A 72,089-nucleotide genomic window follows, 5' to 3' on the forward strand; every position below is an offset into this window, starting at 1 on the left:
ATGTAGCAAACGTTTTGCGACTCGCAAACGGCAAAATTTGCCGTTTGCGAGTCGCAAAACGCGTATCCCAATGCAGAAATGCATTTTGAAATGCATTTCAGACTCGCAAATAGGAAGGGGTGTTCCCTTCCTATTTGCAAGTCGCATTGGGATGCAATACCATTTGCGACCGCATATGCGGTCGCAAATGGCATCGCAGTTACCATCCACTTCAAGTGGTCATGGGACCCCTTCCAGTTTGTGATTGCACCCCAAAATATATTTTCAGGGCAGGGAGTGGTCCAAGGGACCACTCCCTGCCCTGAAAAATCAGACACTAAAGGTTTCGTTTTTTTTTGTAGCGCAGCTCGTTTTCCCTTAGGGAAAACGGGCTATACTTCAAAAAAAAAAAAAAACTGCTTTATTGACAAGCAGGTCGTTAGATGGAGGCCTGCTGACGTCAGCAGGCCTCCATGTTAGCGAGTGCCCATACTCGCAATGGGGCCGCAATTTGCGACCCACCTCATGAATATTCATGAGGTGGGTCATTGCGACCCCATTGCGAGTTGCAGTCGGTGTCTGAGACACCGTACTGCATAGCAATTTGCGACTTGCAAATTGCTTTTTTGGTACATCTGGCCCCATATGTGTTGAGGCAGATGAATGGCGGTCTGATTGTGTGCTCTGGATGGGTGTGGGAAGAGGGGTATGGGATTGGTCAGAGGTAGCTGGAAGGGGGACGGAATTAAAAGGGACACTGGCTGCCGTCAGCGAGGAAAGGTTCTCTGCAAGCCATACAGGGCACCATAAATGCCTTCCAGGAAAACATTGCTCTGCTGTACCTGAGCTGCCAGTCCCTGGATGGCATTCACTATGGTTGTCTGACCCACAGAGATCAACCTCAAGAGGCCAATAGCCTCTTCACTGAGGGCAGCAGGGCTGACTGGGGCAGAGGTGCCTGCAGCAAAGGCGATGCCCGCCCTCCTGGTTGAGTGGGCATGGGCAACTGCGTGGGGAGCAACAGGGAGGGTGGTGCTGGTAAGGAGGCGTGGCAGACAAGGATGGTGCTGGGCTGGTCCCAGATGGGTCCGCCACCGCCAGGGAGCTTCAATCAGAGGAGGAATTCGTAGATGATGCAGATTATCCTGTCTCCCCCATGACACTCCCCTCACCCTCTGTCCCACTGGTCTCCTCGGCTCCTCTACTTTCAGCTTCATGTGTCCCGTTGACTGCTGCATCCCCACTCGCTGGTGCCCCTTCTCCTTGGCCTGATGATGCTGATACGCACAAAAACAGAGGTGGTGACAGCGGGAGGGAGGTAAGGAGGGATGGCGAGAGAGAACAATAGGGTGGAAAACGATCAATACCTACCAACCATGAACACATATCAACTTGTACCTCTCACCAATCACCTGATGACATCTAATACCATTACAATAACACTGCATCTCTGAAGAAAAGCACTGTAGGTGTGTGTTGAGCCATCATGGCTGGGCCCATGAATGTGATTATCATGCCACAGTGGTGTACGATGGATGGGTGTCAAATCCAGGGCATGAGCAGCTGCTTGGTACCTCATAGGTGTTGTAACCATATTAGGCAGTGACATTTGTACATACGTGGGACATGCAGAACAAATTTGCAGCTTTTACATGGACCATTGGACATGTGATGTGTGTGACATGCTGTTGTCCAGGCCTTGTAACCAACAGCTAGGTTTGCCTACATGGGCCCTCTGCATGGCCATAATGGTATGTGGCGGGCTTTTGGGGCATGTCACAAGTGTCTGTTGTGTGCAATAAGGGTCTTGTTATCTAGCATGTGTTGAGTGGTCATCAAGTAGTAAAATCTATCCTCTCAATCCTCTCAACCCGTTTTTGGGGAGAAAGTGACATGCACCAGTGTACCGCCTCCTAGTGGACCTGTCAACCCTAGAGGAGCTACACATCATCCAGACCTATGGTCTGAATCGTAACACCATAAAGGAACTATGTACCAAGTTGGAGCCATATCTATTGCCTTCTATACATAATCCCTATGCCATCCCTCACACAGTGCAGGTATTGTCTATGCTACACTTTCTTGCCTCTGGCTCTTTCCAGTTTACAGTGGGTTTGGCAACAGGGATGTCACAGCCCATGTTCAGTCTTGTGTTGACAGATGTACTGTCTGCTTTACTGAAACACATGGACAGCTGTGTCAGGTTCCTGCAACGTGTGGATTTGCCTACTGTTAAGGCTGACTTCTATCATATTGAATGGATCCTTCATGTATTGGACGCATTGTTCATGTATGTGATTAAGGGTATAGATTAACCCACATTGCTTTGGTCCCTCCCAGGGCCAAAGAACAAGCCCACCCAACTGCATGCGTGCATACATTTGAAAATATCAATGTACAATGAGCTCCCAGCAGCAATGTAACCGCCAGCCTTCAGATAAGTTTGCACTCTGAAAAAGCAAATAAAGTTTTAAAGCCACTCTTGAGTGCCAGCTACAGGCTCACACTCAGTGAGATCAGTGAAATAATTGTCAGTAATGATGAAACTGTATTGATCCTTAATAATAAAATTAAGATTGATTCTGGTGAGAATGTACAATGACAGAATTCGTTTTTGTCAGTCTAACAAAAAGAATGAGCTACTTATGGTGTTCTCAGCTGATTGTAATCCTGAAGTTCTTGCTGCCAAAATAAGATCACGGGATGCAGTAAAATCAGCAGGAACTATTTTAAGAAACATACTGAAAGATTTAGTTTTTGGACTTAATGACAAGTTTTGTGATGTCTCAGAGCTTCGCAATTCATGGGAGTCAACAAGAATGCCTGATGTTGTCTTAATGTTTTTCACATAATTTATCAAGGACATTCTGATGCATGATCTTCCAACAATGCATTTTGTTATGGAGATGCTGAAACCAAACCAGTGAAGCACAAACTCATACAAGAGGTCGAAAAAAACCTTTCACCTGAAGAATTTAAATTTGAAAAGATGTCCTCATTGAAAACTGCTGTTGTTTTGGACTATATGTCACAATTGTGAATGTCAAGATTTCATCTGTGCAAAACTTTGGAGAGTTTGTTCAGACTGTTCTACAGATGACAAAGTCACTGTGCACCTTGCAAGATCTGCACATTGACAGTTATCTTGAACTATCTGTCAAAGAATGTGAGAGAATCACACGAATGTCTACAAGTGGAACAACTGACCTTGCCTGCATCAAACTTTCAACACTCATACCTGTGCAACTTGATGAATTCTGGTCATCAACATCGAACAAGATGAACTCGGAGATGTTAACTTGCCAAAACATTGCTGATGCTTAAGTGAACACTGCATTTCCAATTATTGCAAGTGGAATGGTTGTCAATGTAGTAGGGGTGCCTTCAGAGATATATTCAAGAGGTACGGGCTATATTGTTCAAGAACTTAATAGCAAATTGGTGGAAGTTGACCTTCGTTTGTACTACATGTTGAGTGGGCTGTTTGAAATCGTTCCAATTGAGTCATTGTACTGTCAAATGACACAGATGTTATTATTGTTTTACTTAGATTTGCTGCTATGTTCATAAGTCAGGGATTGTCATAGTTATGGATACATTATGGATCAGCACAGAAAGAATACATAAATCCTGCTTCATATTCTGTACAAGAAACCTGACCCAGAGATGCTCAGTGTTCTTATCAAGGCACATATTCTTATGGATGATGACACTATGAGCAAAACTGGAACAAAACTTGGAGCTTTGAATTCCTAACCTGTGAAGTTTCCTAAAAGGATTTGCTGAGACAGAAAAAGAATGTGATTTTAAAGACGTAGAAAAGTACCTTGTGTTTTGTGTGGAAAATGAGCTCTGACTGCCACACATTTGATGATCTTCAGTATAGTGAGTTCAAGAGATCAGAACGATTAAGTGATCTTCCACCGACATCATATTCTGTGAGTAGACACATTAAAAGAACGTTCTACTTGATCAGAAGACGTGTAAATGTTTTGGATCATGCATATGTAGAGAAATATCTGTGTGAATTTGGTTGGGAAGATATTGATGGGGTGCTACAACCTATGAAATTTCTCAAGTCTCTACCCACAGAATTTACACCTACATGTACTTGAAAACCTGTGATACAAAAAGATGTACCTGTCAATATGCTCTTCTCAAATTATCAACATTCTGCAAATGTACCAGAAGCAATTGCCAAAACAAATAAATGAAGTGACCTTGAAAATGTGTCTAAAACAGGAGTGATAAACGTTATTTTTTCATATTCAGATCATAAACATTGGTGTATACATTAAAGAATTAAAAAAAATTATTGTTTGTTTCGTTTCTACATACATCTCTTCCTCCTCTATTATAGCCACCATTTCGGAAAATGGTGGAAGGCTTGCTTTGAGGAGTTATTTTCTGTCTGTGTAAGACTACTTGACCCCCAAAACCTATGTTATGGCACCAAAATGAAACATATTGGTCTCATGGTTCCTGAAATATTACTATATCACTGCAACACAGCCACCATTTTTTCAAATGACATCGCGAAAAATTCAGCCCAGGTCTGCAATGTCTACCCAAGCTAAATTACTTATCTAATGATCCAAAAACACAAATGAAATCTCTGGACAACATTTTTTTACAGAAGTTTATCAGGGGGCCAGGATTATAAATAAAGCTAGATCTATCAACTTTATCAAAGCTTGATGAATGAAGCTAAATTATTCTGCTCTTCCACTGACTTGCTTGAAAAACCCAGGGCTCTAGGTGCTTCAATAGACCCAATATAATGTTTAAGATATATGCCCTCATGACCATACATAGGTCTTTGATGGCAAACATTTAGGGCCTGATTCTAACTTTGGAGGACGGTGTTAAACCGTCCCAAAAGTGGCGGATATACCACCTACCGTATTACGAGTTCCATAGGATATAATGGACTCGTAATACGGTAGGTGGTATATCCGCCACTTTTGGGACGGTTTAACACCGTCCTCCAAAGTTAGAATCAGGCCCTTAATCTTCCAGAATAGATTCAATCTGGAAACAAAACTATTTACCTAATCTCTTGTATAGCACAACTCACTAGGAAAGACCAGTAGCTAGACTGATACACTAATCAAGGCAGGATAGAAGGGCACATTTCTGATGAAAAGGAAGGAAAATTAAAAAGTCTCTCACCAGACATAAGAGATGGAAAGTTAATTTGGAGAAAGTGTTTATTTAGGGGTGAAAAGGAGAACTCACTTTTAAACTGTTTGCAGGATCTTTACACTAATTGTGTGGGAATGATCAGGGCTGGATGCTCTCCCATAATCGAGAACAATGTCATCTGCTGTCCAAAGTAAGGGTGACTGTTTGGGAAGGCACTCTGGGATATGTGGTAGGCAAGTGTAGGAGGCTGGCTCTCTATGTAGTGTGCAAAACTAGGCAAACCACGCAGGGGGTCTAGGCAACCACATGTTTCTTTTCAGAGGTAAAAATTAGACCACCTAATACTCCAATTGTTAAGGTATCTGGTTGAGCAGCTAGGCTAATCCAGGAGATGTGCTAAGCATTTGTTGTACTCACAAATCCAGTCATCCACCACACACAGTCAGTGAATAACCCAATACGAGAATCTATAAAAATACTTCAGACTTTTGTATAATTTTTAAGACCAAGATCTTTAAGACATGTTAAGTACTTTTTGAGATATGACTTTTCAAAGTTTTAATAAAGTTAGTAATTACGCACTATAGGAATCAATAGGCAGTCATTTTAAAAAAATGCATTAAACTCGTACGGTTGGGTTACCAGTCTCTTCTTTTGCAGGCTGGTCGAAACAGTCAGTGGGCACACTGTGCCAGCTGGAGACCCTTGGACGTCTCCTGTTTCCGGCAGGAGCAAAGCTGAAAGTCTCTTGGCACAGGGCCACTTGGAAAAGCAGCTGGTTTGCAGATTTAAATATGGTGCCTTGGTGTCCCCTTGGGCTGTCGAGGTCGCAAGGGGATAGGGACCCGGGGCACATAGCAGGTTCCATGATGCAGGGCTCAGTGCAGCTGGATGCAGGGTGAGTTGGAGGTCTTGGATGCTGTGCGCAATGGAACCCTTTGGAGCTGGAGGTAAGTTTTCTTCCGGGGATCTTGCAGGACAATGGGAGCGCTCTCTTGGGCGATCCAGGGTGTCTCTGAAGTCCTTCAACTGGGGATTCCTCCTGGTTTCGTTGCAGCTCTGGGTGAGCTGTTTTTGGTGGTGTCTGACGTGCACTGAACAGTACCTGGGGTATTGACCCAGCTCAGCCACAGGAAGGCGCTGTGCCACCAAAGTTGTCTGGGCTGTAGTTGGTTGTGTCGTCGGGTCCAGCTGCAACTCTGGTTGCGGAGACATTGTCCGGTAGGTGAGGTGATCCTCACCGGTTTGCTAGTTCTTTGCAGGTTTGTTTGCTTCTTGAGTGGTGTCTTCACTCAGGAGGTAGATCTTGGGATATTTATGAAGCCTGGAGGACCTGGAAGTCTTTTGAGGTCAGTCCAGTGGTCAGCTCCTCCGCAGCGGTGATTGTCAGGACTCTGGTACAGTAATCAGGGGTCTTGTAGCCTCTTCTGGTGAAGCAGATCCTCTGTTCTCATCCTGTCAGGTTCTTTGGTGCTGTCTTCTTTTCTTCCTGATGAATCTAATTTCTTGGTCTAGGGAAGCCCAATAAATACTGAATTTAGTGGGAGTTTTATGGGAAACTTGGTAGTGTCCAATGGGATACTAACCCTTGGGTGGCTACACCCACTACAGTGACCACTTCCTATAGAAAGGGTCACTACCCTAAAGCTCACTGGCTATTCTCCTGCCATCCACCATGGAAGAAAATGAAATGGGGGTCCACTTAGCCTGCAAGCCCCTAGGGGTGGTGCATGGTCAGTGAGATCCCTCCTCCTATCCTTTGTGTGGTTTTCCACCTTTGCTCCCACCAAATGTGGGGGTCGACAAAAGGGGAAGCCATCTGCTGCTGGCAGCAGGCCTGGGGGCGCCAGTTTCAAGGGTGGTAGCCCTTTGAAGCTCACCACCAGGAGAGTGCACATTCCTGAGGAGAGGGTATTAGCTCCTCCTCCCAGGAAGGGCATTGCTTTACAAACCAGAGAGCCAGGGCTCTCCCCCTGGTTTGTATATTGGCAGTCTGGAAGTGGCATGCTGGATGGAACCAGTCAGCAACCATGCCAATTAGGTTAGTTTTTAAAGGGGGCACCTCTAAGGTGTCCCCTGAGTACATTCAAGGATAAATCCAATACTGGTACCAGTTTGGATTTATCATCCTCAGTTGTTTGATATCAAACAACCCAGGGTGCAGAGTGACCATCATGTAGCTGGGGAACTCGTGTTTGACCGGTGTCAAGTACATGTACTTAAAATGGCTGCTCTGTTCACTCACTATGTCCCAGGTTTGACAAGGACGCAGTGGGGGCATATTGCTCATGCAACTATGCCCTCACATATAGTGTAGTGGACCCTGCCTTAGGGCTGTAAGGCCTACCAGAGGGGTGACTTACCCATAACATATGCGTAGGGTGGGTAGGGCACACAGGGAGGGTGCCATGTCAAGTTTGCCTTTATAGGTTTGCCCTAGTACACTCAGCCTGCAATGGCAGTGCTGGGTGCATCTGGACGCAGGGCGCTAGAGGTTGGCACAATCAGTGCTATTGCCCTCAGGAGCCTACCCTTAATATCCCATGCCTTGGGTACTGGGGTACCCATTTACTAGGGACTTACAGTGATATTTCAAAATGTACCCAATTGTGCCAAGCATCACAACAGATTTAGGGAAAGAGCTCTGGCCTATGGAACCTGGTTAGCCGGGGCCCTGGGCCCTACAACTTCTAGGACACATCAGCATCAGGCAAAAGTGGAGGACTAACCATGAAAAAAGAGTCCTCCGCTCACAGCAAGTGCCCTTGAAAGGCTGCCACCTTCTGAGGAGGAAAAAGACAAAGGCATAATAAACATACTTGCTGATGAAGTCTTCACAGAGTTGGAGAAAACCAGGACTCAGGAGTGTAGGCAAGGAAGTCAAAAGAGTGAGGAGTGAGGACCAGAAAGTGGAAGGAGTGAAGAATCATACAAAGGAACTAGACTGAGCCCTTTAAATAGTTAAAGTACAGAAAAAGGAAATTATATGAAACACTACATGAGAGGACAATAAGAGATTGGAAAAGTGAGAAAGAAACCAGGGGTGGAACAGCCCTGATAAAAAGGGAAAAAAGAGAACAAAAACCTGAGGTGGACTAGCTGTGGAGTTGCCTTAAAATGCAACTGCATGAGGAATAACCATGATGGAAAGGGAAAAAAGAGACAGAAGCAACAAAAGCTGGAAGTGGACTAACTGCAGAGTTGCCTTAAAATATAACAGCAAACTCTCAGGCAGATAATTGGCATTCTGGGGTTTAAGAGAGCGGAATGCAGCTGCCAGAACCCCAGGAGCATGAGTGGGAACAGGCTCAAGTGAGAGACGTTGCCAGCTGCCGACTTCATATGGTGTCTTATGAGTTCTGAAAACTGCAGGAACCTGAAAAATCCCTCAATTCTCAGGCAACCAGGTGTCCAAGAAGCAGTGAACACAATAGGGAGATAACTGAGTCAAAAACTCATAGAAGAGTGGGCTGATATATCCCATGGACACATCATGTTTTTGTTTTGTTTCGTTTGGTTATAAAAGAAAGGCCTTTTAAATCTTTTTTTATATATGTTACTGTTGTCATAGTCCAAAGGTGATCTTACCAAGCATGTTGTGCCCCATCCTCTAACACCATTGTCCCAAATGACCTCCATACTAAATATTTTATATTTGCTCTACAGCAGGAAGAGAGTGCAATTTCTGGACTCAAGCCTTCAGTCTCAATGACTCCAAGAGTGATGTGCTCAAGGTCTCAGTCATAATTAGTCTAGTTTCCACTGCAAAAATGACAGAGGAGCTTTTAAAGTGCAAAGGGTGATGTCAAAAGTGAATCACAACAGTCTGAACCCTCTTAAAGGGGAAAAGAAAAGGCCTGAAAACCTTCAATATGAGGTGTGCAGTACATGCAATTGAGGTCTGATCCAAAAGCATGGCGAGTGGCGCATGTATCAAAAATAGTGGCAAGCATATCCTCAATCAAAATTCTCTGCTATTCAAGGGTCAATGCTACAGAGTGGTGGGGTCAGCGTAGGGGTCAAAATGGATAGTGGCATAGCAATAGGCAGAGGACGATAAGGCAAAGCAACTATTAGCAAAAGGATATTGGCAACTCCAAGAAGGAAGAAAATGACTGCCTAGAGCTATCCTTGCTTGGGCATTAACATCTCCCACAGGGTGCAATTAGTATGCATGTGGTCAAGTTTGACTTTGTGGTTTTTGAAATGAGGTGCTGGATGGCAGAGGCATGCACCCTGTTCAAGCAGGAACCAGAGTCCTTGTCAGGGTAAGTCAGATACACTCTAAGAGTTAACCTGCGCTCACCCCCTCATAGCTAGGCACAGAGAAGTCAGGGTTAACTTTCGAGGCAATGTGTTAAGTATGTGAGCAACACTTTAAACAGTTAAACTGTGAAAACAGCACACATAAAGATACCACACCTATGCCCATATTTAAGAGAAATGGCGCATGTCATTTTATGTAACGCCAGCTTATACCATTCCTTAAAGCCATCCGTGCGCCATATTTATGAAATGACACACAGTGGTGCTAAGGAATGAGTAGCGTAAAAAAAAAAGACAATGTCGCTGGTGGGGCAGAAATGACGTTAGACTGGTTAGCGGCAAAAAATCTGCTGCTAGTCAGCCTAGCATCCTTTTTTGACTCACTAGCAGCCAAAAAATGAGTATAGACAGGAGTCGTGACCACCACCCCAATGCCCACCACAGTGGACCAGTGTCCCCTGGGCAAGCCCTACATACCCAGTGCCAGGCAGGGGGGTCCATGTAAGGGGACTCCAGTGGCACACTGCACACATACACAAACACTTACCTGCAACTTACCTGGGATGGGGTCCCTCCTCCATTAGTGTCCCTGTGGAGTGGGTGGTGGTGTTGCTGGGGGTTGAGCACGTTCCATGGTGTTTAACCATGGAAATGGGATTACCTGCACAATAACGCCTGGTCTGCCCCAGGTGTTAAATAATGGGGCTAAGACGGCATTATTTAGGCCCGCCTCCTACCCACACGTCGTTTCAGCACCGGGAGATAAATATGACGGTAGCGTAATTTTTAGGATGGGAACGCCTACCATGCGTCTCATTGATGCAAGGTGGGTTTGTGCATCGTATCAATGGCACTAACTCCAATATTTTGATGCTAGACATCAAACTATAAATATGAACTTAAGTTAGTGCCGCTTTAGCACAAAAATAAATGGTCTAAGGCGATGGCAAGCTTCCATAAATATGTGTCCAAGTTGGTCTTCTGGGTCCCTGAGACTTCAGAAAACAGAAGACTAGCTAGCAAGCCATTGGAGTCACTTTGATTCTAGGATAGAGAGATGCAGGTTCAGTCCTTCTCATTCCAAGGAAAGAGGGCAGTGGGTCAGTTCACCAAAGCAGACGTTCAGCAGAGTAGCAACTCAGCAGAGTGGCAGTCCTTGTAGCAGCCCATGAGTCCTTCTTCCTGGTAGGGTATTCATAGGTCCAGAAGTGTACTAAATTGTTGATGCCAGAGGTCCAGTACTTAGACCCAGTTGTGCCTTTGAAGTGGGGTGGACTTCAAAGACGAGTCTTTGAACCATACAGAGGCCCTCCCTTCCTGCCCTGGCTCCAGACTCACTGCAGTACAGGAGGGTATGCAGCTCTTTGTGTGTGGCAAGCCACTGCCCTTTCAGGTATAAATGTCAGCCCGTCCCACCCATCCTGCCCAGGATAGCGCATCAGGATGTTAATGACCAATCAGTCACACCTAAGCTCCCTTTCTGTGTGGCTGACTAGTGGGAATGCACAGGTCCATTTGTCACCCCATCCCAGATGTGTATTGGAGAGAGGCTGTAGGTACCAAATGGCTAATGTAAGAAAATGCCCACTTTCTAAAAGTGGCATTTTCATAACTGCAATTTAAAATCGGACTTCACCATATGTTGTGATTTTAAATTGTGAGTCCCGAGACACTAGACTTGACAAACGTATCTCTCCCAGATTGGGAATTACACTTATAAGATGCAATAGGGTGATTCCAATGTTATCCTATGGGAGAAGTAGGCCTTGCTGTAGTGAAAAATGACTTTGACTTGTTCACTGGCAGAACATATAAAACTTAAAAGTACGTCTTGGCTTTTAAATACATGACACCCTGCCCTGTGGATCACATAGGGCCTACATTAGGGGTGATGATTATGTATAAAAAGGGACAATTTAGGCCTGGCAAGAGGTTTACCTTGCTAGATGGACAGGGCAGTATAAAACTGCACACACAGGCTCTGCAATGGCAGGCCTGACACATGGCTAGAGGGTTACCTTAGTTGGTGGCACAATCAGTGCTGCAAGCCCACAACTAGCATTTTATTTTACATTCCCTGGGTATATGTAGTGTACTTTACTATGGACGTAAGGGTAAATTAAATATGCCAATTGAGGTTTGAGCCAATGTTACCATGTTTATAGGAGAGAGCACATGCACTTCAACACTGGTTAGCAGTCGTAAAGTGCTCAGAGTCCTAAATGCAAAGACGAGGTCTGAAAAAGATGAGAAGGAAGGCAAAATGTTTGGGTGACCATTCAAAGAGGGCCATTTTCCAACACAACCCCCCTTCAGCCTAAAGCCAGGGTAGAATAATCAATACCATGACTTTCCTGCTTGGGGTGATAGAACATGGACAATGGCCTGCTATTGCAGGGGCACTTGCCAGTTCTATGCCTCTCTGACCCCAGTTGGATCGCTCTGTCTATACTGTCTGGAGCTACTGAACTGACTCAATGTCAAACACGTCTCCTCACCTGTGGACTCCATCTGTATTGCACCTCACTTTAACTTGCTCACAGATGCATCCCAGTAGGCAAACAGTAAAACCATGGCCAACAAAGTGATGTGGCCCACTCTACCCCTTGTGTCTGACTTATGTCCCTACCCAGTGAAAACTCCGTCCACAGGGACAACAACCGACAGAGGCCACTGACAGCTGTCAGTGTCAAGAGACAGGCTCCAGGCCATCCAGGCTCTCTGGCCTCTGAAGTTTCTCAGAGTGGGGAGGCAGTAGCCCCAGGCAACTTGCACCCTGTTCCACTCATAAGCAGAAAACCACCTATCAATGTCATCTCCCACCACATAACTGGCCACCAAATCCTTGGGTGTACATACTCTTTTGTCTCCATCAGGGACTGCATGTATGCTAGCACCATTGGTGGACTCTGATTACCTTGCCCTCAATTCCAGCTCTTTCAGACTCTTCTCAGTGGCCAACCTTCCAAAGCTTCTCCTCCATTTTTATCTTTGCCATTTGTAACCTGAATTACCTCTCCTCCGTCCTCTCTGCCAGTTCCTCTGGGTAGAGGTGTTGGGAAGAGACACTGCTCCCTGCCCTTACAGGAAGCTCCAATTCTAGGGTCATTTCTTTCCCCTCTGCTACAGGTGGTCCTCTGAAGGGCTCCTCTCAGGGCTATTGATCTCTCCATCCTCTCCTGGGGTCACATAGCACAAGCTTTTTTCCGGTCCTCATCGCCTTCTGCAGTTCAACCTTCCTAGTAGCACTCTTGACAGGGAGCCCTGCTTCCTTGCAGAAATCCTTGAGCTGAGTCACAGTATAACCCTCCAGGTTGGCCAGCTCAAAGTCCATCTTTGCAGGTGCAGGTGTAGATGTACAGCCTCCAGTCTGAGACCCTATTTAGGAAAAATGCCAAACAGGGAGAATTGAAAAGAATTTTGAATTGGACTTGGATGTGGATGGGTAGTGTACACAAAGTTAGTGTATGGTACTGCATAAACACAAGTCCTATCCTACTACTGCCACCAATGCTGGAAATGTGATTTCTGGTTGGCAGAGGTATGCACCCTATCTAAGCAGGAACCACAGTCCTAGGCAGGGTAAGCCAGATTCACAGAAAGGGCCCGATTCACAAAGGCAAAGTTAGACAAAAAGTCTTGACCTGAAGTCTAAGTTTACACCTAATGTCTAACTTTACACCTGAAGTCTAACGTTATACCTGAAGTCTAAGTTTATACCTGAAGTCTAAGTTTAGACCTTAAGTCTATGTTTAGATCAAAAGTCTAAGTTATATCAAAAGTCTAAGTTAGATCAAAAGTCTAACTTTACTACTTTTGAGTATTAACAAAGGTAAGTTACTACTAGTAACTTTACTACTAGTAAATGTACCAGTAGTATCTTATTTTTGTGAATACCGAAAAGTTAACTTTACTGCTAGTAAATTTACTAGTAGTATCTTATCTTTGTGAATCCTGAAAAGTAGTAAGTGAAGTAAGTAGTAAAGAAGTATAGCAAGGCGTCTGTGTCAATGTATTAAGTTTTAAAAATACATTTTATTTGGGAGTTGGAATGGTACAATAAAATAGCATATAGTCAGATATAACTTTGTAGTTATAAGAATAATATAATGAGAAACTGAAAGGATAGAAAAAAGTATGGGACAGAGAGATAATAAGAGAAATAGATACATATGTAACTGTATCATATTAAAAATTACATAAACACAACACTATTGCTTGAAGTAAGGAATTTATACATTAATAATAACATAAGAAGAAAACAGTATATATTACCACTGTGTCTCACATCAGTGAAAAGTCAATGAGTTTTGGGGTTCAGGGTAACTTTTCAATTGAAAGGTTATGTGCATTGACACATTTTGCTGTAGAATCCAAAAAAGTTGGCACTGTTAACCAAAGAATGTCTCTTTTGATAGCAAGAGATATTCGGTTGACATATGCTCTGTCACGTCTATGATTATAACAAACACTATACCACCAAAATTGAAACTATATATTGGAAGAGTCCTTCTAGGATTCTGTTATTTGCTGAAAGGCAAATGCAAGAAGTAAATCCAAAACATCAACTTTAGCTGCATGAGAAGGCCATTTGGGAGAGATACTATTTTGGAACATACTTTTAAAATTAAAAGAGACTTAGGGGCATATTTATACTCTGTTTGCGCCGAATGTGTGTCAAAATTTTTGACGCACATTCGGTGCAAACACTGCCCCATATTTATACTTTGACGTCCGACCCCGCGGGCGTCAAAGTTCCACCATGTGCGTCATTTTTTAGAAGGGTGAACCAGCCTTGCATTAATTATATGCAAGGTAGGCGTTCCCTTCTAAAAAATGACTTTAAGGCCTGTGCCCCATATTTATACTGTGATGTCATTTTGACGCACAGGAGGGGGCTGGCCTTAAAAAAACGGCGCCCAGCCTGATGGGCGCCGTTTTTTAACGCCTGGGTCAGGGCAGGCGTTAAGGGACCTGTGGGCTCAGAAGGAGCCCAGAAGTGCCCTCCCATGCCCCCAGGAACACCCCCTGCCACCCTTGCCCACCCCAGGAGGACACCAAAGGATGGAGGGACCCATCCCAGGGAAGTTAAGGTAAGTTCAGGTAAATATATTTTTTCGATTTTTTTTTGTGGCATAGGGGGGCCTGATTTGTGCCCCCCTACATGCCACTATGCCCAATGACCATGCCCAGGGGACATAAGTCCCCTGGGCATGGCAATTGGGCAAGGGGGCATGACTCCTGTCTTTGCTAAGACAGGAATCATGTCAATGGGGGTTGGGCGTCAAAAACAATGGCGCAAATCGGGTTGAGGCCAAAATTTTGCCTCAGACCTGACTTGCCCCATTTTTTGACGCCCAAGCTCCATTTTCCCCTACGCCGGCGCTGCCTGGTGTGAGTCATTTTTTTTGACGCACACCAGTCCGCAGCGGCGGCTAACGTCATCCAATAAATAAGGCGCCCGCATGGCGCTTTGGAATGGCGTTAGCCGGCGTTAACATTTTTGACGCACAACTGCGTTGGTGCAGTTGTGCGTCAAAAAGTATAAATATGGGCCTTAATTGTAAAGTAAATTGAGACAAAATAGTATTATGTCCATTTCCAGACCTTCAACCAAAATTGATAAGCTGAGGGACAATCAAATAAAATGTGTTTTAAGTCAGAAGAAGTGACATTGCATGGCCAACAAGAGGAAGGAGTAGTCAGGTTCATCTTGTATAGAGTGAATGCATTCATAAAGTCTGTTGTAAATAAAAATCATTAAAAAATAACATTTGAATGATGATAGCTGCCATAGAGGATTTCCGTAATTTATATTACAAATATGGGATGCTGAAGGGAAGGATAACAATGATATAGGTAACTGAGGGATAGGAGAAGTAGATTAGCATTGTGTGAAAGATGTTGATATGTTGTGTAAATCACAGATTCCTTTACATATATTTAGTATGGTAGGAGGAAGGAAAGGAAAAACGCACTTGGACTCGGGTGAATGGAAGGCAGGAATCAATATCAAGGAGTTGATGTACCCATTGCACACCTTTCTCATGCCAAGACCTCCAAAAAATAGTTGTATTAATTATCTTAATAATGTATTTATTATGCCATATTGAGGAGTAAAGACATTGTTCTCTGATAGTGTGAAGGGAGATGAATAAAGGGCATAGAAGTTTACATGCATTCTTAAGAATAAGCAGGAACATAGACAGAGGTTTCTGAAAAAGGATAAACATTCTCAAAAAGAAAAAGGATGAAGAAAAAGGTCTCAAGATCTATTTATAGGGAAGGGGAGACAGAATCATATTTGGGTAAAGAAATAGAGTGTTACTTCAGAAAAAAACACAGTATGGTAAGAACGCTAATCAGGAAAATTGACTCCCCCACTGGTTGAGGATGATTAAGCTTTTGAAAAGACATGCAGTGTCTTATAGTATTCAATAAGAAGGTTGAAAATGTTTTTTAAATATAAAGACAAGGAATATAAATAGGAATGTTGGAATGATGAAAAAGCATTATAGGTATCAACATCATATGGAGTGTATCTAATCATCCCCACCAGAATAAAAATAAAGGATTCCATCTGGAAGTATGAGCTCTTAGAGTTGTGAAAAACACTTTCATATTAATAGAAACCATCTCTTTTATTGAAGCAGTGAACAACAGACCTAGGTATTTGATTTGATTTTGATTCCAGTGGAAGTAAGAGGAAATTAAATTTGCATGAAAAGATAATTTATTAAGTGGTAGTATTTCACAGTTATCCTCATTTAGTTTGTACCCTGAAAGAGACACAAAAATTGTGGCTTCTTCCAAAAAAGGTGGTAAAGAGAATTGTGGATGTGACAGGAGGCGAAGATATCATCTGCGCATACCAAGAATTTTAACTGTTTGTCTTCATTTTAGAGTCCATGAATGTCTAGGTTCATAAGAATTTTAGATTAAGAGGGTTCCAAGGTGAGAATAGACAATAAAGAAGAAAAGGGAGCAGCCTTATCTAACACCTCGAAGAAGGAGAATGGTGAGGATGGAAGGCCATTAACAAAAATTAAGTCTTTGGGAGATCAATATAATAGAGAAACTAAATTCATGAATTTAGGACTGAAAACAAACCAAGAAAGAGTGGAGAAAATAAATGGCCAATTGATACAGTCAAACACCGTTTCAACATCTAGAGTAAAAGCCACCAGCAAGGGTTTAAAAGATTAAACTTTACTCAAAACATTAAAAGACAGTCTTGTATCATCAGAAATGTGACACCCTTTAATGAAAGCAGACCTTTCCTGCCCAATTAACCTAGGGAGTACAGGGTTGAGACGTAAGGCAAAAACTTTATCAAAGAATTTATAGTCCAAGTGAACAAGGGAAATTGGGCTATAGTTTTTGCATAATTTGGATTGTTGTTTTCTTTGGGGATGAGACAGATTAAGGCATCTTGAAAGGAACCGCCAGCAGAAATTGAAGCTACAAAGTATGCAAAAAGGCTATGTAATGTAAGGATTAAAAACTTGGAGAACTTGATATAAAATTCTATTAGAAATAAATCAGGACCTGGGGTTTTCCCTTTCTTAAAAGAAGTCATATCAGTGAGAATATCTTGAATGGTATAATCATCATCTAGTGAAGAGAAGTCTATACCTAAGTTAGGGTTTGATTTGGGAGAAGATAAATATTGATGAATATCTTCTTGACAAGCCTGTGAGTCAGAACTAAAAGAGTGTGATAATAATTAGGAAATCCAGCCAATATACCTTCATTTTGTGAACATTATTATTATTGTCACACAAAATAGATTTTATCTTGACACAATCTTTTTTTATTTTAATATAATTAGCTAGACGTTTAAAAGCTTTATGTTGTCCATTGTAATACTTAACACTGGATTTAGGAAAGTATGAGGTAGCACCTTCCTTTGAAAGGTTATTGAAAGCAAATTTGGATGGAATCAATTCTTCCAAACATGTTTTAAATTTAAAAATTTAATATGTGTGTTCTAATTTTTTAATATGTTTTTATTTCATGGTCTGAAGCAACTTTATGGAGGACACAAAAGACATCAAAAAAGCTCTTAAGGCAACTTTGCAAGTGGGGAAATGTATGGCATTTTGTTAATTTGAAAAAAGTCATTCATAAATTCTTCAACACAATGACTAAAATCAGGATCTAGATCAGAATTATTAAATCTCCATTGCTTGTTCCCATTATTTACAGGCGGAAAAGTAGTTTTGGATCTGCAATCAATAAATGGGTCCATAATGATGTTACAATCTCTACCAAAACTTAAATAGTCATCTGTAAGTTTAATTTAGATAACATTTTGGGCCAAAATGATCTGCCTAAAGGTGTGGGGGAATACATAATAAAAATAGGCAAATGTATTTTATTGATAGTTATGAATCCGGAAACCCATTTGCCCATGGAATCAGGGTCCTGGGAAATAATTTGAATATCCAAAGATTTGTTGTAGGGTATAATTACTCAGAAGCTATCTTTACAGCCAGCGATACAAAAAGTTCTCCCAAATAGTGGAGCTCACTTGGACCTACCACCACTTGGTATATTTCTCCATATCCAGCAGACCAGAGTCTTACACCACACCCTCACCTCCCCTCACTGCAGATGGGGAAAAATCACCAAGACCCAATGGACCACCACCCTCCACTCCAGCAAACCCATCCACTCCAGCTACCTCGAGCAAGATGCCTGCAATCTATCTGAATGGATCCTCAACAGCACCAACAAAGTTGACCCCACAAGAAACTCCACATCCAGAAGATCTAGCAAGCCTGCAAGGTGGTTCACTCCCAAACTCCGTACACTCAAGAGAGAATGCAAATGGCTAGGAAGATGGGGTGCAGCAACAAAGACCAAGCAGACCGCACCACCTTCAAAGACCTGAACAAATATCACCTCCACCTCAGAGGGAAAAAAGTGGACCTACTCCACTGCATCAAAGAAAGCACCAACCGTCGGAAGGAACTCTTCAAGGTCGTCAAAGAGTTTTTCTGCTCATCAGCCCCCAAAAACACAATCCAACCCACTTAGACCATTTGCAGCTCACTAGCTGACTACTTCCATGACAAAATCACAGCCATCTGCAGAAACTTTCACCCCCAACCCACCAGCATCAAACAGCTACTGTCCCCTTCAGACAACTCTCCCTGCCACCTGATCTCGGACTGGAAGCCTCAATCCATCCAGGAAACAGCAGCCCTCATGAGTTAAACCCACTCCGGCTCACCCAACGACCCATGCCCCACTACATCTTCAACCTGGACCAGAAGGAAACCAGCAGCATCCTCAATCTCATTCCTAACAGGTCCATCAGGAAAGCCACCATCAACGAAGCATGGAAGCAAGCAGAGGTGAAGCCGTTCCTCAAGAAACCATTCGCTGATCCTAGCTAACTCAAAAATGACTGTCCCATTTCACTGCTCTCGTTCCCAGCTAAGTTCCTGCTAAGGTCATGGAAAAAGCAATCAACAAACAGCTCTCTGAACACCTGGAAAGGCAGAATCTTCCTGAACACCTCCCAATGTGGCTCGCCACCAACTACAGCAGCAAGACCACCCTTTTTGCCGCAATGGATGACATCAAGTTCCTCCTCGACCACGGAGAGAAAGCACCCTTGATCCTCCTTCACCTCTCGGCCGCATTTGAGACCATCTCACACTAAACCCTCACCTCCAGAATCCACCACATCGGGATCCGAAGCAACGGCCTCCAATGGATCTATGCCTTCCCCACAGAATGCACGCAGAGAATCCGCCTCCCACCATTTACCTCAGAACCAAAGACCACCATACGCGGCATCCACCAGGGATTCTCACTCAGTCCCACCCTTTTCAACACCTACATGATGCCATTGGCCGAGATTGTTCGCACCCATGGACTCAACATCATCGCATATGCTGTTGACATTCAACTCATACTCTCCCTCTCCGAAGACCACGCCACCCCCAGAGACATCTTCAGCAATGCCATGACCCACGTCGATGAATGGAAGAAATCCAACTGCTTGAAACTGAACACGGACAAGACAGAGGTGATCATCTTCAGAAACAACTCCTCCCTCTGGAAGGACTCCTGGTGGCCCTCCACGCTCGGACAACCCTCGACCCCACTGACTCTACTCGTAATGTCAGCATTATCATCGACAGCAAACTCACCTTCAAACGACAGCTTCCATGATCTCTGCATGCTATGGAGAAGCTCCAGATGAATGTCCATTGAATTGAGAAAGGTGGTCATCCAAGCCATTATCACCAGCAGATTAGACTACAGAAACACCCTTTATGTTGGACTCCCTGCCCAGCTCCTCCACCACCTCCAGACCATGCAGAACACAGTGACAGGACTTGTCCTGGACCTCCTCAGGTGGACCCACATTACCCCCCTCATCAAAGGTCTCCACTGGCTGACTGTGCACAAGAAGTGCAAATTTAAGGCTTTCGCCATAGCATACAAAGCCTTCCACAACAACAGATCCAATCTCATCAACCACAGACTCTGTTCCACCGGCCCACCAGGGAACTCCGTTCAACAACCCTCACCCTTTCTCAAGTACTGAGAGTTGGACGCAGCTGCAGTGGAGGGTGCTCCTTCTCCTACCTCGCTAGCAAGGTCTAGAACAACCTCCCCAACCACCTGCACAACAATCACACCCTCCTCGACTTCAGGAGGAAGCTAAAGACATGCCTCTTTGAGGAGTAGCTACCAGTTTGCGGTGACAACCACAGTGCCTGGATACCTCCTGGGGTGATAAGCCATGCTTTACATAGCTAATTATTGATTGATTGATTATGTTTACCTGTGCATGGGGAGGAAAAAGAATGGCCAACACAAGTCCTTTTAATTTTTGTACCTTCTTTCTCCATTATATGTGTTTCTTGTAACAAGACAATGTCACCTTTCAGGTTGGAGAGGTGCAACAGTATCCTTTCCTTTGTCATTTTCTAGATGGTCCCAAACCTTTAACATTCTATGAAATAATTCTTAAAGTCATGTAAGATGAAGTAAGATACATACAACACGTTGAAGATAACAATAGCAATACATTTTTTTTTACTTTGACTGAGATTAAATATTGTAAAGAGGAGGCAATGATGAAGGAGAACATAAGAGTTTAGTAAGAAAAACTAGATGAGTTAATGAGGAAAGAGAGTGAGAAAGATAGAGGTAATAAAAGAGACAGCAAGAAGAAGAACAAAGAGAAGGTAAAAGATGGCAAACATAATTGAGAGAATTACTAAAAGGCGCATATCTTTACAATAAATAGATTATTGAGGGTTTTGAAGCCACATGCAGAAGACGAAAAAAGCAGAACTCGAAGCCACCGTCAAAGGGGGAGACCAGACCATGTAAAATGGTAGTGATGCATTCTTCAAGATATAGGAGGGATGCAAGTATATGAGCAGAAACAGGAACAAACAATGAAAGAAATTAGGACACTGGCTGGTGAGTTACAACTAACTGAACTGTCAGAAAGAATACAACAGGAAATATTTAATAGCAACAAGTGACAGTGAATTTGGAAGTGTCCATTACTTCTCCTTTGCTACTATCAATACATTTCTGCAGATGAGAAGGATCCTCAGATGTCACAATCTTGCTGTTGTATGTCACCTTTCATAAACCAGGATGGAAGTGGCCAAATCTGACATTCAAAGAGTGAAGAGCTGGTCGAGTGTCAAGAAATCTTTTCAGTCTGTCAGCTGTCATCTTGGAAAAGTCTTGAACAAAGTATAATGATGATCTAGACTATCAAATACATCATTTATATATGGCTGCTTTGATGGCTTTGAGGAGGTCAACAAACTGTAAAAAGAAATGTTAATGCCTCTGGGTTTCTGCAAAGTCGATGAATAATGAAAAGAGTGGCCAAGTCTATGCTCATATTGTATGTTTAACAGAGTGTAGACTGGTAGATCCAATATCTTGGGAAGGAATGCTTGAGAGAAAGTAATGGGGTCTGAGACTTCAAGTTCGCCAGTCAGACCATAAATGTTGAGGTTATTTCTTCTGGTACAAATTTCCAAGTCTTCAGCATGTGTTTCCAACTACAACACTTCAGTTTTTAAATTTGTAAAAGCCTGCTCAGTATCCTGAAAGTCAGTGACCCTTAGTTTCACGTGACTAACTCAGTCTTCAATGACATTTATCATCTAGAAGTTGAAGTTGTTTATTGGTTTCCGCCATGTCCTAAGTAAAGGTTCCATGAAATGGTAGCGGGAGGCTTTATGGGTAATGCAGGATCTTTTTTAACCTTTTTATTAGTTGGAATATTGGAAGCCGAAGGAATTTTCAAGGTCATTTCAATAGTAAATGAAGAAGTGGTACCAACTAAAAAGAGAGGACTGGGAGGAGGAGTATTGTCCAGCACCCAAAGTACCCTCCATGTTATCCAAGGCAGAGAAAGAGTTAGAGGTATTAACTGTGGAACTATAAGAGGAGACAGGCATGTTGATATTAAAAAGTTTCAAGTTTCTAGTCTTTCCCATTAGGCAATTTGTGTATAAATAATATGAGTACAGTATTGTCCAGAAAGTAGGAGAGATAATGTATCTGGCAGGAGACTCACATATGAAAAATTATGTGAGAGTAGAGCCAGGATTGCTAAATTAGAGGAGAATTCTCTCATTACAATATATGAAAGTTTGACATTAAATTGTGATGCATTTCAGGGAGGAGCACGATAAAATCACTGCTCGCTGACAAAGCAAGATGGCGGGTGTGACCTCCTTGTGTGTGTGCCCACTGACTATAAGGAAAAAAGACCACCAGGCAAACAGGAGCAGTCTTTAAAGACAAACCTGCTCCTGGAGAGGAAGTTCCCCCTGCATATCACTATTGCCAGGTATAAATGCAGGAAGCATGCTCAAGTCCATGTAAGTGTGATCTTTTATTAGATGACGGCACAGTACCTGCCTCAGGTCCAGAAGTGAGGCAACCAGTGACTCTTTACACAAAGTTCTAGATCAGAACCCTTCTCAATACTATACAAATGACATGTTGGCTACTGAAAGATACACATAAAACTTGATGGAACAAAATGATAATCTAACAGAGTACACCACATAAAAAGGGATAAACAATTTTCTTTAAACATTCCCTCTTTTATATTTTTGATATAATATAGGGTGAGGTTCTTCAAAGATTCCCAAATATACCTTGTGGAAGCAATGGACCTAAGATGTTATGTTGAACCAAAATCGTCAAATGAACCCTAATTTTTCCATATGAAAAAATACAGTGATGTAGCATGACATCTAGAGACCCAGTCCCTCATGTTCTAAACATCAGACTGCAAACATTTGCTATATTATCACAGTTATTGGCGTGTGACCTGACTGTAATCTTGCTCTGTAATAGATTCTCAGTGTTATAAGAGAGGCTCACCATCTACATCATCAGAGAAACATCATGTTGCTACAGACTTGTGAAAAGGGCATGGAGACTGTGGAGATTCAGAACACATAATGAAAGCTATTGGAAAGTGCCAGCAGAGGGTTAACTTCCATCCCATTCCATCATGATACTTGTTGCTGACTTGGAGTGCATACCCTTCTGCAACCCTACATGACGGAGTGTAGTGTTTTCAGTGTAAGTTGTGAATGGACAGTATATAAGCCTGTGTTACCAGAACTCTTTGCCTGGTAACTGTTCTTTTTGTTGAGTTTCTTCTCTGTTGTCCTGGCTTCCCCTTTGTATGCACCTTATTTAATTGTTCCTTATTTTGTGGTTGGTCCAAGGAGGACCTGCTCTGGGAGTTCAAGCTGAACAGTTCCTATTGGAGCAGCTCCATTGTTTCTCCCTTCCCTGCCTGTTTCACCAAGAGTCTTTTGCATACTGTGTACTGCTTATTTACAGTACTTGCATTCAGGCTCATGGGGAGGCACAGTGCTAGAAACTGGGTTGTAAGTTGACTAGGGTGTGAGCCCTGGTCTAGCAGCGGCCACTATCTTAGTCAGGGTAAGGCACTAACAAACCACATATTAACCTGTGCTCAACCCCTCGTAGCTTGACACGGGGCAGGCAGGCTTTTCCAGGAGGCAATGTGTAGAGTATTTGTGCAACAGTTCAAACAGTAGAACTGTGAAATAGCACACAAAAAGGATCCCACACCAGGTTAGAAAAATTGAACTTATTTTAATAAATAAATCAAGACCAAATTACAAAACTCCAATGAGCAGAACCTGAGTTATACATTTTTAAATATTAAACTGTAGAATAAAGCTTAGCAGCAAGAAGTGCCAACCAAGGACATCTGGTTGCACTGGACAGGAACAAATTCAAAAGTTCAAGCTGACCGGGATGGAGTATAGGCCGGGTAAAGGGACCCAGTTGGGCCTGCTGAACCAAAGTACTGCAAATCAGGGTTGCAAAGCAATGTGTCGGTTCCGAACCATGCAATAGAGGGGATACATTGCTTTTCTCCACACAACAGCAGCGATGATCCCGTTTTGATGAATGCAGGACCTGCAATGCAGAGTTGCATTGTCGAGTCTGTCTTTGGCAGGGATGTGACAACCTTGCGCCAACTAAAACCCTGCAGTGCCATTTGCAAAGGCTGTGAAGTTTCCACTCATCTGAAACTAGGAAACTGCAGGAGTGAAAATATTCCTCCCTATAATTCCTAGGAATATTCTCCAGCACCCACAACTACTGAAGGTGTCTGTGGAATATACCTAAGGATAACAAGGGGGTAAGGAATGGGGGAGTAGGGAGGAAGAGAAGGCAAAACCTCAGGATTGTCACACTCGGCTGGTTCCTATCCCAATCTGATGAATCAGGTTTCCTAGCGCTGTGATACCTAAGATCATCACAAACAGTTAATTATAATGGTATAGTAATTTATAAGAAGAGACAGAAGCACTAGCAGTTGGGACTTCTAATGCCCCTTTACGGAATCACTCACCCTTTTCAAGAACATTGAAGTTTTGAAATCCTTTTTTTCTCCTCCATCTGGGAAACAAAGTTTTCAAAGGTGCAAATATCCAGGAAATTCTGATGTTTGACAATCCGTAAGACAGTACCAGAGTTGCGTGAAATAGTCAACAAAGTTTGTTGGAGCCTCAGGCTCAGCGCACTGACCTAGTGATGACTGGGTCAGATGAAAATTCCTGCATAGTCTTTCTGATGACCAATGACCTTCTTCAGGAAGGAGGCAGGAGAGGACATTATCCAGTGCAGAGGGCAAGATAGGACTCCCAAATTGCAGGTAACTAGTAAAAAATGGCAGGAGCAGATTTTGGAGATTGCAAAAGGAAGTTCCCCAAGGAAACACGCTAAAGGAAATAAAGGCATGCGGGTAGCCACGCTCAAAAGTATACAAGGGATTTTCCTTTAGAAAAGTCACTTCTGATGGCGAAATGCATGTGAGGAGCCAGGGCTCATGGTACACGAGAAGTGTTCATCTTGATAGTTTTATGATGGCAAATGCATGTGGGGAACCAGGGCTCAGAGGTCCTGAAAAGTGTAGAGACTGATAGTCTTTATGAGGCAAATGCACGTGGAGCACCGGGACCACAAATGTCCACAAAGGAATCCCGGCTGGGCGCTGACGAGGAGCAGGATGCATGCAGGGAGCGGGGCAAACAAAATTGGGCCAGACGAGACACATTGCAAATAGCATAAGCCAAGCACCGTTGTTGTCTCAGATGTGGCTTTTGTAAATGCTGCTCCAATGCTAGCCATTGGTGCCTACTCGTGTATGCGAACTTGTCAATACATGCATGCTTCCGACGACAAACATGAAGAACTACTTCAAGTCTTGCCCCCGCCGCCATGCATACACACGCCTCAGCCAGACAAGACCTGACAAAAGCAGTGCGTTGATTTTGAGATCTGAGGTACAGTGGTGATGCGATTCTGGTTGCGTTGGCTCCAACCCATGCAGTATCGGTGATGCGTCAATTTTCTCCACACACCAGTGGCTACTAGTCAGCTCTGCTCCCGCAGCAGAGGATGCGTCAGTTCCACTGGAGCAAAGCATCTCAGGCCCACTTCAAAGGACAAGAACTAGAGTGGCACCATTTCTCACTCCCAGGCAAGAGGGCAGCAGGCACAGGTCAGCACAGCAAAACAGGAGTGCAACAAATCAGCAGTCCAGAAAAGTGGCGGGTCTTCAGCAGCACGGTAGTCCTTCTTCCTGGCAGCGTATCCAGAGGTCCAGAAGTGTAATGCAGTGGTGGTGTCCGAGGTCCAGTATTTATACTTTGGTGCTCCTGCTCAGAAGGTGGGGGAAGCTTCTATGTAGTGGCTTTGAAGTGCAAGGAATCTCCTTCCTCCCCTGCTCTGGCTCCCAACTGTTTGACGTGACAATGCAGGGTTGTTAACCCCTTTGTGTGTGGACAGGGCACAGCCTATTTAGGTGTAAGTGAGGCTGTGCCCAGCATCTCCCTCCCACCCTGCCCAGGAAGACCCATTAAATCACATCTAAGCTCCCTTTGTGTAAAGCTGTCTAAGAGGAATATACAAAGCCCAATTGCCTACTACGCCCCGTCATATGATCTGAGGCAGGCTACAAGCCTACTTTCTGAATGTGCCATTTTCAGATTGACATTTTAAAATCTGATTTCACCAGAAGTTAGGATTTTGAATTGGGATTCCAGAGACGCCAAACATGAAGGGGTCATCTCTGCCCATTTAAAAGCTACATTTGTGAGATGCAATAAGGCAACTCAAATTTTATCCAGTGGGGGGAGATAGGCCTTGCAGTAGTGAAAAATGAATTTGAGAGTTTTTTACTACCAGGACATGTAAAACTAAAATGTATATGTCCTACTCTCTGAATATGTTGAACCCTGCCCTCTTGGATGTACAGGACCTATATTAGGGGTGAGTTATATGTATTGATGAGGAAAGTGTGGGTCTGGCAAAAGGTTTATGTATTGTAAATAAAATGGTAGTGTAAACTGCACACAGGTGCTGCAGTGGCAGGCCTGAGACATGTTCAAAAGGGCTACTAAAGTGGATGGCACAATCAGTGTTGCAGGCTCACTAGTAGCATTTCATTTACAGGACTTGTGCACATGTAGTGCACTTTACTAGGGGCCTATAAGTACATTAAATATGTAAATTAGGAAATAAGCCAATATTACCATGTTTTAAGGAGTGAGCACATGCATAGTTAGCAGTGGTAAAGTGATCGGAGTCCCAAGGCCAATTAAAATAGGTCCAGTAAAATGGAGGAGGACAGGCAAAAAGTTTGGGGAAAGACCACTCTAAGGCTGACAGTTCTAACACATATGATCTTTGTCGGCATCCATATCCTGGCATGGATGTACTATTCAGTCACATCAGAAAATGGTAATTTGCAACGATGTGCAAAAATCTTGCCTCATGTATATTAATGAGGAAGGATTTCCATTGCGATTCATGGATTCCTAATGGAACGGGCTGCAATGGTGGTGCAGTGGGTGCAGCAGCACCCATCGCGCATTCACCTGCTCGTAATTTGGGCATTGAAATGCGCGATGGGGCTGTGCTTGGGGGCCCCTGTATTGCCCAAGCCAAGTGCATGGGCAGTGCAGGGGCCTCCAGGGCCCCTCTGAGTCCCCCAACCCACCAGCCTTTCCATGGCAGTGTTTACCACCATGGAAAGGCTGGCAGAGGGGGACTCGTAATCCCCAGGGCAGCGCTGTTTACAACCGCCGGGACTGCCAGGCTGCAGGCTGGCGGTGTTGGAGGTTGGACTGTGGCGGCTCCGCCACGGGCATAATGTGGTGGTCACACCGCCAAAGCCGCATCAGTCCGATCGACACCATGACCCCCTATATATATTAACACTATAATTCGCAAATGGGCAGGTAAACATCTATCCCTACTACAGCCCTCAAGCCTCTCTTGAACCTGGTTAACGCATTGCCCTTAGTCTTGAACATAGCTAACGGATTGTCGTTAGTGGAATGCCAACATATAAACCTTTTGAAATGCAATTTAAAAAAAAATCATTATAGAATAAGCATTATGGGGTGTATGTAGATGTCTCTTGCTATTTCCCTTGATCTTAGCATTTGACCTTCTCAGAAGAAAGCTGAGTTGGGTAGCCCCCTTTCCAAACGTCGTTGTCCAATGAATTGTTTGAGACCACAACCACAGATACATTTTGCTGCGAAGTGCACAAAGGAGGTATGTCCATTTCAAACCCCCCCTTTACTTGCAAATCACAAGGAGTTGCAATGTGTACATTTGGGGTTACGAATGCAGTTGCGACTTGTAATGTTCATTGTTAGACTTTTCATCCTTGGCGTGATCTCCCTTAACATTTTGCCTCTTTCCCAGGTTTCTGATGTGTGCTGGACTCTGATTTTGCTGTTTTTGTTACTCTGGGCACTTTACCACTGCAAACCAGTGCTAAAGTGCAAGTGCTCCTTTAAAAAATGTGTATGCAATTGGCTTATCCATGATTGGCATTTTTGATTTATTAGTAAGTCCCTAGTACAGTGCACTAGAGGTGCCCAGGGCCTGTAAATCAAATGCTACTAGTGGGCCTGCAGCATTGGTTGTGCCACCAACATAAGTAGCTCTGTAATAATGTCTCAGACCTGCCACTGCAGTGTCTGTGTGTGTAGTTTTAACTGTAAATTCGACTTGGCAAGTGTACCCACTTCCCAGGCCTGAACCTTCCCTTTTCTTACATGTCAGACACCCCTAAGGTAGGTCCTAGGTAGCCCCAAGGGCGGGGTGCAGTGTATGGTTAAGGTAGGACATATAGGGGGTCATTACAACCCTGGCGGACGGTGTTAAAGCGGTGGTAAGACCGCCAACAGGCTGGCGGTCTTTTTTTGAGTATTATGACCATGGCGCTTACCGCCATGGTCATCCGCCGCTTCTCCATTCCGCCCGCCAGGGCGGAGACGACTGCTGGGCTGGAGACCTGGGTCTCCAGCCCGGCGGCCGTCACAATACCGCTGCCGGTATTTTGACCCGGTGTACCGCTGTGGATTTCCAGCGGTAGGAACCGCCATGAAATCCATGGTGGTAAGCACTATCAGTGCCAGGGAATTCCTTCCCTGGCACTTTTAGGGGTCCAACCTCCACTTCCCCGCTGCCCGCCAGTATGGCTGTTGGCGGTTCTCCGTCGGAAAAAGGACAGAGAGCAGCCAAGAGTCATAATACGCCGAGTGGAAAACCACCACTACTGGCGGTCTTCCACACGGCGGTCCCTCGGCGGTCTTGTTAAAAGACCGCCGAGGTTGTAATGACCCCATAGTACTGTGTTTTAAATGTCCTGACAGTGAAATATTGCTAAATTAGTTTTTCACTGTTGCAAGGCCTATCCCTCTCAAAGGTTAACATGGGGTCTACCTTTAAATCTGATTAAATTGTAGATTCCCTTTGGGAGAGGATGTACATGTGGAGTTTGGGGTCTCTGAGCTCACAATTCAAAAATATATCTTTTAGTAAAGTTGATTTTAAGATTGTGGCCCTCATTATGAACATGGCGGTCTGTTCCACTACGCCGGCGGTGTCAGTAGAAACCGCCAACAGAGGTGCGGTTCGGACTGCCAAATAATGACCCAACCGAAACGCACGCATCCCGCGAACCACCCCACCGCCAGGGAAGGAGTCCTGCTGACGACAGCTGAATCCGCCCACAGGCCGTCGGAAAGGCCCAACCCCCCCATCAAATTATGAACCACCATTCCGCCACCAGGTCAGGGGCGGGAACCACCACCACACAAAGCCAGGCAGAAATTAACCAAATATAAGGAAACACTCACCGGAGTTCCACAGAACGTGCAGCAGCAGCCATGGACATGAGCTGCTGATCATGCCAGCCCTGCTCCTTGCCATATACCTACATGACCGAGACCGCTGGTGAAGACGACAACGGTAAGTACCTCAATCTACGGCACAAGGGAGGAAAGGGCACAGTTACATACCCACCCACATTGCAACGCCCCCAACCCTTCCCAGCAGCATAAGCCAGACACCCCACACCAAGAGGTACGTACCCGACCGAAGGCCACTGCAACTTGACCATAGTACATACAATAGCCCCACGCCCAAATCAAAACAAACACCAGGGTGTAACTGAGTGCAGCCCAAACACAGGCCACACAGAAACTTTAATTATTTGCTCACTGAGCCAAACAGTGCTAACAGGGCCAATGTACACTGTCCTGGGCCACAAATGGCCACACCTGAATCCCACAAGTGCTGGGTACTCCACAGAACAGGGCCCCACATGGGGATCCAGGCACCTCACGGAAGGAGGGCGGGGGTGGGGATTTTCAACGGGGTGGGACTTTGGCTTTCTTGTGGAGGTTGGAGGGGGGTGGGCTTCTCCTTTGAAGGGGGTGGGGACTGTTTGGCTTGGGTGGAGCTGGATGGCCTAGGCTCAGACTGAGCCTTCTTCACCAGGGAAGGTGCATGGGAAGGCTGGACCGGGGTGGGCTGTGATGTGGAAGGAGCGGAAAGGGCAAGGAGGTGGGCACGTTTGAGGACAAGACAGGGTGGGCCGGTGGGTTGGAAGAGATCAGCACGGGAGAGGAAAAGTTTTTGGGGAGCAATTGGGGTGGGTGTGGATGAGGGCGTGGGAGTGGAGGCAGAGGGAGTTGATGTATGGGGTGTAGGTGTGCATGTAGTGGGTGCAGGTGACTGCTCAGTATGCTGTGGTGTGGTGGATGTCAGATGGGTGGGTGTCTTGGTGCGTTTGTGTGTTTTGGGAAGTGGGGGGGTAGACACATTGAGAGATGACAGACAGCTAGTGTGGATGTATGTTGGGTGGGTGTCTGCAAGTCTGGTGAGTGTGCTGTATGTGTCAACTACAGTAGAGGTGGTGATTGCAGGTGTGGTGTATGGGGTGCATGTATGGCTGTCTGCGATTGTGGTGAGTGCAGGAAGAGGAGCAGTAACAGTGAGTGAAGGTGCAGTGCATGAGGGTGTGGATTTATAGGGGACAGACAGGGAGGCGGAAGAGGTGGGCTCACTGGGGGAAGTGGACGTTGTTGTGTGTGCAGGTGTCTGTTGGCTGTGTAAATGCTTGTGGTGGGAGATGTGGTGCTTGTGTTTTGAAGTGTGGTTCTTGTGTGCTGATGTGCCTGTAAGCGGGTCGGATTGTGTGCTTTGGACGGGTGAAGGGAGGGGGGTGCTGGAAGGGGTAGAGGAGGTTGGAGGGGTACGGAATGGCCAGGGAAATTGGCTGCCGTCCGAGAGGAGGCCAGAGCCTGTAAAGATCTCTGTAGAGTAGACACTGCACAGTGAATGCCATCCAGATAGGCACTGGTCTGCTGCACCTCTGATGCCAGACCCTGGATGGCACTGACGATGGTTGTCTGCCCTACAGAGATGGTTCGCAGGAGGTCAATAGCCTCCTCTGTGAGGGCAGCAGGGCTGACTGGGGAAGGGGGGGAGGCGGTGCCTGGGGCGAAGGAGACACCCACCTTTCTGGGTGGGCGGGCATGGGCAACTCAATTGGGAGCAGAAGGGAGGGCGGTGATGGTATGGGTGGTGGCGAAAGATCGCACAGTAGTGGTGTGTGCACTAGGGTCCACCACTGCCGGAGGACCCCCATTGGAGGAGCTCTCAGAGTCACTACCTCCTGTGGTAGTAGCCTCCCCTCTGGAAGTCCCCTCGCCCTCCCACCCACTGGTCCCCTGGGCATCCGTTGTCTCTGCCTCAGAGGATCCGTGGGCCGCTGCCCCCCACTTGCCAATGCCTCAACTCCCTAGCCTGATGTTGATGCTGTACCAAACCAACACAAGAGAACAGGGATGGGGAGACAAAACAGGAGAGACACTTGTAGATAGCTGAATGCTGATACACAATGGCCAGACATACACCCACCCAGCAAACACACACAACAGGCAGCACTGTGCACTATGCTCATGGCCATGCCCCTGACTACTGACCAGAATACTGATCTGCAACTATCCCCTGAAATACTTTTGGTGCTGAGGTAGGTGAAACCTGACAGGGACATCCCTACACCCTTTGGGGAACATACAGTAGATGGACACCAGTCAAATTCCCTGCTCTAAGCAGCATGAGCCCTATCGCACATGCAGTCATCCTTCCAGACTGAAGTATGGTCAGTGAGTACGCCACCGACAGGATGCGTCACATGAGGGGGTCAGTGCCCAATGGGCACCCCTTCCACGTTGGGAGGACTTCCCCAGTTGGGCCTCAGTGATCTTTCGCGCCAGGACTGCAGGTCCTCCCACCTCTTTCAACAGTGGGTGCTCTGACGGTTGTAGACCCCCAGGGTCCGTACCTCCTTGGCGATGGGATGCCAATGTGCCCTCTTCTGCTGGGCGCTGACCTAGAAGGGTGACACAGAAATGGAACACAGAGGTCAGGCACTTGCACAATAGGAACAGCTGGCAGATTGTCCAACATTGGACTGACAGTACTCCCAGACATGCAGGACAGTGGCACACAGCATTCCATGCACCATGGCCCATGCAGGCTCAGAGGAGCACACATATGTGCAATCCACACCATCCATTACTCACACAGTGCCCCCCAATCCCAGACTCACCTGTACCTCTGGCCATCCGTAGAGTCTGCCATACAGGGGCAGGACCCCTTCCACTAGCTTCTCCAGTCCGCCAGGATGTAGGCTTCCTGGGTGAAGGCCGGGTCCCTTTCTCCAGCACCACGTGGAACATCCATAGCCAGAGGCAGGCCACAGAAGTACACAGAGTGGAGTACCTGTCCGCACGAGATCAGGGAGTCAAGTGATCAAACGATGACGAACGCGCATACGTTCTGTGGCGGTATGCATTGTCACCGCCGGCAGCGATCATGATACACCAGGATTCCCCATTGGCATCCATGTTAGCCAATGAGGGTCCGAATAGCGGTCAACACCGCCGTACGCTGTGACATCAACCGCTAGCGGTATTAGGTCACTTCCACAACAAAGCGGCAGAACTACAGTGGGCAGACATTTTGCCATCACCTACGCATCTTGAAATTCTTACTACTCACAATGCAGGGCCTACTAGCCACATGAGGCACCTAGGCCTCTATCCATTCCGTATAGTAGCACACATGAATTACTCTGTTCCCTACTAGTGATGTACATGTACATCTGTCAGGTAGCAGTTATTGTACAGACACTACTATGAACAATGCAGTGCATGTATTCTTCACATTTTGCTATGTATATGTGCACATCACTCCTTTTTGTAACCCCTCGTAAGTATCGACCCTTGTGGCGAGGAAGGGCGCCATCGGTATACAGACCACTTGTGAATATGGGGACCATGATGGAGTGTCAGATCATTATCACTTACAGACTCACACGTGCAACTATTCAGGACCTATGTGCATTACTGGATCCTGCACTAACTCACGGAAATCGTAATCAGCATGCCATTCCAACTGAGGTGCAGGTGCTCTCTGCACTCCATTTCCTGGCCACAGGCTCTTTTCAAGTGACAGTGGGCATGGGTGCTGATTTCTCACAGCCAATGTTCAGCCAGGTGCTGACAAGATTTCTGAATGCATTTGTACAACATCTGCAATCCTATGAGCGATTCCCCCAAAGTGCTGACCTCCCTGCCATCAAGTCTGACTTCTATGCCTTTGCAAACATGTCATAGGTGCCATCGATGGCACACACATACCCATCATCCCCCCAAAAGTGAGTGAACAGGTGTACAGAAACAGGAAGAACTTTCATTCCATGAACATCCAATTGGTGTGTATTGCAGACCAGTACATTTCCCATGTTGCCATGAATGCCATGTTTCCTGGTTCAGTCCATGATTCATTTGTGTTGAGGAACAGTAGTGTGCCACAGAAGATGGAACAACTACAAGAGGACAGAGGGTGGATCATAGGTAAGTTTGCCTGTCACTGACACATTGCAGAAAACCAGCCTGTCTGACTAAGGGGCATTACAATGGCGAGTCTGTATTGAACTATTTACTAGGTGATTCTGGTTATCCAAACTTGTGTTGGCTCCTGACACCAGTGAGGAATCCCAGGATGGATGCAGTGAGGAAATACAATGAGGTCTATGGACATACTAGGAGGGTGATAGAGCGTACTATAGGTCTCCTGAAGGCTAGATTCCGGTGTCTACATATCTCTGGGGGTTCCCTGGCCTATGGGCCTGATAAGGTGTGTAGAATAGTGGTGGTCTGCTGCATGCTGCTATAGGTCCTGATCAGCTACCTCAAAGAGGTGAGGAGAGTGATGGTGAGGATGAGGAAGGGGAAGATGTCTGTAAGGAAATGCCTACTTGGCATGATTACCTCCTGACTTTTTGCCTTTGCTGATGCTAAGTTATGATTTGAAAGTGTGCTGGGACCCTGCTAACCAGGCCCCAGCACCAGTGTTCTTTCCTTAAACTGTACCTTTATCTCCACAATTGGCACAACCCTGGCATCCAGGTAAGTCCCTTGTAACTGGTACCCCTGATACCAAGGGCCCTGATGCCAGGGGAGGTCTCTAAGGGCTGCAGCATGTCTTATGCCACCCTGGGGACCCCTCACTCAGCACATACACACTGCTTGCCAGCTTGTGTGTGCTGGTGGGGAGAAAATGACTAAGTCGACATGGCACTCCCCTCAGAGTTCCATGCCAACCTCACGCTGCCTGTGGCATAGGTAAGTCACCCCTCTAGCAGGCCTTACAGCCCTAAGGCAGGGTGCACTATACCACAGGTGAGGGCAATGTGCATGAGCACTATGCCCCTACAGTGTCTAAGCCAAACCTTAGACATTGTAAGTGCAGGGTAGCCATAAGAGTATATGGTCTGGGAGTCTGTCAAACACGAACTCCACAGCACCATAATGGCTGCACTGAAAACTGGGAAGTTTGGTATCAAACCTTTCAGCACAATAAATGCACACTGATGGCAGTGTGCACTTTCTTGTAAAAATACACCCAGAGGGCATCTTAGAGATGACCCCTGAAAACATACCCGACTTCCAGTGTGGGCTGACTAGTTTTTGCCAGCCTGCCACACACCAGACATGTTGCTGGCCACATGGGGAAAGTGCCTTTGTCACTCTGTTGCCAGGAACAAAGCCTGTACTGGGTGGAGGTGCTTCTCACCTCCCCCTGTAGGAACTGTAACACCTGGCGGTGAGCCTCAAAGGCTCACCCCCTTTGTTACAGCGCCACAGGGCATCCCAGCTAGTGGAGATGCCCGCCCCTCAGGCCACTGCCCCCACTTTTGGCGGCAAGGCTGGAGGAGATAATGAGAAAACCGAGGAGGAGTCACCCCCCAGTCAGGACAGCCCCTAAGGTGTCCTGAGCTGACTCTTACTTTTAGAAATCCTCCATCTTGTAGAAGGAGGATTCCCCCAATAGGATTAGGGATGTGCCCACCTCCCCACAGGGAAGAGGCACAAAGAGGGTGTAGCCACCCTCAGGGCCAGTAGCCATTGGCTGCTGCCCTCCCAGACCTAAACACACCCCTAAATTGAGTACTTAGGGGCTCCCAGAACCGAGGAAGATAGATTCCTGCAACCTAAAGAAGAAGAAGGACTGCTGACCTGAAGCCCTGCAGTGAAGACGGAGACGACAACTGATTTGGCCCCAGCCCCACCTGCCTGTCTCCCTACTTCGAAGAAAACTGCAACAGCAACGCATCCAACAGGGTCCAGCAACCTCTGAAGCCTCAGAGGAATACCCTGCATCCAAAGGACCAAGAAGCTCCCGAGAGCAGCAGCCCTGTTCAAGAAACTGCAACTTTTTGAAACAAAGAAGCAACTTTTAAAGACCACACGTTTCCCGCCGGAAGCGTGAGACTTTCCACTCTGCACCCGACGCCCCCGGCTCGACCTGTGGACATCTGACACTACAGGGAGGACTCCCCAGCAACTACGAGCCCATGAGTAGCCAGAGTTGACCCCCCTGAACCCCCACAGCGACGCCTGCAGAGGAAATCCAGAGGCTCCCCCTGACCGCAACTGCCTGCTTCAAGGAACCCGACGCCTGCAAACCACACTGCACCCGCAGCCCCCAGGAACTGAAGGAACCGAACTCCAGTGCAGGAGCGACCCCCAGACAACCCTCTGCCTAGCTCAGGTGGTGGCTACCCCGAGGAGCCCCCCTGTGCCTGCCTGCATCGTTGAAAAGACCCCCGGGTCTCCCCATTGATTCCTAATAGAAACCTGGCGCCTGTTTGCACTCTGCACCTGGCTGCCCCTGTGCCGCTGAGGGTGTACTTTCTGTGCCTGCTTGTGCCCCCCCCGGTGCCCTACCAACCCCTCCTGGTCTGCCCTGCGAAGACATGGGTACTTACCTGCTGGCAGACTGGAACCGGGGCACCCCTATTTCCATTGAAGCCTATGTGTTTTGGGCACCACTTTGACCTCTGCACCTGACCGGCCCTGAGCTGCTGGTGTGGTAACTTTGGGGTTGCCATGAACCCCCAACGGTGGGCTACATTGGACCCAACTTTGAACCCTGTAAGTGTTTTACTTACCTGTGAACTTAACATTTACTTACCTCCCCCAGGAGCTGTTGATTTTTGCAGTGTCCACTTTTAAAATAGCTTATTGCCATTTTTTGCCAAAACTCTAAATGCTATTTTGCTGATTCAAAGTTCTTATGATACCTGAGTGAAGTACCTTTCCTTTAAAGTATTGATTGTAAATCTTGAACCTGTGGTTCTTAAAATAAACTAAGAAAATATATTTTTCTATATAAAACCTATTGGCCTGGAATTGTCATTTATTGCCTGTGTGTCTACAACAAATGCTTAACACTACCCTCTGATAAGCTGCTGCTTGACCACACTACCACAAAATAGAGCATTAGAATTATCTCTTTTTGCCACTATCGTACCTCTAAGGGGAACCCTTGGACTCTGTGCACACCATTTCTTACTTTGAATAGTACATACAGAGACAACTTGCTACATTGGTGGATCAGCAGTGGGGTCTAAGACTTCGCATTTGCTGGACTACGCAGCCAATACCTGATCACACAACTAAATTAAAAAAATTGTCATTAGAAACTGATTTTTGAAATTTGAGCTATTTTTCTAAATTTTTAAAAGGCCTTGTGTTAGTCCCTGTTAGCAGTTAGTTAGATAGAGTTTAAAAGTTTTGTAAAAGTTTGGATTAAGTTCTAGAGATAGTTTTAGATTCTTAAAAAGTATCCCAACTTTTAGAGACTTAGGGGGTCATCACAACATTGGCAGTAAAAGCCGCTTACCACTGTGCAGAAGACCGCCAACACACCGCCGCGGTCGCGGAATTCTGCCACAGCTATTATGACCCACAGCTCGGAATCCGACAAAATTCAGACACCCACACAAGTCCGCTACACCAAAGGTCAGTGATAAACTGGCGAAAACAAAACCTCCACCGTCACGCCAACAGAAATACGCCCACACTATCACGACAAACGAATCCACCATCTGGACCATCCTCCTGCAGAAAAGGCACTTGTCGTCGCAAGGCCAAGTTGTGAAACATACAGCAGGCCACGATGATCTGGCACACCTTCTTTGGTGAGTAGAATAGGGATCCACCTGTCATATGCAGACACCTGAACCTGGCCTTCAGGAGCCCAAAGGTCCGCTCGATAACCCTCCTAGTTCGCCCATGGGTCTCATTGTAGTGTTCCTCTGCCCTTGTCCTGGGATTCCTCACTGGGGTCAGTAGCCATGACAGGTTGGGGTAACCAGAGTCACCTAATAGCCACCCATGGTGCCTCTGGAGTTGACCCATCACATAAGGGATGCTGCTGTTCCGCAGGATGTAGGCGTCATGCACTGAGCCAGGGACCATGGCATTCACATGGGAGATGTACTGGCCTGCCAAACATACATCTGCACATTCATGGAATGATAACTCTTCCGGTTCCTGTACACCTGTTCACTCCTGTGGGGGGGGGGACCAAAGCCACATGGGTCCCATCAATGGCACCTATGCTGTTGGGGATATGTCCAAGGGCATAGAAGTCACGTTTCACTATAGGCAAATCCTCCACCTGGGGGAAAACGATGTAGCTCCGCATGTGTTTCAGCAGGGCAGACAACACTCTGGACAATACGTTGGAAAATTGGGACATCCCTGATGCCATGGCCACAGTTGTCTGGAAAGACCCACTTGCAAGGAAATGGAGCACTGATAGCACCTGCACTTGAGGTGGGATTCCTGTGGGATGGCGGATTGCTGAAATCAGGTCAGGGTCCAACTGGGTACGCAGTTCCTGGATTGTGGCACGGTCAAACCTGTAGGTGATGATCAAATTTCTTTCCTCCATTGTCGACAGGTCCACCAGCGGTTGGTACACCGGAGGATTCTGCCATCTCCTCACATGTCCCAGCGGACGGTGCCTATGAAGGACAACAGCGAGCACAGAGTCAAACAACTCAGAGGTATGTACCCACAGTCTACACAGAACACCATTCATACACAAAATGTGGCCTGTATGTGTGTTGAGACTAGGCCTATGTATGTGTGACGCAGTTGGTAATTAGGCCATGTGGGCCCCTGAAATGGTGTCTGTCTGACCTGTAAAGTGGGACAATGGGATGTGAGGTAACTGCGCTGGTGTTGTACACCGTGAAGGTAGGCGGTCGAAGACCGCGGCGCAATGCTGCATTGGTTAACATTGGACCCTATGGGTCCCAGGAGCCAATGACGATGTACGCCGATGGTGATGGTACGCAATGCAGCGGATGTGACCGCCATTTTCTATCTGTTGAATCACTCGATACCTGATCTTCGACAGGAGAGGACCTACACTGCAAGTGCTGCTGTGGCTTCGGTCTGGAAGAGACAATGGCTCGTGCGTCTGGGAAAGGGCCCCTGAATTCACATCGGAGGAGTTGGAGAAGCTCGTCGATGGGGTCCTCCCCCAGTGCATGCTACTGTACGGTCCTCCAGACCAACAGGTAGGTACACTGGGAGCATGTTGAATGGGCTATGCCTGTGTGGAGAGGGCTGGTTGTAAGAAGGAAGGGGGCAGAGTTCTGCATGCATGAAAGACGGTGGGTGCATGTGCCACATGGCAAGGGTAGGGATGGGGGCCACTCACTTTGATGGCACAGTTGGTAATGACTTCTCTTCTTCCCCTGTACATTTCATGTAGGAGAGCGCCCACCAGAAGAAGGATATGTGGCATGCCATCGCCAAGGAAGTCCGGACCCTGGGGGTCCACCACAGACGGAGCACCCACTGCCAGAAAAGATGGGAGGACATTCGCCGCTGGAGCAAGAAGACGGCGGAGGCTCAGCTGGGGATGGCCTCCCAATGTGGGAGAAGTGCCCGTCGAACCATGAACCCCCTGATGTTCAGGATCCTGGCAGTGGCCTACCCGGAGTTGGATGGGCGCTTGAGGGCATCACAGCAGCCACAAGGGGGTGAGTACACTCTCATTCAGCTGACTTTGCGCGCAGTGGAGGTGTCTGGGTGGGGGAGGAGGGCTGTGGGTTTCCCTAGGCCAGGGCGAGTTCCGTAGGCTAGGCCCCTCCGTAAGGCATGGCCCTGTGGCCCCGCACCCCACCTCTGTAGAGTGCCACCTACACCTAGTCATGCCCCTGTGTCATCTATGTGTGCAGATGTCGTCCATAGCCTTGTAGGCCATTTCCCATGAATTGCACTGTAGAGCCCAACAGCGCGACGTAGTGCAGGGGGCTTCTGTGTCTGTCTTGTCCACCAACAGTAGCGGTAATCCATGCACTCAACATGTCTTTCTTCTGTTCCCCCCCCATTTTTTGTGGTCTCCCTGTTCTTGTGTACATTAGCATCATCAGGCGGAGGAGCAGTGGCACCGGAGCACAAGGGAGCTGCATCCCACATGGCCATGGAGGGCCACACTATGGACTCGGGATACACCAGTGGGACGGAGGGCGAGGGGAGCATCACAGCAGGGACAGGAGCTGAAACCAGCGACACAGACTCGTCCTCCGATGGGAGCTCCCTTGTGGTGGCGGCAACACCAGTGCCCCCGCATCTAAAGGTACAGCCGCCACGCCCCCTACCAGCACCGCCCTCCTAGCAACCCCTCAGCCTTTGCCCCGTGCCCGCTCACCCAGGAGGGTGGGCATCACCTTCGCCCCAGGCATCTCAGCCCCTGCCCCTGTCACCCCTGCTGCCCTCAGTGTGGAGGCCATTGACCTCTTCAGGTCCCTCACTGTTGGGCAGTCTACCATTTTGAATGACATCCAGGGTGTAGAAAGGCAGTTGCAACAAACCAATGCATTCCTGGAGGGCATTCATTCTGGTCAGGCGGCCGTTCACCGAGCCCTTCAAACTCTGGCCTCAGCACTGATGGCAGCCATTGTCCCTGTGTCTAGCCTCCCCCCTCCAACTTCCTCCACCCAGACCCAATCACCTGTACCTCTGCCTATCCCAAGCACACCATCAGACCACACAAGGGAAGCTCAGGTAAACATAAGCACCATACATCCCACTGGCACTCACGCAAGCATCACACACATACAGACACACCAACATCCACTGCCCCCACTGTGTTCCCCCTCCTCGTCGTCTCCCTCCTCCCTCCCATTCTCGTCTACACTCACACCTGCATGCACTACCTCTACAGCCACTACGTCCTACACCAGCACACCCACCGCCACACCCCGCTCACGTGCAGTCACCACCCCCACTACCATACACACGTCCCCTGTGTCCTCTCCCAGTGTGTCTGTGACACCCCCTCCGATAGATACACAAACGCAGGCACACACCCACCCAACAGCCATCCACCTCACGACAGCCTCCAGCGCATGCACGTGCACCCAAAGCCACAAAACATACATCTCCTACAACCACCACTTCTTCTTCCACTCCCAAACCCCCTCCAGCTACCCGTCCCAGTGTGTCCAAACAACTTTTCCTGTCCAGCCTTAACCTATTTCCCACCCCCCCACCCCCTACCAACTCATAGGTCCCGAACTTGCATCTCAGCCACAACATCTCCGGGACCAGTGGTGCCTGTGGTCACAGGTATGTGGAGTGAACCGGCCACCAGGACAGCCAGTGTGGCACGGAGCCACAGCACAGCCAGTCCCCCCCCCCCCCCTGTGAAGCACCAGAAGTTGGCTAGTGCCCGGCGGGAGAGGGGGAAGACTCCAGCCACCCAAGCCGCTCCCAGGGGTCCCGGTGGGAGTGTGGACTCAGCTGTGACTCCTCCCAAGGTGGGGAAGGCCCACAAGAAACCTGGCAAGTCTGGGAGGAGCAGCACGGCGGAGAAGACCACCATCATCCCCGCTGCCCAGGAGGGCCCCGCCAGCCCCATCCTCGCTGCCCAGTAGGCCACCGCCAGCCCCATCCTCGCTACCCAGGAGGCCACCGCCAGCCACAGCCCAGCTGCCCAGGAGGGCCACACCAGCCACAGCCCAGCTGCCCAGGAGGGCCCCACCAGCCACAACCCAGCTGCCCAGGAGGGCCCCGTCAGCCACAGCCCATCTGCCCAGGAGGGCCCCGCCAGCCACAGCCCATCTGCCCAGGAGGGACACGCCAGCCACACAGCTGCCCAATGAAGGACCGCCAGCCCCAGCCCAGTTGGGCAATGAAGGACCGCCAACTCAGGCACCGCTGAACGGGGCACCGCCAACTAAAGCACCGCTGAACTGGGCACCGACAACTCAAGCACAGCTGAACATGGCACCGCCAACTCAAGCACCGCTGAACAGGGCACTGCCAACTCAGGCACCGCTGAACAGGGCACCGCCTAGTCAAGCACCGATGAACAGGGCACCGCCAACTCAAGCACCGCTGAACAGGGCACCGCCAACTCAGGCACCATTGAACAGGGCACTGCCTACTCAAGCACCGCTGAACAGGGCACCGCCAACTCAAGCACCGCTGAACAAGGCACCGCCAACTCAGGCACCGCTGAACAGGGCACCACCAACTCAAGCACCGCTGAACAGGGCACCGCCAACTCAAGCACCGCTAGCCCATGAGCGGCAGGGGCACCGACGCAACTGGGACCGTGACGGGGTGCATGATGCACTCTGGGCACCAGTCCCCCTCCAGAACCAGTGGAGACATGCATCCACTACCTCTGTCCTTCACAGGATAAAGCACTCTGGGCACCAGTCCCCCTCCAGAACCAGTGGAGACATGCATCCACTCCCTCTGTCCTTCACAGGATGAAGCTCTCTGGGCACCAGTCCCCCTCCAGAACCAGTGGAGACATGCACCCACTCCCTCTGTCCTTCACAGGATGAAGCACTCTGGGCACCAGTCCCCCTCCAGAACCAGTGGAGACATGCATCCACTACCGCTGTCCTTCACAGGATGAAGCACTCTGGGCACCAGTCCCCCTCCAGAACCAGTCCCCCTCCAGAACCAGTGGAGACATGCATCCACTACCTCTGTCCTTCACAGGATGAAGCACTCTGGGCACCAGTCCCCCTCCAGAACAAGTGGAGACATGCATCCACTACCTCTGTCCTTCACAGGATGAAACACTCTGGGCACCAGTCCCCCTCCAGAACCAGTGGAGACATGCATCCACTCCCTCTGTCCTTCACAGGATGAAGCACTCTGGGCATCAGTCCCCCTCCAGAACCAGTGGAGACTGTTATCCACTTGAGAGACTGTGGCTTTGCACTCCCCAGGATTGAACAGTGGGCAAACCACCCACTGTAGAGACTTGAGAGACTGTGGCTTTGCACTCCCCAGGAGCAAGCAGTGGGCAACCCACCCACTGTAGAGACTTGAGAGACTGTGGCTTTGCACTCCCCAGGATTGAACAGTGGGCAAACCACCCACTGTAGAGACTTGAGAGACTGTGGCTTTGCACTCTCCAGGATTGAACAGTGTGCAACCCACCCACTGTAGAGACTTGAGAGACTGTGGCTTTGCACTCCCCAGGATTGAACAGTGGGCAACCCACCCACTTTAGAGACTTGAGAGACTGTGGCTTTGCACTCCCCAGGATTGAACAGTGGGCAAGCCACCCACTGTAGAGACTTGAGAGACTGTGGCTTTGCACTCCCTAGGATTGAACAGTGGACAAACCACCCACTGTAGAGACTTGTAAGACTGCGGCTTTGCACTCCCCTGGATACATCATTGGGCATGGAGCCCCCTCGTGGATCTGGCATTGTGCACTCATCCGGCTGAGGTGGCCCCCTTCCCTTGCCCCTGAGGTGCCTGTTGTATTTCTATCTGATGCCCCTGCAGTGTTCTCTCCGTTTTGATCTGGTATCGTGTGTGGGCATCGCCCATGCATTTTGGGCCCAGTGGTCCACGGACTATAAATGGTGCAATAACTGGACTACTATTCTTGGTGTATATTTTGTAAATAGTGTTTATATGTATATTTTTGCGTACTGCATTTTAATATATTCGAATGGTTACACTCATTTCCTTTTGACCTTGCATTCTTCCGGGGGAGTTAGGGGGTGTTACTATAATGTATAGATATGTATTAGTGTGTGTGTTGTAGTGGGTGGGGGTGGGGGTGTTGCGTGTTGCGTTTTGCGTGTTGCGTGTCCCTGTTTTTTGCCTACCCCCTCCCCTGTATCGTAGGTGCAGTACTCACCGTGGTCTTCGCCGCCGGCGTTGGTGCTCCTGGTACAGGATCAGGAAGAGTATCGCGGGTAGGATTTGGAGTTCCGGGTCCATGGTGTCGTCGTTCCTCGTGGAGTGTGTAGAGGTCAGCGTTTTCCCTTCTAAATTCCTGTTTCCGCTGTGTTTTTATCCGTGGTGAATCCGCCCCGGGAAAGGTGGTGGATTGGCCTGTCATAATAGTGTGGGCGGTACATTGTCCTCCGCCTGTCTGTTGGTGGTGACCGCCAAGCTGTTTGTTTGTACCGCCGTGGCGGTCGGACTGTTAAAGTGGCTGTCTTTGTTGGCGGTTTCCGCCACGGTCGTAATTGCTACATTTTTACCGCCAGCCTGTTGGCGGTCTTAGCGCCGCTTTAACACCGTCCGCCAGGGTTGTAATGACCACCATAATGTCTACTGCAGAAGAGATGGTGGTGGAGCTCAACCTCACCCCTTACCTGCATCTTAGGATGTCAGAGTTATGGATTCTCTGCAAAATCAAAAAGATAAAAACTGGATCAAACCCTACCAAGGTACAGCTCCAGGAGCTCTTGGCAGAGTTTGCTAGAGACAACCCCTCTGAAGAGACGCTTACAGAGGATGATGCTAGTGAAGTGGAGGACAATCTCCTCCCTCCACTCCTAGTTAGGGAGACCAGGGTTCCTCCAACCCTGACTCCACAAGTGATAGTCAGAGATGTTGCTTCTCCCACAGGGGAGTCCAACAGCTCTGGAGGCATTGAGGGCAGCCTCAATGAAGATGACCTCCTGTTAGCCAGGATGGCCAAAAGATTGGCTTTGGAAAGACAGCTCCTAGCCATAGAAAGGGAAAGACAAGAGATGGGCGTAGCTCCCATCAATGGTGGCAGCAATTTAAATAGTGTCAGACATACTCCTGATATGCTAATAATCCCCAAAGGGATTGTAACAAAATATGAAGATGGTGATGACATCACCAAATGGTTCACAGCTTTTGAGAGGGCTTGTGCAACCAGAAAAGTAAACAATCTCACTGGGGTGCTCTCCTTTGGGAAATGTTCACTGGAAAGTATAGGGATGGACTCCTCATGCTCTCTGGAAAAGATGCAGAATCCTATGACCTCATGAAGGCTACCCTGATTGAGTGCTTTGGATTCTCAACTGAGGAGTACAGGATTAGGTTCAGGGGGGGCTAAAAAATCCTCAAGCCAGACCTGGGTTGATTTTGTTGACTTCTCAGTCAAAACACTGGATGGTTGGATTAATGGCAGTGGTGTAAATGAGTATGATGGGCTGTACAATCTGTTAATGAAAGAACACCTTGTAAGTAATTGTTTCAATGATAAACTGCATCAGCATCTAGTAGACCTAGGTCCAATTTCTCCCCAAGAATTGGGAAAGAAGGCAGACCATTGGGTCATAACTAGAGTGACCAAGACTTCCACAGGGGGTGACAAAAAGAAAGGGGTCACAAAGACTCCCCAGGGAAAGAGTGTTAAGACATCCAAGGGTAAAAGTAAAGAGTCTTCTACAGGGCCCAAAAAACCTGCTCAGGAGGGAGGGTCCAAAGCCTCTTCACAATCCAATTTTGGGTACAAGGGTAAAAACTTTGATCCCAAAAAGGCCTGGTGTCGTAGCTGTAATCAGCAGGGACACCAAACTGGAGACAAGGCCTGGCCCAAGAAAGGTTCCACTTCTACTACTACTCCAGCACTGCAATAGCCAGTCTCCAGGTGGGATCAACAGTGTGTCCAGAGCAAATCAGGGTTCACACTGAAGCTACATTAGTTTCTGAGGGTGGGGTAGACACAGCCACGCTGGCTGCCTGGCCCCCTAATATGCAAAAATACAGGCAACAACTCTTAATTAATGGGACTAGTGTAGAAGCCCTAAGGGATACAGGTGCCAGTGTCAGAATGGTGACAGAAAAACTGGTTTCTCCAGGACAATACCTGACTGGACAAACTTATCCAGTCACCAACGATGACAATCAGACTAAAGTACATCCCATGGGTATGGTAACTTTAGAATATGGAGGGGTCACTGGCCTGAAACAGGTGGTAGTCTCCTCTGCTATCCCAGTACACTGTTTGCTTGGAAATGACCTGGAGTCCTCAGCATGGGCTGAGGTAGAACTCAAAACCCATGCAGCCATGCTGGGTATCCCTGAATTGGTGTGTGTCAAGACAAGAGCACAGTGCAAGGCTCAGGGTGAAAAAGAGGTGTTGGAGCCTGGAAAAATGGCCCAACCCTCCAAGAGAAAGGGAAAGAAGACTGGGGAAGCAGATTCAACACAGCAAAAGAAAAAGAACCTCTCTTCCGAGGAAGAAGTTCTGCCCTCTGAGGGAACTGAGCCCATGGAGTTGGAACCTTATCAGGTTGAACTCTTAGGCCTAGGGGGACCCACAAGGGAACAGCTGTGTAAGGGGCAAGAAACCTGTCCCTATCTAGAAGGCCTTAGGCAGCAAGCTGCAGAGGAAACAAAAGGAAAAGTCAGTGGAACATACAGGGTCTATTGGGAAGGTGGACTCCTTTACACTGAGGCAAGAGATCCCAAACCTGGTGCCACTAGGAGAGTGGTAGTGCCTCAGGAGTTTAGGGAGTTCATTCTGACCTTAGCCCATGACATTCCACTTGCTGGGCATTTGGGACAAACCAAGACATGGGAGAGGTTAGTCAACCATTTCTATTGGCCCAACATGTCCCAGAAAGTCAAGGAGTTTTGTGCCTCCTGTGCCACCTGTCAAGCCAGTGGTAAGACAGGTGGCCATCCAAAGGCCCCCCTCATTCCACTTCCAGTGGTGGGGGTCCCCTTTGAAAGAGTGGGAGTGGACATAGTGGGCCCACTTGAACCTCCCACAGCCTCAGGGAATCAGTATATCCTAGTAGTAGTGGATCATGCTACTAGGTACCCTGAAGCAATTCCCCTTAGGTCCACTATTGCCCCTGCAGTAGCCAAAGCACTCATTGGTATCTTTACCAGAGTGGGATTTCCTAAGGAGGTGGTTTCTGACAGAGGTACCAACTTCATGTCAGCATACCTTAAACACATGTGGAATGAGTGTGGGGTGACTTACAAATTCACCACACCATACCATCCACAAACCAATGGTCTTGTTGAAAGGTTTAACAAGACATTGAAGGGCATGATCATGGGGCTCCCTGAAAAGCTCAAAAGGAGATGGGATGTCCTCTTACCATGTCTGCTTTTTGCCCACAGAGAGGTGCCTCAGAAGGGAGTAGGGTTTTCCCCCTTTGAACTTCTGTTTGGTCATCCTGTAAGGGGACCACTAGCTCTTGTGAAAGAAGGCTGGGAGAGACCTTTTCATGAGCCTAAGCAAGATATAGTGGACTATGTACTAGGCCTACGTTCCAGGATGGCAGAGTACATGGAAAAGGCAAGCAAAAACTTTGAGGCCAGCCAACAATTCCAGAAGATGTGGTATGACCAAAAGGCTGCTATGGTTGAGTTTCAGCCAGGGCAGAAAGTCTGGATTCTGGAGCCTGTAGCGCCCAGGGCATTTCAGGACAGATGGAGTGGCCTTTACCCAGTGCTAGAGAGAAAGAGTCAGGTCTCCTACCTGGTAGACCTAGGGAGTAGCAGGACCCCCAAAAGGGTGATCCATGTGAACCGCCTCAAACTCTTTCATGACAAGGCAGATGTAAACATGTTAAAGGTTACAGATGAGGACCAGAAAGCTGAGAGTGAACCTCTCCCTGATCTCCTCTCCACTGACCCTAAAGATGGCTCAGTAGATGGAGTGATCTATTCAGACACCCTCTCTGGCCAATAGCAAGCTGACTGTAGAAAAGTCCTACAACAGTTTGTTAAGCTCTTTTCCCTAACCCCTGGTCAGACACACCTGTGTACCCATGATGTGGACACAGGGGACAGCATGCCTGTCAAAAACAACATTTTTAGACAGTCTGACCAAGTTAAGGAAAGCATCAAAGTGGAAGTCCACAAGATGCTGGAATTGGGAGTCATTGAGCACTCTAACAGTCCCTGGGCTAGCCCAGTGGTCTTAGTCCCCAAACCTCACACAAAAGATGGCAAGAGAGAGATGAGGTTTTGTGTGGACTATTGTGGACTTAAGTCTGTCACCAAGACAGATGCCCATCCCATTCCAAGGGCAGATGAGTTAATAGATAAATTGGGTGCTGCCAAATACTTGAGTACCTTTGACTTCACAGCAGGGTACTGGCAAATAAAAATGGCACCGGGAGCAAAAGGAAAGACAGCATTCTCTACACCTGATGGGCACTATCAGTTTACTGTATAGCCCTTTGGTTTAAATAATGCCCCTGCCACCTTCCAAAGGTTGGTGAATCAAGTCCTTGCTGGCTTGGAGTCCTTTAGTGCAGCTTATCTTGATGATATTGCTGGCTTTAGCTCCAGCTGGCAGGATCACCTGGTCCACCTGAAGAAGGCTTTGCAGGCCCTGCAAGCAGCAGGCCTCTCTATCAAGGCATCCAAATGCCAGATAGGGCAGGGTACTGTGGTTTACCTGGGACAGCTTGTAGGTGGAGGCCAAGTTCAGCCACTCCAACACAAAATCCAGACTATTCTGGACTGGGTAGCTCCAAAAACCCAGACTCAAGTCAGGGCATTCCTTGGCTTGACTGGTTACTATAGGAGGTTTGTGAAGGGATATGGATCCATAGTGACAACCATCACAGAACTTACCTCCAAGAAAATGCCCAAGAAGGTAAACTGGACTATAGAATGCCAACAGGTCTTTGACACCCTGAAACAAGCTATGTGCACAGCACCAGTTCTCAAAGCTCCAGATTACTCCAAGCAGTTCATTGTGCATCCAGTTTTGTCAAAACTGTACATGCTATTGTGATTATTCAAAGTTCCTAGAATCCCTGAGTGAAATACCTTTCATTTAAAGTATTGTTTGTAAATCTTGAACCTGTGGTTCTTAAAATAAACTAAGATAAGATATTTTTCTATATAAAAACCTATTGGGCTGGAATTTGTCTTTGAGTGTGTGTTCCTCATTTATTGCCTGTGTGTGCACAACAAATGCTTAACACTACCCTCTGATAAGCCTACTGCTCGACCACACTACCACAAAATAGAGCATTAGAATTATCTCTTTTGGCCACTATCTTACCTCTAAGGGGAACCCTTGGACTCTGTGCACACTATTTCTTACTTTGAAATAGTACATCCAGAGCCAACTTCCTACACTGTCCATTCCAGGAACCAACTGATACAACTCTACTTCCAATAACTGTATGGGACTTAAGCCTGTCATTGGGGTTAGTGACTGATACTGTCAGTGTGCTCTGTCATATAGGGGGGATTAGTCATGATAGGCAATACATGGACCACTTCTGCATGGTACTGACAGACAATATATGCATTCCCTCCTTGCCTAATTTAAAACACACAGCACCACCATCAAGCACAAATTGACAATAAAGTTGTTCTCTGCCAGATGTATCCATACTCCACTTTGTTCGACATTGAAGACAGGGGACAGTGTCACAGGTGTGAAATGTGCTTTATTGGTAGAATAGAGTGAATTGTGCTATATACAGTGATGGGAGTCGTAAGGGTTGGGTGTCCTCAAAACCTACTTGGTGGCAGCCTGGTTGGATGTCTTCGATGGGTCCATTTTGTAGAATAGTACTTCAATTTTCCCTCAGCTAAGTGGTGTTGGTGAATGGGTGGGATGGTTGCTTTGCATTAGAGGCAGTGTAAATTGTTGGAGGGGGGCTTGTTCTTAGCTGGGTTTCCAGTGCCATATCTTGGCCTAAGACTACGTTTGGGCGCCTGCTGTGGAGTTTCTTGGGGTGGCATGGTTGGCCCTTGTGATTCCTGGGAGGGTATTTCCTGTGCTGTTTCTGCTGCTTGGGTCATCTGTTGCTGGTTGTCCAGGGCTGTTGTGGGAGTCTAAGTGTTTGTTTACCAACTGCAGCAGTGCTCCAGCAATGGTGGCCATTGTGGCATTGTGCTCTTTCCACTGCTCCATGGCCTGTTGGCGTTGGTCCAGCTGCATCCTCTGACTTTGCTCTAGGGTGGACACAATCTGTGCCAACCTGTCTTGGGTATGTTGATAGGCCTCCAATACCTCTGAAACAACGTCCTGGTGCCGTACCCCCTGACCCACTGGGACACTTGAACTTGCCCTAGCCCCCTGTGCCTGTGTCCCCGGGGCAGGTCTTGATGTGCCACTTGTACTGGGGCCCTCGCCTTCCTGCATGTTGGGAGTGGGAGACTGTGGCCTCTGTAGCTGTGTTCCATTAGTCTGTGCCCTGGGTACACTGGTGTGTGTACGCCTCACCTGGCCTGCTTGCCTTGACTGGGTGTTAGGAGTGACAGTGGTTTCCTGGGTGGAGCTGCTGCATGGTGAGAATCCCAGGACTGTGTGAGGGGCCTGCCTGCTCATCAGTGTCCAGGGATCCTTCACCAAGGTCTTGTGATGTGCCTCTGTCTCCCTGGAGGGCTGTGGCACTCCTTGTCCCCTCCATTAGGGTTTCATGGGTGGTGGTGCTGGTTGGGGACATAGACATGTCTGTTACATATGCCTGAAGGTTTGAGCTGTACAGAACTGGGCTATTTTGTGCTGGTGTTACTTTCAGTGGCCTTCCAGGGTGCCTTTGTGAGGTGGACATTGCATTTAGTGGCAGTGGTGGGGTTGCATTATGGTGGGGGGTATTATTCCATTGTGGGTACGTGCAGGGGTGGGTGGCTGTGCACAGCGGGAGTGATGTGGGCCTGTTAGTGGGTTGTAGGTGATGCTGGGTGGTAGGTGTGGTGGATAATGGCTGGGTGGGGTGCAGGTCAAGGTGGGTGGAGTCAGGTGGTGCATGCATTGCAGATGTGTTGTATATGGGGTAATTGTAGATGACTTACCCGAGTCCATTCCTCCAGTGAGTCCAGTGAGTCCCTCTGGGTGCAGGATGGCAAGTGCCTTCTCCTCCCAGTCGGTGTAGTCGGGTGGTGTTGGTGGTGGTCCTCCCCCAGTATTCTGCACTGCGATGTGGTGCCTAGATGCCATGGCCCACACCTTCCCCGCAGGTCATTCCATCTCTTCCAGATGTCGTCCCTGGTGCATGGATGGTGTCCCACTGCATTCACCCTGTTCACAATGGTCTGCCACAGCTCCAATTTCCGCGCGATGGGAGTGTGCTGCACCTCGGACCCAAATATTTGTGGCTCCACCTTCAGGATCTCATCCACCATGGTCCTTAGCTCCCTTTCGGTTAAGCGTGGATTTTTTTTGGGGGGCATGGTGAGTGTGGTGGATTGTGTCAGAACTGGGGACGGGGTATGGGTGCTCCTGTGTCAGTCGATATGCGTGTCCTGTATGCTGGCTTTCGCTGTCTGGCTCTGGTGCTCTCCGTCTTCTGGTCCTGGTTTCATTGCAAGGGATTGTGGGACGTGCCTGGGGGTGTTTTATAGGGTTCTGGATGTGTGTCAGGTGTGTGGGTGATACGCCTATCCAATGTGTGCACTTGTTGCTGTTGTGTCCACTTGCCGCCTGTGGTGGTCGCAGCTGCAATGGTCGTCCGGCCTCCACTGTCCGCCGAGGTGATTTGTGCATCATTATTTGGAGGGCTGGATGTGGGTGTGCTTGGTGGTGGCGGGGTGTGGTGGGCCGGGATACCCGCCGACGGGGTCCTGGCGAGGAGTGGTGGTCTGGGAATTTTTGGCAGGGTTGGGTTTTTCAATCATTATATGGCTGGTTTCCATTCGCCGCCAATGGCGGGATTCTGTTCACCGCCGACATGGCGGTCGGCGGTTTTTCCCGTCATGTTCATAATGACTGTGTGTTTGAAAATGACACTTTCAGAAAGTGAGCATTTTCTTGCTTATACCATTTCTGTGACTCTGCCTGTTTGTGGATTCCCTGTCTGGGTCAGTTTGACAGTTGGGCTGGTTTCACCTCACACTAGACAGTGTCACAAAGGGAGCTGGGGTGTAGTCTGCATTTCCTGATGAGCCATCTGTGCTAGGAGGGAGGGAAGGAGTGGTCACTTACAACTGAAATGGCTGTGCCTGCCCTCACCCAATGCAGTCTCCAACTCCCTGGTGAGTGTCTGGGGCCTGGCCTGGGCAAGGCAGGATTTCACATTCAAAAGAGACTTTACTTTGAAGTAGGCCTACTTCAAAGGAGAAATAGGGTATAAGAAGGACACCCAAAACCACAGACTTTAGAACACTTCTGGAAACCAAGAGGAACCTCTGCCTGGAGAAGCTCTGAGGAAGAAGAGCTGTCCTGCCTGAGACTGTGCTTTGTGGAGCTATCCTGCAGTTGCTGCTTCTGCCAGAGTAAGAGAGCAAAGACTGGGCTTTGTGTGCCTTCCATCTTGTGAAGATCTCCAAGGGCTTGATTTGGAGTTTGCCTCTTGTTGTTTGAAGTCTCAGAGACAGCAAAGGCTTCTCTCTGCCAGCACCTGGAGTCTCTGGAGAGACTCCTACTCTGCCCTGTGGTGCCCATCCAGTTCCTGGGACCCTGAAAGGAGAAGCTGGCAGCCTAAGAGGAAGAAATCCACGCACAGAATGCCATGCGGGAAAAGGATCGACGCAACTCCGATCTGTGGCTGGGAAATCGACGCACCACCGGCTTCGTGGCCGAAAATTTACGCTTGCCTGCACAAAGCTGGAGAAACAATGCGCAGCATCGTTGATGGAGGCTGGGAGATTGCAACCTGCGCTGTGTGGTTTTCGGATCATCATGTGGCTGGATTTCTGATGCAAACACCGCTGGGTGTGTAAAAACAGCGCAAGGCCTGCCCGGACCCGAGAGTGCTGACCGAATCACCACATCGCTCTCCTGCAGAGTAAAGAAACGACGTGCCCCGACCCGACGAAAGGAGAAACAATGCAAGGTCTCGCTCGTGAGTGAAATCGATGCATCACAATCCCTTTTTGATGCACACTCGCCTGTGCAGGGTTATTTTTGATGCACCCAAGGTACATTTTCACGCTAACCATGTTGGTGTGTGTTTAAAACTACATGAAGACTCATTTTGCTTTTTAATTGATGACTTGTGTATTGTGGATTTTTGTCCTTTTGGTCTTGTTTTGTTTAGATACATATTCTCTATTTTTCTAAGCCTGTGTTGTGTCATTTTGTAATGTTTTAATTAAGCTACCAAGGGGTTGAGCGGGGGTTAGCTGAGGATGATTTTCCTTTACCCTGACTAGAGTGAGGGTCCTTGCTTGGACGGGGGTAACTTGACTGCCAATCAAAGACCCCATTTCTAACATTCATTTAGCACGTTGAGATGTTGAAGCGACAAAGCCTAATGTTACTTTGTTCAGGCTTTGCCGTCTGCAAAAACAAAAGAACATTATATGTATCTTTGCTGAGAAACCACTGCAATTTAAATTAAATAAATTATGCTGAGGAGGCTTCTTTCCTATGGATTATTAAAACAGCTTGTGGAAATACCATATTTATAAGCTTCATTGATTATAAGCTGTATTGCTGGATAAATGGGAAGTATTAGAATGTTCTAGAAATTATTCAAGGCATCAATTCTTCTTTTCACCGAACTGAGCTTCCCAGGACTTGTGCAATGAGGGTCTGAGTAGCAGTAGAATAGCAAGGATGGCGTTAGCCCTCACTCAAGCAAGGAATATTACCCCTTTGACTACCGCGGGGTAGTATAATACAGCACTTTCAAGGTTGAAAGGATCACTTTCGGCTCTGCACAACTGGTAACTATACCCGTGCTCAGTCGTTATGCAAGTCCCAGGGGAGAAATTACAACACGCTATACTAAACTTTTTTGGTGCTAAATCCAACTCAATTTAACCTTTTTGTTCAATTTGATTTTATTCTTGAACATTGCTTCGGATCTTTCCTACTTCTAAAAGGCCAGAGCCGTCTTTTTACGTATTTTGCACGAATTTCACTCACAGATTATCACAGAAAAATGTTTTAATATCTTGACGGAATTGACGTGATCGTTTTTTTCCTAGAATGGGTTGGATAAAATAATCTTCCAACTTACTTCCTGCCGTCGCATGAGTGTCATTACCTACTTACATCTCTGCCCTACTGTCAGGAGGATCGGACACTGAAATCAGACTCTGGACAGTCCAGAGATAGTGAGGCATAGAGGAGGAGAGATAAAAAGAAAGCAAAAGGTTAGAATAGATGCGAGAAAATGACGTGGCTATTGTGCCAGAAACAGATAATATGATTGTCAGTAAAAGCAGACAAAGAAGGACTGGAAGTGGAAAAGCAGAACATTATTGCCTAAATAAATATGAATAAACAATTAGCGGGAGAAAAAATGCTGAACTATTTAGGTTTGATCTACAGTATAAGGCTCTCTTAAGCAGTTACATATTTCAGTATTGGATACAGAGCAGTTCGTGTTTCTTATTAACCTCAAACTGGCTGTCTGGCACTCACAGAGAAAGGATATAATAAACAAGCATTGGCAAAGCCCATTAGTATTGCCTTGAACAGGCGAGCACTTGCATATTGGCTTTGCCAGTGCTAATGAGGTGTTCTTTTTGAACGCCTGGCAGCTGCAAAGTATAATTTTATTTTTCTTTTATTTTTCTAGCATGGTTGTCAATAAAGTAAACAAGCAGTTACAATGCAATGGGTCTAGCATTTGCTCGAGTTAGAGCTATTAGGGCTGTAAACTTCTAACCGGACTTTTCTTGCCACATAATTTGAAAATGAAAACTAAAACAGCTTCACATAAGCGAGCTGACGGCCGCCATGAACATGAGAGTGGAGGAGACACACAAAAGGAAAGTGAAGTTCGCTCGCAGTCAGACGTATTAGCAAAAGTGCAAATAGCCATTTAATAGCCATGTAACAGGGTCAATGTCCAAGGTGTTAACCAAACCGCCCCAATAAAGGGACAAACGTATAGCATTTACCAATGAAAACAGAGGATTTTTGAAGGGCAAGCCCAGGAAGGAGCGATAATGATGGGCATGAGGTGAGCGTGTTTAAAAGCCCAAACATATTGTAACACGTCGGAAAAGCAGCGTTTAAACGCTGCTATGCTCGACCTAAAAGAAATGACCGCAGTGAATAAATGGGAAATAAAATGCTTTCTGTATACAATGCATCAGCAAGATAATGTTCAATAATTTAGAGATCTTTTGGAAGTAGAAGTCTCTGGTGCATTTTATTTTTATTTTATTTTTCTAGCATGGTTGTCAATAAAGTAAACAAGCAGTTACAATGCAATGGGTCTAGCATTTGCTCGAGTTAGAGCTATTAGCGCTGTAAACTTCTAACCGGACTTTTCTTGCCACATAATTTGAAAATGAAAAGTAAAACAGCTTCACATAAGCAAGCTGACGGCCGCCATGAACATGAGAGTGGAGGAGACTCACAAAAGGAAAGTGAAGTTCGCTCACAGTCAGATGTATTAGCAAAAGTGCAAATAGCCATTTAATAGCCATGTAACAGGGTCAATGTCCAAGGTGGTAACCAAACCGCCCCAATAAGGGACAAACGTATAGCATTTACCAATGAAAGCAGAGGACTTTTGAAGGGCAAGCCCAGGAAGGAGCGATAATGATGGGCATGAGGTGAGCGTGTTTAAAAGCCCAAACATATTGTAACACGTCGGAAAAGCAGCGTTTAAACGCTGCTATGCTCGACCTAAAAGAAATGACCGCAGTGAATAAATGGGAAATAAAATGCTTTCTGTATACAATGCATCAGCAAGATAATGTTCAATAATTTAGAGATCTTTTGGAAGTAGAAGTCTCTGGTGTACTCTCATGCAAGCAGTAAGCACTCCAAGTGAGACGAAAGAATACACAAAACAGCCAACTGCATGAGTTGAAAGACTGTACAGCTTGGGGCAGAGAGCAGGAGCACTTTTTTTTTTTTTTTTTTTTTTAAAGTGATAAAAATATTTAATATAAGCAGCTGTCCTAAGGCAGACCTCAGAAGGTTCTTATCTTCGCACCGTGCTGCACTTGATAAGATAGTTAAATAAAACATCAACCAGTGTCCTCAAATAATGTGACAGAAAGCTCCAGAGTTGACAGGAGTTGTAGCTATTACCTCAAGGAAATTCTCTACAGCGTAGCAGCAGGAATATTTAATCTGAATTGTTGCCATCATATCTAGTTTGGTGGTCTATCAAGCATACACCTATTAGCCTCAGAAGTACTTTGGGAGCTGAATCATTTCATGTAAAGTGCACGCGCACACCTGGATGCACGTGCAAATACGGAGAACAGAACCGGTGCACAAGGCTTCAAGTGTACGAATTACATAGGATTTTTCTCTAACAATTTGGACAAATTTAAATACGTTACTGGTGGCGTGAGTCAGGCAGCACTATCACTAACCTTCAAACCTTTCAACTGAAAAAGGCTTCCAGCCTCAGCGCTTTTATTAATTCACAACAAATCCAACACTGTGATAGCTCTGCCTGATTCAGTGTCATAAACACGGGATACAAAAAGGCTGCTCCTGTGGAGGCATCAGCTAATTGGCAGTTGCAGCACAGTTTGGCAATACAGATGGATAGAAACAGTTCACATATAGTTCTGTTGAGAGATATGCGCGACCAGGAACAAAGGCCTGTTTTAGGCCAGAGGGTCCTGAAAGTAAAACCCCCAAAAATGTGGGAAGCTGTAAAGCATCCAAATCCACACGGTTGAATAGAAAAGGTGTCTTTATTCAGCAACAGCACAGTGCTCCTTCCCTCAAGTCTCCTCCAGCCTTAATACTAATTTCCTTCCATCCCCACATTCTACATTCTACCACATAGTTCCATAAAGGAGACACCATAATACAAATACACCTACTTAACCATGTTATGATAACCTACAACAGAGGCTTTATAGGTAAAAGTCATTCACATAAACAGAAGGGATCTTATTTGCATCTGCAAAGATGAAAAGGGCTAGATAGCATCAAAATCAAGCCTGTAACTCTTTTGCACGTTAGCATCTGTAACAAGGGGAGGGGGCGGGGGATAGAGAGGGTGGAGAGGGATAGGGATGAGGATGGGGGAAAATTACAAAATGATTTTTTTGAAAACCGAGCGCGATCGCGCTGTGTAAAACCTTGATTTCGCAAATAAGCGCTAGAATAAACAGTACAATCAAACTGGTAGTCATGCAAAGCACTTGATTTCTGCCCAGCAAGATTGTGCTGTGTAGAAAAAAAATGGGAAAGTAGTCCACAAACCATGCGGAAAACATCGAGCCTCGTATGTTTTCAGTAGTTGGCCGGTGCACTAGAGGAGTGCTAAACACCAGAAAAGGCATGACATATGCATGCCTTTCACAAATGAAATTAAGTGAATTGTAAAAGGCAAGCCCATGAACCAACAAAAGTGATGGGCATGACATGGGCATGGTTAAAAGCCCACAGAGAGATTACAACAGGGGCCAGACCGCTTGTGCGCTCGACCCTAAAAACACTTAAGTGCACACAAGATAGCCATCTTGGAATGGTCTGTCTTGCAGTTCTCTAAAGGCGCTGTGACTCGGCTATTTTGTCTTGTTTTAATTTACCATCCAACATGGCTGATGGCCATGTAGTTGCTGCATTGTAGAGGATTTTTTAACATCTAGTCGAGCTGCATGCATCCGCACAGTTGTCAAACATGGCTAGCAAAACATTGACAAAGCCAGCAGCTTTCGTGTAGGCAAGACCTAATGGCCTTGTATTTTTATTGCTGGCCAGAGATCGGGCAGGGCAGGAGGCAACATGGGGAGAGGGTGAGGAAGGGAACATGGAGGGCAAGTGGGGGAGCTGAGAAAGTACTACGACATGGCCAGCAGTGTTCATATTATAACCTTTTTTATGGTGGCTCCTGGGTCAACGGAGATGGGTGGAGTCAATGCAGCATGGCCAGCAAGCATGGAGGATGGTGGTAAAGCAACACAGATGGTGAGCAGGGAGGAGGTGGCATAGCAACATGGACAGTGGAAAGAGAGGATGCGGGCAAAGTACCGCGCACAGTGGGCAAGAAGGGTAGACCCAAAGGAAAGCAGAAAAAAGCAGGGATAGTGGGAAGGGGAAGCGACCACCTAGGCAAACTACACTGTCTGGTGGGATAGGACAAGCAGTGGAACAGGATAGGGGAGGAGAAAACTACAAACACACGCACTCTGATGGTGTGCTGTAACTAAAAAACAAACTTCAAAAGATTGAGCAGTGGAAGGACACTGGGTAAGGAAGCAGTACTTCGAACATGCGTCAGGGAAGAACAAGCATATGAAGAGGAAGTAAAGCCAGCATGCGCTTACCAAAGAGAGGCAAACAAATGAGAATGATGATGAAGCTAAAGAATGGTGAGCTACTGTCGGGCTCTAAACCCTCATTAAGTAAACAAAATGTCTCCAAGCGACAGCACATGGACTGTGTAAGGTGAGACTTAAAAAGTGCATGGGATGTGGGTAAGCACATGAAGAGAGAAGGGGACCCTCAACATTAAAAAGTGATCAATTAGAAAAAGGATTAACGCCAATGTGTGCGCAAATGACTTCTTTAGTCTGTTCACATCGTGAAATGCCTTAGCTGATACCAATTCTGATGCACAGCTCTTTAGTCAATATCAAAAGTTAGCTAAATTGCAGTAGCCAATGGCTGAAAAGCCTGCCCAAATGCCCCCTTCTGAATTTGTATGTCTGCATAGGAATATGTGTTTTGTGCTGTATTGTGTGTGGTATTTCCTATAAGATAACATGAGCTATCACCTGACAGCTAAGGCTGTCTGTAGAGGAAATCTAAAAAGATAGACAGAAAATTATTATGTGTTCAATGTTGGAGAGTTCCTTCAGTTTTAGCAGCACCCATTATTTGGAGCTTGTTAATTTCAGCCATGATATATATTATTTTTTACAGTTATTTGTGACTCAAATCCTTGCCCTGCTAAATGTTGTATTTTCTTTCTAGGCCAAAGTAACTCCTATAACCTGGTATACATTTCCTTCTATATCAGATCCAGTAGAATGATTATCCTGAAATGTTAGTTTGAATTAGTTTTTATATTTGTTTGGTCTTCCTTATTGTGGAAGTAGCCCCCATTCATACTCTCCATCTCCCACAATTCTGAGAAAAGTCTTTTGACCTGCCATCCCCATCAGTCTCCTTTGCAACAGACCATCACATCATGGAATCATAGCAAGCCTAAGCCAATCACACAACACATTCACAGCTTAAAAGGATACACAATGGTTACCATCCAACAAGACCTGACCTCTCTAGCGATCTTATTGGAACTCTCCAAAGACATGAAGTAATTAAATCCTTTGAACCTCAGCCATTGAAGACACCCATGCACCCATGAAAACACACTCCTACAGACCACTCCTACAGACCCATAAATCCAGTCATCTGGTTCTCCAAGGAGTTCGCAATCAGTATGTGTGCCATTCTTATAGAAGAAAAGACTTGATATACCACCCAATTTCAGGTACACTTAAATCAACAAAACACACTTTGTTCAACAGTGGACAACTCAATGTCCCACCAAATGCAGCCTACTACAGCACATTGATTAACACTGACATCAAAAGAAGCAGAGTGCCCTTTAAAACCATCAGCATGGCATCAACACTTCGCTGACCATCCTACTATCAAGCGCAATGGCGTTAACAGATTAGTCAAAAAGAAAATAGACAAGATTAGGTACCACATTGATAACCATTATCTCACGTATCCCACTTGCCAATGCCCCCAAATCTATATTCGTTAACAATATCATTTTCAATGACCATGTAAACTTCAATCTCTACCACAGTCCTAAAGCCTCTCTTGAACCGAGCAAATCCGTCCTCACTCAAGACCCCTTCTCTGACACCCTCATGATCAGTAAAATCTTTCAGCTTCTGTACCAGTCAAACATCGATCTTAATGATTTTTCAACTATAAAGTGATCACACATTAAATTTCCTGAGAAAAATCACCAAGAATGTGCTGCTTTCCAGATGCACAAGGATTAAAAACAATTCACTTCTAAAGGATGTCTAGTTAGCTGTCAGACTGTTGTGGACTACATAGACAGCAAGGGGCATATTCATTGCCATTGGCTACTGCCCTCCCAGAACTAAACACACCCCTAAATTCACTATTTAGGGCCCCCCCAGATCCCAGGAAATCAGATTCCTGCAACCTGAAGAAACAAGAAGGACTGCTGACCTACAAGCCTGCAGAGAAGGAGGAAGACGACAACTGCTTTGGCCTCAGCCGTACCGGCCTGTCTCCTACTTCGAAAACCTGCAACCAGCGACGCATCCGACAGGGACCAGCGACCTCTGAAGCCTCAGAGGACTGCCCTGGACTAAAGGATCAAGAAACTCCTGTGAGCAGCGGCTCTGCTTAAAACCAGCTACTTCTTTGCAACAAAGAAGCAACTTTCAAAGACTGCACGTTTCCCGCCGGAAGCGTGAGACTTCTCACTCTGCACCCGACGCCCCCGGCTCGACATTAGGAGAACCAACACCTCAGGGAGGTCTCCCCGGTGACTGCAAACCCGTGAGTAACCAGAGACGACCCCCCTGAGCCCTCACAGCGACGCCTGCAGAGAGAATCCAGAGGCTCCCCCTGACCGCGACTGCCTATAACAAGGGTCCCGATGCCTGGAACCAACACTGCACCCGCAGCCCCCAGGACCCCCTGGTGACCCTCTGCCTTGCCCAGGTGGTGGCTGTCCCGAGAAGCCCCCCCTGTGCCTGCCTGCACCGCTAGAGTGACCCCCGGGTCCCTCCATTGAAACCTATACAAACCCGACGCCTGCTTTTCACACTGTACCCGGTCGCCCCAGTGCCGCTGAGGGTGTATTTTGTGTGCCTACTTGTGTCCCCCACAGTGCTCTACAAAACCCCCCTGATCTGCCCCCCGAGGATGCAGGTACTTACCTGCTGGCAGACTGGAACCGGAGCACCCCTGTTCTCTATAGGCGCCTCTGTGTTTTGGGCACCTCTTTGACCTCTGCACCTGACCGGCCCTGAGCTGCTGGTGTGGTAACTTTGGGGTTGCCTTGAAACCCCAATGGTGGGCTGCCTATGCCCCAGGACTGAGACTTGCAAGTGTTTTACTGACCTCCCCCAGGAACTGTTGATTGTTGCACTGTGTCCACTTTGAAAATAGCTTATTGCCATTTTTACAAAGACTGTACATGATATTGTTTTCATTCAAAGTTCCTAAAGTATCTAAGTGAATTACCTTACATTTAAAGTATTAACTGTAAATCTTGAACCTGTGGTTCTTAAAATAAACTAAGAAAATATATTTTTCAATATAAAAACCTATTGGCCTGGAGTGAGTCTTTGAGTGTGTGTTCCTCATTTATTGCCTGTGTGTGTACAACAAATGCTTAACACTACCCTCTGATAAGCCTACTGCTCGACCACACTACCACAAAATAGAGCATTAGAATTATCTAATTTTGCTGCTATCTTACCTCTAAGGGGAACCCTTGGACTCTGTGCACACTGTTTCTTACTTTGAAATAGTATATACAGAGCCAACTTCCTACACCAACCTTGCATCAATGAGTTGCAAGGTAGGAGTTGCCATCCTAAAAATGGAGCTAGCCCCCCAGCGCCATATTTAATTCCCAGCGTAACAACGATGCACGGGTGGGCATTAAAAATGGCACTAAGCTTTCTTAGCTCCATTAATTAATGCCTGGTCAGACCATTAGTTAGAGTGCATGTAGGCCCATTTCCATGGGTAAACACCATGGAATGGGCACAAAGATGCCCACCCTGACCCCAAACAACACCACCACACACACCACAGGGACACTACAGGAGGAGGGAGCCCATCACAGGTAAGTTGCAGGTAAGTGTATGTGTGTGGTCTGCCATTGGGGGGCCTTACATGGGGCCTCCTGCCTGGCACTGTGTATGTATTGCTTGCCCAGGGGACACTGGTCCCCTGAGGTGGGCATTGGGGTGGTGGTAAGGACTCCTGTTTATACTTAGGAGTATTTTTTTGGCTGCTTGTGCATCAATAAATGATGCTAGGCTGATTAGCAGCAGAAACGTTGCTGCTAACCAGCCTAACGTTATTTCTGACCCACTAGCGCCATTTCCCCTAACGCCATCCCCCACCGGTTGTAGTCTTTTTTTGTGACGCTAGCCATTCTTTAGTGCCATTGTGCGTCATTTCATAAATATGGCTCATGGATGGCTTTAAGGAATGGTGTTAAATAAAATAATGCACAACTGCTTTAGCACAGTTGTGTGCCATTTTTCATAAATATGGGCCATAGGAAGTAAGACAATCCCATGCTACATGAACTCACTGGCTCCTCCTACCTTCCTGAATCACCTTCAATAACTGATGCATCATCTTCAAGGCAGTCACATTCAAAACATCATCCTAGCTGAAAGACAAACTACAGAGCTCTGAAAATCAGTGCCACTTGCTTAGCTTCGACATAGACTTAGCATTGCCACATTAAAGAGGGAGAAGTACAAGAATGAGAAAATCAGAATAAAAACATTCTCCTCTTATGCTTCAAGGAAAATTGCACTCTTGAATCTGATGCACTAAGTTCGATGGGAATTCCTAGGTGTGGTCCCAGGCTGACTGAGCCACTGCAACCAAGCTATACCTTATTGGTCAAAAAAGGCATTGTGTTGCTTGTGTTCTGGTTCAGAGAGGACCTGGCTTGGTAGTTCAAGCTTGACTGTTCCTCTGAGAGCAGGACCATGGCTGATTTGCATATTGCTGGTTCTAATCTGAGGTGGTATGATGGCCAAAAAATGATGGTATGGGATATCGTCCTGAGTAACTACCACTGGCTGAGTTAATTTAAACATTCCATTGGTCACTTCTTTGTTTTCCTTTTTGTGCGACCCTAATTGTGATGGATATGCCCAGGCATGGGTCCGATGCTGACTGAGCCATTCAAACCAAGCTACACCTGACTAAAGAGGCCCAAATAAGCCAAAACCAGTCTTGAGTTCCTTATGTTCCAGTTGAGAGAAGACCTGGCTTGGCACTTCAGGGTGGGCTGTTTCTATTGGAACACGACCAAGACTGACTTCCGTATGTTTGGGTTTCATCTGGAATGATGGGCAAAAACACAGTGGAGAGGAATGTGAACCTGAGTAATTTACCGTGGCTGTAATTAACTCAAGCATTCCATCCATCACTATTTTGTATTTTTCAAGGATTTGGAACAGTGTACCACCAAATACAAGCCAGCGCTGTTACTCAGTCAATTCAGGCAGGATTTTAAAACTGTTCAGTGAGGACTTCCACATAAGAAATAATATACCTTAGATTTCCATCAAACATTCTTTGAAGAGTGATCCCTCTAACTTTCTAAATTTTAATACTAAGTTCATAATAAAACAATACACCAAGGGTCAGATTTATCATGGGATTCTGGTGCCCTTGCATCACAGAGGGTGTTTGAAGGCCAATGCAATCCCTAAGTCATATTTACCAAGCTTTGTAAATTAGGAGTAATGCAAGACAGTGCACATCTCTGCCTTGTGTCACTCTGCCCTGGGAAGGCATTTCGTAGGTGGAGTGTGGATGTTCTCGAGCATCCACCCATGGATTTTGGGGCATTCCCAGATTTACCAAGCTGGTAAACCTGGGAATGAATCAAAATGTTACGTCTTCCAAGGAGAAGTGCAGCAAAGAGAAATGTCTTTATTTCTCCCTGTTGTTTCTTCCTTATAAGTGTGCTGCATTCCTCAGCACAGATAGGAAGGAGACATTGACTTTGAGGGTTGTTTTTGTGCAGGAAGGGGCTTCCTCCTGCACAAAAACAATACTGCCTAGAAAGCAGGCTTCCTTGACCCACAGTGTAAAGTTACCTGCGTTGGCACAAGGCAGCACATTGTGTGTCAGTGCAAGGACAGGACAAGAATGCACCCTATAATGTTAAATATGGTGCATTCACGCTTTCTCCCTCTCACACAGTGCAGTGCAATGTAAACAATCACTTGTGGTTATCTCCCAGTATGTTTAAATTCCATGGAAGGCTAGCAAAACAATTCTTGTTTGTATCACAATAAGTGGCAAAACCAGGGCTGATGCTACATGCTATGATGTGTTTTGGCTAGAAGTCCTGTGTGAGAAAGTCATCCTTTTTGCCCAGATGCCCCCCATCTATTGACTGATACTGGTGGTTTCTTACTCTGACTATACCTTGGGCCCTGCTAACCAGACCCAGAGAAAGTGCTCTGTTTAAAAGGTATATGCAAATTAGGCATGCAACCTACCTGTAGGTTCCTAGTATATGGTAAGGCATGTAGGTTTAGAGGCCCAGCAGATTTAATGCATTAAGGGACGCACTGCTGTATGGCCTGTTGTCAGTTTAAACGCCAGAACTGTATTGCGTGGGAGGAACACCTGATTCACCTGAAAGAAGTGCTTCAGGCCCTTCAACAAGCAGTGGTCTACCAGGTCTACCTCGTCGGTGGAGTGCCTTTAAGGAAATGTCTCTTTTTGTTGGTCACCCCCAAGTCCTTTGACTGATGCTGTTGGGTTTTTTGACTCTGAGGGTGCATTGAGGCCTGCTGACCAGACCTCAGTGACAGGGCCCTGACCCTAAAGTGTATATCAAAATGGCTGTACCCAATTGGAAATGGCTAACTTACATGTAAGTCCCTAGAAAATGATTCACTGGTGTGCAGGGCAGGTAAGTTACATTGGTTCCCCATTGCTTGTAGCACTGGTTGTGCAATCCTGGCAGTCCCACAACTAAAACTAGTCCCGCAGTCTGCCACTGCAGACCGGGAGAGCAGTTCTGCACTGCTGGCCTGACTTTGCCATTAAAAACATGGGAAAAGCCACCACTTCCCATACACATGTGTGTAAGTCACCCCTCTGGCAGGCCTACTGAGGAAAGACTTGTTCATCCACCCGGCGAGTACAGGGTTACACGCTGACCCCTCAGCTGTGCTGGTGCAACCAAAGTGGGCACTCCAATGTAGCAGACAACTTGTTACATTTAGCCTGACTTGTATCTCAAGTTGAAATGAATGTAACTTGCTTTAGCAAGCTGGTACTTTGTTGCCTTTAAAAACTCCTGTGCCTTCCTTGGCACACATGGAGCCTACTCCTCGAGACAGCCTTCTGCCCTTCTGGAAAGACGTGCTAATGACTGTCAGGAAGGAGAATAATGAGGGATTGCAGGACATGAAGATGTCACTTCCCTCCTACAGGAATCCACCTGGGTGTTAGCCCCAAAAGGCAGGCTTAAGAGGTGAAGCCACCTTTGAAGGGCAGATGTGCAACACTAGGAGAGAAGGCGGCTCTATTGTTGAAGAAGACAGGCTTGCATAGTAAGCAGAGGGGGGAACATGTTGCATTTAGTCCTGAGGTAGCCACACCCCTGGGTTGGGCTAGGCAGGTATGAACACCAACAGAGGGATCTTGCCATCTTGAGAATGTACAGAATGGTTCACCTGTGATAGCCAGATGCCACACACCACAGACAATTGGCTACCAACTGCATCCTGCTCTTAGGTCACTTTCTGAGCATAAAGAGGCCACCCCTGGCACCCAGACCCCAGATCTCAACTGACTTGGAAGAAGGACCAAAGAAGGACTGCCCTGCTGCACTGAGGAACCAGCAAAGAGATGCTACACAGACGAGGACTGCACATGTTGCACCTCATGTTTGGCCAAAAGAGGGACTGTGCCTGCCGTGTCCTGCTCAAGGAGAAGATGTTTCCAGAGCTTAGTCAAGCCAAGAGACTGCAAGGGCTAGCTGACTTGCCTCCTGTTTGCAGCACAGGGACTCAACTGCTGAAGAAGCCTGCTGGGCCCAGTTGGTAGCACAAAGCCTTCAACCCACTACCACAATCTACATGCAGCACTAAGGACCAAGACTCGATGCACAGAGTTCACTGAATCCAAGAGTGCTGTCCGAGAGTTTCTGGGACCCTCAGAAGGGAGGTTATTGACCCTGGAACGATTGGCCTGTGACCACAACAACTGGTGACTGGTAATCCAGTGGTAACTGGACTTCTGTTAGGGGAGTTCATGGGCCATCGACCCTGCAAACAGGACCCCCTCTCCATCTTTGTGAACCATGGAATAGCTGCTGGAAGACCCCCATTGACCGCATCACATCCACAGCCTCCTTGGAGCACTTTCAGCATCCTTCACTCCTTACATCAAGACTACTCCACAGGAATCCATTGCAACGCAGATGAAGTGCCTGGAACTGCTGAAGGACTGCTTCTTCTGTGAAGGTAACTGTTCTTGAGGACCTTGCTAGTCATTCTGACTAGCTCCCTGCTGGAGTAGGTCACCCCAAGAGCTTCTAACCAACTGCATTGATGCTTACCAAAGTTTTCTCTGAAAATGTACCATCCGTTGACGTGGCCAAGTTGTTTGTAAAATTGCTTTAGTTTATTTTTGCTTGTAAAATCAATATTTACAGAACCCTCTGGTGAATCTTTTTTTGTTTTAGTGTCTACATTTTTATAAAAATACAGTCTATTTTTTTTAATTGGCGTAATTTCTTGAGTATTGTATTAATTCCTTCTTCAATTGTTTTGGTGCTGTTTAAATGCTTTAGACTTTTTTGTAAATAAACTTTATTGCATATTTAGGCAATAAAACATATGCTTTAGAGTTCAGTATCACATTGTCCAGGTATTACAATTGCACATTCTAGGGTTGAATTCACAAGTATAATAGCCATCTTCTGCAGCGTGATAATAATAGGGCATCTCTAAATGCCGTATCCAAACTCATCCAGGCATGAACAACAATCTTCCTACACTCACAACCCTCTCAGCCTACCCTGGTCAGCACACTGGATTTGTATGGCACGTTAGATACCAAATACATTCCAGTAAGTATGCCGTGAGGTATGCAGTCGGAGCTCTGCCTGTCCCTTTTCTTAAAGTGACCGAAGGTAATCATGGAGCTGGGTTGGGTGCGTGTGTCAGGGTTTTTTAGGCAATCAGCCAGATTTTGCTGCGCTCGTGTCCTATCTAATGTACCTTGGCCCTGTTTTGTCTCTCTAAGGAGAGTGGCGCCACCATATCCCTCTCTTAGCGAGGGTCAATGGCAGGTCAATAAACCGGGTAGTTGTTTTTCATTTTGTGGGTCGTGGAAAGTCCTCAGGAGACAAGCTACAGGAGTATGCAGAATTGATCTCTGAGTGACATCGTTAATACCGTGCACCACTCTTTTCCAGTAATCAGTTAGATGTGAGCAAGACCATATCATATCGAGCATCTCTGCGCCTTGTGTTCCACTGCATGGGCAGACCACTCCAGTGGCCCTAAAGATGTGGATAATTCTACTAAGGGTTAAGAAGACCATGTGCTGAAAGTAAAAGCTGATCAATTAAAATTGAGCATTTTGGAATACTGAGTATGTGTTCGCAAGGATCTTGCTCCAGTCTAACTCCGAGGTTTGTTGTGCATGTTCCTCCTCCCATGTGTTACATAGTTCTGTTAGGGGCGTGTTAATGTCTTGCAGCAAGGCATGGTAGAGGCAGGTTACTGCTTTGAAATGGCCTGATATAGTGGACAGGGTTTGGCACCCCCTGTGGTTTAAGGGTTCCTCAGTGGTCATGCATTGTGGCAATTATTGCCCGATGTAACAGAAATTGTCCTCCCGGCATGTCAAATGTCAAGGAAAGGACCTCGAATGACAACCGTTTGCCATCTCTCTAAAGGTCTCCTACTCTGCAATTTTCTGTAGAATTCCCCCCTGAATTAGAGACCCCAGTCCCTTTAGAGGCAAGTCTCGAGAATACAGCACCCTAGTGCACGTGCGCTGGAGGGCCTGTCACTAACAGTGGTGGATGAATCTTAATTAAGTGGTACTCTCCCTCAGCGGTCGCCCAGGGCTCATAACAATCTAAAACAACGTTCAGGGATCCGGCAGTGCCCCCTCCATATTGCCCGCCTCATTTCCCCAGAAGTAGATCCACTGGGCAAACAACTGAAGTTGAGCTGCCAAGTAGTTGGTCTCCATGTCAGGTGCTGCATATCCTCCCTCTGCTGTTGGGTGTTGCAGCTTTGTCAGTGCCACCCTCCACCTTCCTTTCCTCCATATTAAGTAGGGAGTCCAAAACCCTAAAAACCTATCTTGGTGTAATGAAAGGCATTGTGGAGAACAAGTACAATAGTCTTGGGAGTGTCACCATCACTGCAAGTGCAATTCTGCCCGCTGCCAACAACGGCAGGGTCTTTCAAAAGTCTATGCTAGCCCAGAGGCTTCTGACAGCCGCCCCTTTATTGCCCTCTGGCTAATCAAGTGGGTCATGGTATATTCTGACTCCCAGATGCTTGAGGCAGTTTCCATCCCAGGTGAGGCCCGCAGCTCATCAGGTGAGGCAGCCGTGCTGCTAAGTGGGAAGAGGTGGGATTTTTGCCAATTAATGCACAGGCCTCTTTCTCTACCAAAGCGGTCCAACAGAGCTAATGCTCCAGGTACTTTTTCTAGTATGTCTTGCAGGAATAAGGGCATGTCATGAATATAGGACGGAACAATGCATGCTGGAACCACGCATGCCCGAACAACGCGGTCGGAACAATGATCGCGTTGTTACCACTAATGCCTTTACCACTAATGCCTTAACAATGATTTTTCTTTGTAAAGGCATGTGACACCCCCCTTACCTCCTACCCTGCCCCTAAAACCATCCTATCCCTATCCCGCCCCTAAAACAATTCTATCCCGACCCCCTACCTCTGCCCCTAAACAATCCTACCCTGGCCCCCCACCCTGCCTCTAAAAACTAAAACCTCCCTGCCCCCCCACCCCTGCCCCCAAAACCTAAAAGTATCCTGAGCCCCCATGCCCACCCCACCGCAAAAACTAAAATTACCCTGATCCCCCACCCGCGCCCCTAAAACTAAAACTACCTCGATCCCTCACCCCACCTCAAAAAACTAAAATTACCCCGACCCCCCACCTCCCCCTAAAACTACTGCGACCCCCCACCCCACCCCTGAAACCTAAAACTACTCCCACCCTCTACCCCACCCGAGAACTTAAATTACCCCGACCCCCTACCAAGCCCCTAAAACTACCCCTACCTCCTCCTCGGCCCCTAAAATCTAAAACTACCCAACCTCCCACCCTACCCTAAAACCACCCCTACCCCCACCTCTGCCCCTAAAACCTAAAATTACCCCGACCCCTTCCCTAAAACCTAAAATATGCCCGACCCCCACCCCTGCCCCTAAAACTATTGTGACCCCCCTGCCCCTCAAAGTTAAACTACCCCGAACCCTGCCCCTAAAACTACTGCAACCCCGCCCCTAAAACCTAAAATTACCCCAAACCCACCCCTAAAACTACTGCAACCCGCCCCTCAAACCTAAAACTATCCCAACACCCCATCCCCACTCCTAGCAACTAAAATTACCCTGACCCCCACCTCCCCCTAAAACTACTGTGACACCCCCGCCCCTAAAACCTAAAACTACCCTGACCCTCCACCCCATCCCCCTAAAACCTAAAACTACCCCTACCCCCCACCCCAAACCTAAAGGACTAAAACTATCCCAACCCTCACCCCCACCCCCACCCTTATAAAGTAAAACTACCCCCACCCTGCCCCTAAAACTACCAACCAACCCTATCCCATCCCCACTTACCTGACCACGTCCTCTCTGATTCTTAGTCTGTTTTTCTCTGCCATAACCATGTGTGTTCTTTGTTCATGACATGCGTGGTTAAGGCAGAGAACAACAGAGTCATTGATCACAAAAACGTTGTTCGGCTTTCGTGGGCAACGCACCTCATTGTTCAGAGTTCATGGTTTAGGCTGTTTTCCGCATGTCATCAGTGTCAGGAATCCCCAAGGTGCCTTCTGCGTTATCTGTCAGCATCCCCAGGGATTGGGGTTAAATCATATCTCTGTTCTTGGTTAAACCTTCATGTTTCTAAGTAAACATAATTGGGGTCATTACAACCCTGGCGGATGGCGGAGAACCGGCGGTAAGACCTGGGGGTAAGGCTGGGGGTCTTACCTAGGTGAATTATGACCATGGCGGTTACCGCCATGGTCATCTGCCGGTTCCCTGTCCCGCCCGCCAGGGCGGAAATGACAGCCGGGCTGGAGACCTGGGTCTCCAGCCCCGCGGCCGTCAGTATACCGCCGGCGGTATTTGGACCCAGCTTACCGCCGTGGATTTCCTGCGGTTTGAACCGCCATGAAGTCCATGGCGGTAAGCATTATCAGTGCCAGGGAATTCCTTTCCTGGCACTGATAGGGGTCTCCCCCACCCCCTGCCCCCACCCCGACTCCCTCCCCTACACCACCCCTGCCACCCCCCAAAGGTGGCAGGGCCCCCCTCCCCACCCCGACCCCCAACATAACATTACTGACACACACCCGACACGCATGCAGGCACCACCAACACACACACGCACACACCCAGACATACATGCCTACATCCACACTCACAATCATACATGCACATCCACATTCAAACATACATGCACACATCCATACAGACATACCCACAGACATACACGCACTCATTCCCATACACACAACACCCCTGCAAGCATACATGCACTCACACACACCCCCTACATACACACACGCACACCCCCATGCACGCACACAACTCACAACACCACCCCACCCCCCTCCCCTAACGGACGATCGACTTACCTGGTCCGTCGATCCTCCGGGAGGGGACGGCAGCCATGGGGGCAGCTCCACCGACACCGCCACGCCAACAGAACACCACCACAGCGAATCACAGGACGTGATTCACTGGGCGGTGTTCTGTTGGCGTGGCGGTGGAGGTGGAGCAACCTCCACTTCCCCACCGCCCGCAAGTATGGCTGTTGGCGGCTCTCTGTCGGAATAACGACGGAGAGCAGCCAACAGTCATAATACGCCGAACGGCAAACCGCCTGCACAGGCGGTCTTCCGCACGGCGGTCCCTCGGCGGTCTTGCAAAAAGACCGCCGATGTCGTAATGACCCCCAATGTGCTGTGTTACACAATTGGTTTTATCAATGCTTGTTTTACCAATGCTTGTTTACTAACGTGAGCAGGTGTAGACATGTGCTTCTAATTGGGTGTGGTGTAGACATGTGCTTCTAATTGGGTGTGGTGACTCATTCACATATGGAAACTCAACTGCTTTCCTGATTGGCTATAAATAGCAGAGTGAAGCATGCCTCCCTGCTTGGTTTTGTTTTGCTTCCTGATCTCAGCATCTGATTTGGCAGTCCAGCTGTCATCCTCAAATCAGGACTTTTGAGGCAATTCTTTTCTTCGTTCCTGTACCAGCTGACACCAGGCATTCCTCCAGCACTCCGGAAAAGACTGCAGCTAAGTGACTAGTATTCTCCAGGGAGTTTGTTCTTTGAGTGCTTCGCTTTCCTAGAACAGCTGGTGTATTTCAGACCTCGTATTTTGGCAGAGTGCTATCTTGAAGAGACAAATGCATTTCTGAACATTCTACATTATTATTGTAGTTACTTGGCTAAAAGTGCTTCAGGAAATCTGCTTGAGCTCAAGTACTACAAAAAGTGACAATGCAATTTTAAAAGATCATTTACGTGACTTTTCTTTCTCTAATAGCTTAACTCTTGGATTTAAATTGTGTCATTCATGCCTGTGTTTCAGTTTTGAGGAATTTGCTTTTAAAGGGTTTTTCACACACACATTGAAACCAAACCAAACTGTGCCAACCTAACTGTTTAAACCCCGAGTGGACATTTGTATTTCTTGAATTGTTTTTGTTCCTTTTAGTTTAACCCTAAGCATGCAAGAAAGTTATATGTGATATAATTCATGCCTTTGTTTGTCTTTCTTGTGCATAATAAGTGCAACCACAGTTCTAACTGTAGTGTGCAACAGTGAATCTCTGTGAAGCCAGCCCTAGTGTTGCAGTACTTATTGTTATGGTACTCAGTTTGGATTTTTGGTAATGCAGTGCTAGTAATTGTGCCAACAGTTATTATTATCCAAGAAAAGTGCTGGAGCATCCTGGTGTTCTTCTTGCGCTCCTGTGCCCATATCAGAAAGAGAGATTCAGTTTCAAGGAAGTTGAGTGCACTAACTCTACTATCACTCTGTCAACAACAACCTGCCCCCGAAGATACAGGGTGCCTGGCTGGACCGGAAAGATGTGGCAGTGTTTTGTCTCTGTCTCTTCCACTCCCCCTTTCATTTTGGGACACCTGCCGGGGTTTCTGTGTCCACCAGGAAGTGCTGAGAGGTGTTCCAGGAGGTCGGGGAGCATACCATCCCCCTTGCAGACATCCTGCTTTTCAGGTGAGTGGCCCATCTCGACAATCAGCAAAAACTGTAGAATAGTGCTGAGTGCCTTGTACTTCCAGTCCCCGATATACAGTGCCAGAACTCACACTACCAGCCAGTGGTTCAACTGCAATGACGAACAGTACTGAGGAAAGTGGGCAGCCTTGCCTAGTGCCCCTTCCTACCTCGTAGGTCTCTAAAATGTGCCTCCCAGTCCTGACTCGGACTGCGGTATTTAAGTACAGGAGTTTAACCCATTGAATGAATCCCGATCCTAATCCCATCTTTGTGAGCACTTGGAATAGACAGTCCCATGGTAGGCTATCAGTATCAGTGGCCACAATGGCTGCTTTATGTTTGTCTCATAGAACTCGATTTGTAACCTATCCATCACAGGGGTCTTGCCCTGACCCAGAGCCTTAATCACTGATCTCACCTCTTGCATTGTAATGTCTCCACTCAGTACATCCTCTTCTTCTCCCCTGATTGTTGTGTGCACCGCTGGGCCCAAGAAGTTGCTTGTTAATGATTCTGAGTCTACCTCAAGTATGAAAGATCCTCTGGAGGCGGGATTCACCAGCCAGGTCAGAAGATTCCTGATTTATCTCGCTCTCCATTAGCACAAGTCATGTATTCACAGTAGCCGAAGCGATGGAGCTTCTCAGTTTGCACTGTTACCTGCTCTTTTGCATCTAATAATTGTTGTGTTAAGTTTGGGTTCCCTGGCATTGTGATTTTTAACTCCTTTGGGGTTTCCTCACTGGTTTTGACTTTGTCGATCAGGGTGCGCTGCACTCCCAATATCTCTGCTATGCAGCGTCCTCTGATGACTGCCTTAAAGGCATCCCACTCAGCAAAGGGAGAGGTTCTCTCTGTGGAGACGCCAATCTGGGATTCAAGGACATTTTCTGAGCTATTCTAGGGATAGTAGCACCGGCTTGTGATCGGATACTATTCACTTAAGTAGTCTATGGTCCAGATTGCTTCGTGTATCCTCGGAGAAGCCAAGAAGATGTCCAAATGGACATGTAAGTCATGCATTCTAAAGTAGAATGAATAGTCCCTAAAGTCAGGGTGTGTGTGTGTGTCCATTTATCTAATAGCCCCATCCTTCACTGCCAATTAGTGAACATGC

Source organism: Pleurodeles waltl, chromosome 3_1, assembly GCF_031143425.1.
Source record: "Pleurodeles waltl isolate 20211129_DDA chromosome 3_1, aPleWal1.hap1.20221129, whole genome shotgun sequence".
NCBI lineage: Eukaryota > Metazoa > Chordata > Amphibia > Caudata > Salamandridae > Pleurodeles > Pleurodeles waltl.